The sequence below is a fragment of the Primulina tabacum genome, chromosome 4 (assembly GCF_025594145.1).
Source record: "Primulina tabacum isolate GXHZ01 chromosome 4, ASM2559414v2, whole genome shotgun sequence".
In the NCBI taxonomy this organism is placed as follows: Eukaryota; Viridiplantae; Streptophyta; class Magnoliopsida; order Lamiales; family Gesneriaceae; genus Primulina; species Primulina tabacum.
The window spans coordinates 553752-623021 of NC_134553.1; the positions used below are offsets into that span (position 1 = coordinate 553752).

The 69270-nt window shown below is 36.4% G+C and overlaps 10 protein-coding genes across 18 annotated transcripts; 5 read left to right on the forward strand and 5 right to left on the reverse strand.

Moving 5' to 3' along the window:
- The first annotated feature begins 9481 nt into the window (after positions 1-9481).
- On the forward strand, positions 9482-10663 carry LOC142541368 (uncharacterized). Its single transcript, XM_075647907.1, has 2 exons — positions 9482-9707; positions 10062-10663. The coding sequence occupies exons 1-2, from the start codon at positions 9576-9578 to the stop codon at positions 10461-10463; spliced, it is 534 nt and encodes a 177-aa protein (XP_075504022.1). The 5' UTR covers positions 9482-9575; the 3' UTR covers positions 10464-10663.
- Positions 10664-11691: 1028 nt separating this feature from the next.
- On the forward strand, positions 11692-14930 carry LOC142542124 (uncharacterized). 5 transcript variants are annotated; one of them, XM_075648577.1, is made up of 2 exons: positions 11692-11830; positions 12287-14930. In XM_075648577.1, exon 2 carries the CDS (start codon positions 12342-12344, stop codon positions 14760-14762), a length of 2421 nt encoding a protein of 806 aa, XP_075504692.1. In that variant the 5' UTR covers positions 11692-11830; positions 12287-12341; the 3' UTR covers positions 14763-14930. The 5 variants fall into 5 exon arrangements, with proteins under 5 accessions (XP_075504692.1, XP_075504691.1, XP_075504694.1 ...); XM_075648576.1 differs by having other exon boundaries at positions 11734-11830; positions 12062-14930; XM_075648579.1 differs by having other exon boundaries at positions 11734-11830; positions 12297-14930.
- A 1351-nt stretch (positions 14931-16281) lies between these two features.
- LOC142542126 (squamosa promoter-binding-like protein 3) lies at positions 16282-21141 on the forward strand. Its single transcript, XM_075648582.1, has 6 exons — positions 16282-16428; positions 16533-16595; positions 17901-18614; positions 18803-18936; positions 20058-20312; positions 20605-21141. The coding sequence occupies exons 3-6, from the start codon at positions 18058-18060 to the stop codon at positions 20898-20900; spliced, it is 1242 nt and encodes a 413-aa protein (XP_075504697.1). The 5' UTR covers positions 16282-16428; positions 16533-16595; positions 17901-18057; the 3' UTR covers positions 20901-21141.
- A 1237-nt stretch (positions 21142-22378) lies between these two features.
- LOC142541369 (flavonoid 3',5'-methyltransferase-like) lies at positions 22379-23730 on the reverse strand. Its single transcript, XM_075647908.1, has 5 exons — positions 23594-23730; positions 23361-23446; positions 23118-23262; positions 22892-23023; positions 22379-22772 (listed from the first exon to the last, which is right to left on the reverse strand). Exons 1-5 carry the CDS (start codon positions 23645-23647, stop codon positions 22482-22484), a joined length of 708 nt encoding a protein of 235 aa, XP_075504023.1. The 5' UTR covers positions 23648-23730; the 3' UTR covers positions 22379-22481.
- A 6758-nt stretch (positions 23731-30488) lies between these two features.
- Positions 30489-31274, reverse strand: LOC142541299 (uncharacterized). Its single transcript, XM_075647856.1, has one exon. The coding sequence runs from the start codon at positions 31272-31274 to the stop codon at positions 30489-30491; it is 786 nt and encodes a 261-aa protein (XP_075503971.1).
- Positions 31275-33555: 2281 nt separating this feature from the next.
- Positions 33556-34385, reverse strand: LOC142541300 (uncharacterized). Its single transcript, XM_075647857.1, has 2 exons — positions 34167-34385; positions 33556-34059 (listed from the first exon to the last, which is right to left on the reverse strand). The coding sequence occupies exons 1-2, from the start codon at positions 34383-34385 to the stop codon at positions 33556-33558; spliced, it is 723 nt and encodes a 240-aa protein (XP_075503972.1).
- Positions 34386-36439: 2054 nt separating this feature from the next.
- On the forward strand, positions 36440-41629 carry LOC142542127 (putative pre-mRNA-splicing factor ATP-dependent RNA helicase DEAH2). 4 transcript variants are annotated; one of them, XM_075648583.1, is made up of 8 exons: positions 36440-36693; positions 37318-37734; positions 38331-38533; positions 38633-39717; positions 40126-40251; positions 40338-40576; positions 40687-40805; positions 41354-41629. In XM_075648583.1, exons 2-8 carry the CDS (start codon positions 37453-37455, stop codon positions 41478-41480), a joined length of 2181 nt encoding a protein of 726 aa, XP_075504698.1. In that variant the 5' UTR covers positions 36440-36693; positions 37318-37452; the 3' UTR covers positions 41481-41629. The 4 variants fall into 4 exon arrangements, with proteins under 4 accessions (XP_075504698.1, XP_075504701.1, XP_075504700.1 ...); XM_075648584.1 differs by lacking the exons at positions 36440-36693; positions 37318-37734 and adding an exon at positions 38225-38246; XM_075648586.1 differs by lacking the exons at positions 36440-36693; positions 40338-40576; positions 40687-40805; positions 41354-41629 and having other exon boundaries at positions 37453-37734; positions 40016-40251.
- A 1578-nt stretch (positions 41630-43207) lies between these two features.
- LOC142542129 (F-box/kelch-repeat protein At1g67480-like) lies at positions 43208-46314 on the forward strand. Its single transcript, XM_075648589.1, has 4 exons — positions 43208-43358; positions 44134-44201; positions 44308-45169; positions 45466-46314. Exons 3-4 carry the CDS (start codon positions 44643-44645, stop codon positions 46091-46093), a joined length of 1155 nt encoding a protein of 384 aa, XP_075504704.1. The 5' UTR covers positions 43208-43358; positions 44134-44201; positions 44308-44642; the 3' UTR covers positions 46094-46314.
- Positions 46315-46755: 441 nt separating this feature from the next.
- LOC142542128 (pre-mRNA-splicing factor ATP-dependent RNA helicase DEAH7-like) lies at positions 46756-56902 on the reverse strand. Of its 2 annotated transcripts, XM_075648588.1 has the most exons (19): positions 56748-56816; positions 56340-56408; positions 55950-56001; positions 55709-55847; positions 54881-55105; positions 54605-54675; positions 53756-53999; positions 53390-53563; positions 53091-53221; positions 52870-52967; positions 52292-52400; positions 51365-51542; positions 51044-51273; positions 50785-50961; positions 50436-50507; positions 50136-50312; positions 49147-49208; positions 48908-49060; positions 46756-48825 (listed from the first exon to the last, which is right to left on the reverse strand). In XM_075648588.1, the coding sequence occupies exons 3-19, from the start codon at positions 55953-55955 to the stop codon at positions 47229-47231; spliced, it is 3843 nt and encodes a 1280-aa protein (XP_075504703.1). In that variant the 5' UTR covers positions 55956-56001; positions 56340-56408; positions 56748-56816; the 3' UTR covers positions 46756-47228. The 2 variants fall into 2 exon arrangements, with proteins under 2 accessions (XP_075504703.1, XP_075504702.1); XM_075648587.1 differs by lacking the exon at positions 56340-56408 and having other exon boundaries at positions 56748-56902.
- Positions 56903-61262: 4360 nt separating this feature from the next.
- On the reverse strand, positions 61263-65231 carry LOC142542130 (NADH dehydrogenase [ubiquinone] flavoprotein 1, mitochondrial-like). Its single transcript, XM_075648590.1, is given in 4 exon segments — positions 61263-61471; positions 62102-63021; positions 63023-63577; positions 65116-65231. Coding segments are annotated over 3 exon segments (1470 nt in total). The 5' UTR covers positions 65122-65231; the 3' UTR covers positions 61263-61471; positions 62102-62112.
- Between the last annotated feature and the right edge of the window lie 4039 nt (positions 65232-69270).

Below are 69270 nucleotides of genomic sequence, written 5' to 3' on the forward strand. Positions count from 1 at the left end.
GAGATTTTTTCTAATGTTTGTAAAAAAAAGAGGACTTGTTCTATCTGAAAAGAAAGCAATCATTGCCACAAGAAAGATTGAATTCCTCGTAATAAAAATCGACGAGTCTGAAATAATTTTGTGGGATCATATAGTAAAAAAAGTGCAAAATTTTCCAAACGAGTTAAAAGAAAAGAAACAACTTCAAAGTTTTTCATGAGTTGTTAATTTTTCTGGAATGTTTATTAAAAACCTAGCGAAACACAGGAAAGTGTTCAGTCCTTTATTGAAAAAAGATGCGAAATTTATATGGACGAAAGAACACACCCAATGACTTAGCCAACTTAAGGAGATTTGTAAAAATCTTACAAAAATGGCTATTCCCCGGTGAAAATGATCTGATATTATATACAGATGTCAGTGATCATTGGTGGACAGTAGTTTTAAACAAGCTCACACCAGAAGGAGAACAACCATGCAGATATTGCAGTTGACATTTCTCAGATGCAGAAGCCATAAGATGTCATATCAACGAAAAAGAATTTTATGCAGTAAAAAGGGTTTTTGAAAAATGATCATTATTTTTACTTGTAAAGAAATTTACTTTAAAAATAGATAACACACAGTTAAAAGCTTTCTTGAAGAATATTAAAACGTCCACTACTCGTTTTTATTTAAAATATACTAGAAAAAAAAATTCTTCCTAAACTATTCGGCCGAAATACATCTATACATACATATATATATTTTTGACATTATTTAAAAATAAATCAGCTAACTATTATTTGAAAATTCAAAAGAAAGTAATTCAACTGTAAAATCGTAAAACATCAATCAATCTAACCTAACATCGTTTCAAAAATAAACTTAACTCTAACATCCTCTTAAAAACCTCAAAAGCAATAAAATCTTAAAAGTCACTTAAATCATTATCATAAGTCATAATCGTAAGTTAGTTGCGGAAAACTAGCACTAGTCCTCGGGTTGTATGCACTTTCAGTCCAGCAAGATCAAACATCAAGTCTCTCACTAACATCATCATGCTCACCTGCATCGATCACATTTAGTGAGTCTATTGACTCATCAAACCTTAACCATGATAACAAGTAATACATATACAATCACATCCAACAGTGAAAATAATTTTACTTAAAATAACTTTTCATTAACATGCATAAACTTAAACATTTATCCTTTCATCATATACATTTTTCCTTCTCATCATATACATATATGTTTTCCTTTTATTGAATTCGGATCGTTAATTTTAACTTTCATATCAGCTGAAGGTCGATGGATCCATCTACGTATAACCACAATACTGGGCGACTGGGACATCAGCGACACTCTCACCCGTCAACTGAGCTTTGGCCTATCATATCTTCATATCATGTCGCTGGAAATACGATCGTCGGGCTCCCTCTGAGACCTTCTCCCATAAACAGGCTCTCTTTGGGGCCTTTTCCCTCATGATATCTCCAATCATATCATCGTATTAGTCACAATCACTTTCCCTCCTTCAACGTTTCATATTTTCATTATTTATAAAAATTCATGCATATATATTAGTTTTCTTTTAAACCAAGCATGCAACATGTCTTTTAGCATTAACTCTTCATCATTAAATTTCAGAAACATTTAAAATAAGCATATTAACATTATTTACAGCATTCAGGGCACTGTCAGGACGTCTAACATTTTTCAGGTGTAAAATGACTGTTTTACCTCTAGACTTAGAATTTTTCGGTTTTGACTTTTTCTTACTTTCCTTGACTCTAGACCCTCCGAAATAATTATTTAAGCTTAAATTAAAATTCTAATATTTTTATTTAGCTTAAATTTGAGACTTTCGATTTAATTTCCTATTAATTAATTCGTAAAGCATTTAATTCTCGAATTAATTCAGACTTAAATATTTTAATCTCAAACTTTTATTATGAATTTTTCATACCTAAATTACCCTCGTACCCATGAATAGACTCTCGTGGACCATGGTTCGACCCTTTAACCCTTTACTTCGAACAATCGAACCCTAGCTAGTTCCCCTCGAACCATCTCCCAATTTCTTCGAACCACTCTCGAGCAACATCGAGCCAACCTCTGACCAGACCACCTAGGGACCCTATGGACCAGCCTTGACCCCCTTAACCAGCCGCTAACCCATGCTGCAGCCTCCTGCCCAAGATGAGAGCCACGCGAGTTCCCTACTTGTGCGCCTAGGACTCTACACTCGATGCGGACCCTTCTACCCTAACCCTCAACCTCCTGACCCTCACTGGACCACCCTCAGACCTAGCCTGGACCCCCAGGCCAAGCCGTGACCCTATCGCACAGCTCCTGCTCTCGGCTTGCATGGGAAGAGTCCCATCGTGCATGGACTCTTCCCTAGCCGCCGTGTATACGCTAGGACTCTTCCTCACACCTAACCATGTCCGGTCCGAGCCCTGGTCAAGCCCAGGTCGAGCCGCACACTCACTTTCCCCTAACTGAAACCCTTATGCACAACTCTTGCAAATTTCGTTCAAGCTTGGCTCGCCTACATCTAGCCCTTGTGCAGCCTCGCCTATGCCCTTAAACCATTTAAAATTCATCCCTTATTATTTTTCTAGGATGGCAGCCCCTTTATGCATCATGTACATGAGTTTTATATCATCAAAGCATGAGTTGTATGCATGCATGCCCATAAAAACGAAAATAAACCTTGTGCCACATATTTTTCATGCAAAGTTAATCAAATATACATAATATGGTGTGAAAGATGTGTGAAAGAAAGTTAAGGTGTGTCTTTTCATATATTGCACTCGAAAACGTTTGGCGATGCGAAGAACGACGACGTAGAAATCCTAGGCTGAATTCCCTTCAAAAACCGTGGCTTTTCTCCTACAAATTCTCGTGTGTGTGCGTGTGTTTGATGAAGGAGGAGTCCTTGTGTGTTGTGAGTGAGGGGCGTGTGTTCAAGGGTTTGTGGGTAAGGTTTTAGGCTTTTATCTTTATATAAAACAAGTGGTGTAAGTTTAGGCTCATTAACATGGTATAATAGGCTCATTAAGCCCATTAAGTAATTTTTAAAAAATTTTGTTTATGAAAGTTCGTGAAAAAATTAACCGAGTTCTCAAAAAGTTGATTTTTTCGTTGAAAATCGAAAACCGTTTAAAAATACGTCTCGGCATATAAAAACGCTTCAAAACATCTCATTTTCGAAAATACCATATAGCATATACCATATTTTAAAAAATTAAAAATAATTATTTAATAAAAATATTTTCCCTTTTTTTCAGCACTCAATCTCCGTTCTTCGATCGCGTCTGGAATAAGTTTTTAAACACAGCTTTATGAATTCGTGTCGAAATGTGCATTTTAAACATGTATGCACCCTATATTTAATTCATGCAATTAAAACCTTTTAATTAGTTATTTTCTATTTTCCCTAGATTCGCATGCAGTTAGGTTACGTTATCGCATTTTGGACCTTACAAATATAATAGAATCTAAACCCAAGAAGGTCATATGTCAAAATTATATTTTTGATATTGTGATTATTAAATCTCATGAAAATATTCTTGCAGATTTTTTAACAAGAGATGGATATCGATGATATCGATGTCATCATAAAAATGCGGAGGAATTTGAGGGAACACCTTGAAATGCTTCAAAACGGGTTCAATAAGCTTGCCCTACATGCAGAAGTTGCGGGTAGGCTACAACAAGCCGATAAGAGAATTGTCTCTGATCGAATCATATGATGTTTACATGCTTATACTCAGCTATGGTCTGTAATACAAAGGCTTATCCTCCAAGGCATTGAGAAGCCACTAGTTTCCCAAATAGAGAGTTTTCGAGTACAGAACTCTATACCTGGAGCAGGGGATTCAAATACCCCTAGCACAATTGTTAAGTCGGGATTATCTCCAGATGAATCGGCTAAAACAAAAATTGAAACTTCATATTCATATCTCGAGCCTTCAAGTCAACCTTTCACTTCGGGGATCGAAGAGGGAAAGATCAACCTTAGACCTAATACAGACAAGAGAAATTCTAAAGTTGATACTAATGAAGCTATAATTTCTTCATTTTAGGTTAATCAACAAATGTGAGAGAAATTAAAAACATGAGTAGGAATTAATCCTGCCACAATTAGGATTGATGTTTCAGGAAAATATCTTAGGGTATGGATAAAACAAAATTCATATCCAAAGGAAGTAAAAGCCTGATATGAATTCGGGGCTCTTGCCTCGGTTTATACACATCACTTAGCTTCCCCGAAATTTCAGGACTACCTAAATGGATTCAGGAAGCGGTTCATGAAACATGGGCAAATAATGGCTATTTGACCAGAGGAGATATTCTGGAGCTATACTTCTTTAGTACAACACCAGAACCAGCAGGAAAGACTCTCACGAAGCCTTTTATTTCATCAAGTTAAGGAGGCCAGATATTAATGTTCAAAAATTCATCAAGGATCCTCGGATAGAAGAAACACTCATTGTTGCTTCAATAACTGAAGTTGAAATTTCCACCAGAAGAGCATGGGGTCTATGGGTTTGTCTGGCCGAGATGGACAAAGTCAAGTTTTCATTTAAATTTTATCATAATTCGTTAAACGGATCTTTCATGTCAAATACTATGACATAAAAAACAATAAGTTTTGTAGAAAATTTATTTGAAAAGAAAAGAAATCGTTTATGAAATAGCAAGCTGCCGCTGAATAAAGAAACTCGTCGAAAATTCTGCAACATGGCTCATGTGGGAAGATGGTCAGAACATATCTGCCCAGAATGCCCAATAAAAAGAAGCCGAAATTTGGCAAGGGCTTTAGACCTCGGTCAGACATGAAGCATCTTGCAGAGACATGACCAAGTGGTGAAGGACCACAACCACGTTTTCCTCGGGGATACCAAAAGTTTAAGATTCTCCGACAAAAACAAGTGGACATGTGACCACAATCACTTTTCCTTGGGTATAACAAAAGATAAAGGTTCCCCGACAAATGTGTAAGGCCTATAAAATTCGAACGACGTAATCTAACTGCATCCAATATTGGGTTTTACTAAAATATGTGTTTAATTATTTTAAGGCATTAAATGCATTATTATTTCATAGATATATGTTTTATTTCATGATTTATTAAAGTTTCATACATAAGGGCTTCTAGTAATTTTTCGCGCTTGAACGAGAAACGGAAATCGGGGATAATTAAGGGAAAATATTTTTATTAAATAATTATTTTTTAATTATTTATTGTACGGTGTAATTAAGTTAGATTTTCGAAAATGGGCCTGGGTGGGTATTTTTAATCGCCGGGTCATATTTTAAATCGGTACGCAAAATTTAGCGAGTCATGAGACTTTTTGAGGGTTCGGGCAATATTTTAAAAAAATACCTAAACGATAAATTTTTCTTGACCGTTTTTGGGCTTAATTGGATTATTTTATTGCTTAATGGGCCTAAAATCCTTTTAATCTCTTTATTTTTAATTAAAGAGCCCATTAACAATACTTATTTTATTAAAACCCTACACCAAAACCCTAACCTAATCTCCCTACACTTCGGCCGCCCGACCCCTTGAAGCAACAACAGAAATTTTCGAAAAACACAGCAGCTTCCTTCGAATATTCTCCCAAGTTTGCAAAGAAATCATTCCCTGCCTCTCCGGTGCAAGTTCTACGCGAACGTCTCTAAGATTTTGAGCGTATAAACGCAAAGGCACGTCCAAAATCTCGTTTTTCTCATCATTCACATCATTTTATGTTGATTTGTGTATTTATGCATGAGAAATTATTAGAACTATTATGTTTCATCGTTTTTGAAATGTTTGTCATGAAATATGCATACCGTTTTACATATAACTCACGTTTTCCCATGGCTTCATGCAAGGGCTGCTAGATATTTGTCCCAAAGAGCTAAACACGTAGACATCTAGAATGATAAAGTGGTTGAGTGCACGTCGGGTCACAGTTAGGCAAGGAGCGATCAAGTCTTGCTTTGTTGAGGGAAGCTAGGGTGAGATCGGGCAAAGGGGGAGAGGTGGCCATGAAAGGGTCGAGTAGGGATGTGGTTCAGACCATGAAGGGTCCGAGCCATGCTCCATATGGGTTGGAGCGTGGCTGTCTTGGTCTAGGTTAGGTTCGAAAGTCATAAGGGCTAGGAGACGCACATTTGAGGGTACTTCAGGTGAAATCGAGCAAGGTTGCGTGCATGAGACCTCAAAGCCAAGTTAGTTCTGTCCAGGCAGGGTTCGAGCGTGTGCCGAGGGTAGCTGGTCAGGTCAGGGCGGAGGTGGTGAGGGCTAAGATCGACTAGGGTTTTTGGAGTGCACCAACGTCCAGCGAGGAGCAGCCGAGCGTTGGGGGTTCATAGGGGTTGGATTTGTGTTGTTTAGGGGCTGCTAGGGTGTGTGTTAAGTTGTGATAAAAATTTGGTTAAGCCTCGGGTTGATTCAGGTTAAAACCGAGATCCCGGTCCAAATTTTAAAATGAATCGTAGAATTTACAAAATGGGCTCGAGGTTACGTCTATGAGATGATTATAATTATGTTTTGAGGTGTTCTAATAATTTTTGTTTGCATCGGGTCGAAATTTTGAGGTCTGAGGGTAAAATGGTCAATTAGGGTTTTCAGTGGCGAAATGGTCATTTTGCACGCAGGTCGAGTTAGCGGTCGTAGCAGCGCCCTGAACAAGAAAATTGCATGTTTAAAATGTATATGATATTATCAACATGAAATTTTATGAAAATACGAATATACGTTGCATGCTTGGCTTGAAGAAAATTTACGTATATGCATGCTTTTTATAAGTGATGAATATGATGATATGTTTTGAAGAATGGGAGTTGGTTGTGACTCATACGAACACGAACACAAACATGTAAGGCCAAGGCTCAGTGGATGGGTAATATTGTCCCTGATGTCCCCGTCGTCGGGTACCGTGTTATATGTAGATGGATCTATTGACTAGAGCTGATACAAGAGTCACAACTAATGATCTGAATTCAAATAAAAAAAATGAACACGTATATGTTGATATGATGAGATACGTTTTGGATACGTTATGCCTTGACATGCTATGTTTAAGTTCATACTTTTAATATCATGAAATGTATGTTAATTACAGTACTTTTCACAGTTGCATGTTATGTATATATACTTGTTATAACGATTCAGGTGTGTTGATTTTTTAGACTTACTAGGTGTGAATGATACAAGTGAACATGATGATGTGGAGACTGGAGGCGCTGAAGACTGAGTAGGCGGAGCTGGGTAAGTGAACGTGGATCCGAGGACCTTGCATTTTTCCGCACTATATGTTTATGGATCATTGATGAACATTGTTTTTTTTAAATACATTTTATATTTTTGTATACGTTGATGATACAATAGGCTTTGATTGTTGCGTTTGAGTTCTTTTCAAACATTAGTCTAGGAATTTGATGATAGTTAGGATTTATTTAACTGTAGTTATTTTTATTCAGTGATTGAATAACTTTTTAATACGCATGGTGGATTGTTTTCATTCGCATGCATGTGTATGAACATTTTCAAAATTAGCTTGCAAAAAAAAAAATTTCAAGCAGTATTTTAGTAGTAAACGTTTCAAAAGCAATTATGCACGTAATTTGCTCACTAACTAAAAGACTTGGACCCAAATACAACTATAAATACAGAGTAAATGAGAACAAAAAAATCACACAAGAATTAAAATGAAGTTTGGAACTAAAGAAAATATATTCTACATATTTCAAAATTTCCAAAAGACGGATTAATGCGATAAGAAAGCAGCTGATAATCTTCAAATATTTATACAAACTGTTAAAAGAAGCAGGGAATGAGATTTCAGCTGATATGATTCAAACACATATCTACTGGTTATGCCAGGAGATAAAGATGGAAGAACAAGCTATTTCTAGATTAATGATCTAGAAAAAAAACAATTCAAGAAAAAGTGGAGGGACCATTCAACTAGTCACTCAACCCACTCAAGAGATAATGTCAAACACAGCTGGAAGGCATTAAAGAAAAGCTAAGACAAGTTTTGAAGTCCGAAATTCATATCCGCAAATAACTTCTAAAAATACCAAGACAGAAGGAAGATGAATGCATCATTCAACCTCTTCATTTTCTTTCAAAAATCGTAATATTTTCTCTTTCTAGTTTATGTTTGTTTTAACTTCGACTACTATAAGTAGCTAAACAACTTCCTCATCTTATACAGGAGGTTACTATGTATTAATAGTTTGTATGTTTGAATAAAAAGACCAAGGTTTTTGTCCTCTCATGTATTATTTTCAAATTGAATAACTTTACTATACACCTTGAGGTAGGAAATGGAATAGGGTTGTGTTAGGTGCCGTTGAAGGAACCTGCGTCAGGAACCATCTGTTGCGACTGTGTGGTTAGGCTGTGAGGAGCATACTATAAAACCCGGTTGATATAACCCGACGGTACTCTGGTCAAAGAGGTAAACTGTTCAATTTATTATACGAAAGCATGATGAGTCATTTATAAAAAAAATAATCATCGGAACATGGTAATATGCTGGAAACCTTGCGTAGCCGCGTGTCTTGAGACTATATACTTTTAAGAATATGCTCGATAGGTATAACAATGACACGTACCATAATTATGAAAACTGAGAGTAATTTGGGAAATTTTAAAAAATTGGGGAGTTAAAACAAAGATTTGAGAGGACGAGGAGTAAAGAGAAAGTTGAGTATGGAGATGGGGATTTATTGTAAAGTTGTTTTTTTTTAATTGAGTAAAATGAGTGAATTTAAGTATATTTTAGTTTTTTCACTCTTATTTTTAAAAAAAAAAAAAAAAATTGATATCAAATTATTGAAATGGTTGAGACTCAAACCCATGTATAATTTTGCAGGAACTCATCTTACCATCAAGTTAATTCATCAACATTTATACATAAAACCCATAAGAATTCTGGAGTCGAGTTTGAGTCTAATTTTTTTCATTGAATCGATTTTGGGTCTAATTTTTCATCAAAATGTCGAGTTTTTATCACTGGGTTGATTTTTCATCACTAGATCAAGTTTTAGTCATCATTGGGTCGAGTTTGAGTTGAGTTTTTCATTTGGATGGAGTTTGAGTTGAGTTTTTATATTGAGTTGAATTATAACTGGGTAGAGTTTCATCACTAGATCGATTTTAAGTCTAATTTTTTTATCATTGGGTCGAGATTGAATTGAGTTTGGGTCGAGTTTTTTATTTGAGTGGAATTTGGTTTTATTTTTTATATCTGAGTCGAGTTTTTATCACGGGATCGAGATTTTCAACACTAAATAGAGTTTGAGTCTGATTTTCATTTATGGATCGAGTTTGAGTTGACTTTTTCGTTTTTAGTTGAGTTTTTATATTTGGGTTGAGTTTAAGTAGAGTTTTTTATTTTGTTAAAGTTTGGGTTGAGTTTTTATATTTAAGTTAAGTTTTTCGTATAATTAGAGTTTTGAGTTCAGCTTTTATCCTAGGAATGAGTTTTAATTTTAAGTTGAATTTTAATACAGCAAAAATTGTCTTTTGATATAAATCCTTTTGTTAAAACAAAGATTCACCACCTGTACCACTTATTTTCACGGCGGGTCGATGTGAAATGGAGTCGCAGCAAAATTTGAAGGTGATACAGGAAGCCATTAATCAACTGCTGGTGGAGGAAGAAGAAGATGGGTATGCAAATGGAACCTCTGTCCATCGGCGGACTTTGCTCTCCGACCTACGTACTCAGGTATCCATCCATCCATCCACCCGCGATTATTTACTTATAAAGAAGCTTTCTTTTTTTTTTTGTTTTGGTTTCAATTCCTCTGTATGATTCTTCTTATTTGAGTACCCCTGTTCCCACCACTTGAGCTAACTCATAGTTTTTTGATTTTTTTTTTAATTATTCACCAGGGTAGAAGAATTATTAGGGTTTTACATACATTATTAGTTATTGGTGAATTGATAAATTTAAATTCTTGGAAGGAAAATAATTCCTGTCTATCTTCATTTCTTGGCTAGAGCTGCAATGCATTACATACTCTTTATATTTGATTGATTGGGAAGGTTTTACTTACAATCTTTGCGAATTGACTGACAGTTGGAACAAGAAAACTGCGAGCCTGATGAATCCGAATCTCCGTCTCCTGGACATGTTAATACTCATAGCTGTGACGAAATCGTGGAAGAATTGAACAAGGTAAAGAGGCAGAACTTGATTACACACGGCCTTCTCTCAGCCATGATTCTGGTAACCCTTACCTGGCAGCTATCAGAAGTCTCCCTCATTTTGAAAATCAAACATGTATTGTCCAGTCCTCTCGAATCCCTGGGAGGTATTGCGAAAAGATTTTTCAATGGCCAGCCTAAAGTGAATGTGAATGTTCAACAAGTGATGAAACAGGTGTCCTCTATCAAGGACAAAGTTTCTTTTGAGTCTCCATCTATTCCGGAGCTTCCCCAGTTGGAATTGCCTGGTTTCGATACCAGCGAAGAAGAGTAGGAATCATATGGCAAGATTGGATCTTTCTTTCTTTCTTTCTTTCTTTCTTTCTTTCTTATTACCTTGTATTACGAGAGCTTAAAGTCAATGTTGAAGGATTAACAGACCTCCTCTATCAAGATAAATACCATACCGAGTTGTTGGAGACATCCTCTATCAAGATATATGCTACTACTGCGGCGATGCAATTGTATCACTTTCAGAAAAAGAAAACCACATTTGATTTATAAAATGTGACCTTGAAAGATTAGGACTTTATCGAATTGTAATAAAACTTAAACAGATTGAATAAATGAAAACTCAGTTTCAAATAGGGATGACAATTTCTTCCGAACCCGTTGGAGGATCCGATACCCGACCCGAATAGAAGAGGGTATGGATGGATTTTTAGACCCGATTAAATAATTGGGTAATCGGGTATGGGGATTTTCGGGTTCGGGTATGGAGGCGGGTTTGATATAATCCGACTCACACCCGACCCGAATACCCGTTTAAATTTATATATGTATATATATAGTAATTATATTTATTTATATTAAAGATTCATCTTCTCAAATCCAAGCAAATCGGTACCTTTTCTTTTCTCTTCCCTTTCACTTTCACTTTTACGTTTCAATGTTTTCCCACTTTTCTATTTTTCATTCAATTTCTCATCTTCTCCACTGGTAAGTTTATTTCATGTTTGACTTCAAAAATTGAAAAATACTTTATTTCTTGATTATGGTTCATTGTATTCCTTTTTTGTTTGCATATTTTCAATTCATTTTAGGATTTTTTTAACCAATTAATTTTGGGATTTTGGAATGTACGTGACTTTGTTTTTTTATTAGTTTTGGTTTTGGTTTTTTTTTTTTAACTTGGACTATTTTTAATATTTTGTTATTTTTTCTATAAAGTTTATTTTGCAAATTTTTATCATTAATAATTTTTCTTATTGTTCATTTAAATAATTTTTTAAATATTCATAACTTCGATGAAACAATTTAAATTTGAAAAAATTCAATTGTATATGATAATAGGGTATTTGGGTAGGGTATGAGTATCCGATAATCCGATGGGTATGGAGATGTGGATGAAATTCAATACCCGATGGGTATGAGGATGAATTTAATAAATGAGTATGATGATGGATATATGAAATCCGATCCATACCCTACCCATTGCTATCCCTGGTTTCAAAAAGGAATTCGTCAATTGTTTAAATTTTAAAAAACAAATAATTCTTTTTTTCGTGTGGGACCCACATAAATTTATTCCCTAAAATCCAATATGGGATTCGCGGGGACGAAATCACAATAATCAAATTTTCGTCCTCCTCCTCCTGCTCCATAGGGTCGGTTTGGTCTGAGGCATTTTTCTCGTTTAAGGTATCCATCTCTCTATCACACGGTTTGTGTTTTGATGATGCCCAATCATCTGATTAAGGGCTTGTTTCCGGGATTTAAATGTGATTTCCTAAGCTTTTAATTGCTATGTTGTTCTAGAGTTACGCTCCAGTTCTTCAGCTTTTGGTGCTTGTAATATTTTTTCATTCACTTGTTTGCAGTGGCAAGTTAGCGTTACTGGATTTTAAATGACATTTTCTTATTTTGTTGCAGTTCTCTTTTCACAAGTAATTTTGAGATCTTGGCATTGTTATATCTTGGAATTATTTGATGACTTGATGAAAAGTGCTGATTGTGCATTTCTTGGCTGTTCTTATTTGTTCTCTAGCTTGGTTAATTTACATTCTCCTATGTTCTATTTGAAGATAGAATGTAGGATCTGTTTTCTTCTTCCTTTTTTTTTTTGGAATTCTGATGATGAGTGTGTTTTGTTTCAAGTGCCGTTTAGTGTCATGATACAAGGAGGGTGGAGGTAGAGAGAATCCAAGTGTCAATGGAGTGCAACAGAGATGAGGCTGTGAGAGCGAAAGAAATTGCTGAGAGGAAGTTTGTAGCAAAGGACATTAAGGGGGCAAAAAAATTTGCTTTGAAGGCTAGGAATTTATATCCTGAACTTGACGGAATTTCCCAAATGTTGATTACTCTTGAGATCTATCTTTGCGCTGAAGAGAAGAAAATACAAGAAGAATGTGACTGGTATGGTGTGCTCGATGTGAATCCTTTCGCTGATGATGAGACCATAAGAAAACAGTATAGAAAACTTGCTCTCCTCCTCCATCCTGACAAAAATAGATTCATTGGGGCTGAAGGGGCATTTCAACTTGTCTCGCAAGCCTGGAATTTACTTTCAGATAAGTCCAAGAGAATAGCATATGATAGGAGGTATGGTGTGGCATTCCAGCAAAGAAATCGGTCTATGAAGGCAGATCCTTCAACGCCAATGCAAAATGGGTTCTACAAGTTTGCAAAAACTGTAGCTTCGCAGTCAAGGGGTCCAAATTGCAATTCTAATAAGACGAAACGGATTCCTAAGGATTATTCTAGTAACAGGAATGGGGTTCCGAAGGATGATTTTCATAGCAGAGATGGGGTTACAAAGGGTAATAATACTGTCAAGAGGAACCTCTCTTCTGCTCCTCCCCCATTTCTCAAGGAGCGTCACACGTTTTGGACTGTCTGTGATCGATGTAGGATGCAATATGAATATCTCAGAGTGTATCTGAACCACCATCTTCTTTGCCCCAATTGCCACGAGGCCTACTTTGCTATTGAAATCGAGCCTCCATCTAGCCGATGCTCCAAGAGATCATCATCTCAGACTGCGAATTCTAAGCTATGGAAAAATACAAGCTATCAGGGAAGTAATGCCCTGCGAAACAACTCAGCCACATCTCATACAGGAACTCCAGGTTTCAGTCACAATAACGAATCCAATCATAGTAACTTCCGGTGGGCTCCATTCTCTGAGTCAACAGGTTCTGCTACTGCGGTTCAAGCGGCAAATATGGTTAAGCAAGCTTATGAGAAAGTTAAGAAGGAAAGGCAGAAAGCACAGGCTGCCACAAGAGGGGGGGAGACATTGCGAGGAAAGAATCTTGCATCAAAAAGACCAGTGGGTGCTGAAATCTCTGGCCGTTCTGATGCTGTGAAGAGGAGAAAAGGTGTTGACAGCTTTGGTAATAGCACGGAGACTACAAAACATGGGATCTGTGAAACTGGAACCATTCGGGTCACAGGTTTCTCTGCTGTCAAACAGGATACCTTGAAGAAACATACAAGCAACCATTTGCTAATGGAGAAGGGTCGCGAGGAAATACTTAAGAAACTAATTGAACACGTGCCATATAACACGATGAATCCAGTAGCAGTGGAGGTTCATGAAAATACCCAAGAAAATGGCACGTCAAACACAAACAATGGTAGTTGTACGCGTGTTACTAAGTTATGTAAGCCAGTTGAGACTAACAGTCGAGTCCCTTTGAATAAACTGTGTTGTAGTACTTCAGGTCCTTCTGCGGAACACGTCGAGCGAATGTTGGTGAATGTTCCTGATCCAGATTTTCATGGTTTTGACAAAGACAGGACAGTGCAATGTTTCAGAGACAACCAGGTATGGGCCGTGTATGATGATGATGATGGAATGCCGAGACATTATACCATGATTCACAGTGTGATATCTCTAAATCCATTCAAGATTAGGCTGAGTTGGCTAAATTCTATGACCAACGATGGACTAGGCCATGTAAATTGGTTTATTAATGGCTTTTCTAGAACATGTGGGGAATTTAGAACTAGCAGACTTGACATCTGTACCTCGTTGGACTGTTTCTCACACAAAGTCCGATTTGTAAAATGCACTTCTGAGACTGTTCAAATATTTCCTCAAAGAGGTGACATTTGGGCTTTGTACAGAAATTGGTCCTCTGATTGGAATGAGCTCACTGAAGATGAAGTAATACACAAATACGACATGGTGGAAATACTTCAAGACTATGTTGAGGAATACGGTGTAATTGTAGTTCCCCTTGTTAAAATCTCTGGCTTTAAAGCCGTTTTCCATCAGCATTTTGACCCAAATAAAATACGTAGAATTCCTATGGAAGAAATGTCTCGGTTTTCTCATCAAGTGCCGTCCAATTTGCTCACCGGTAAAGAAGGAGCAAAGGTTCTAAAGGGTTGCCGTGAGCTAGATCCTGCATCTATTCCATTAGAAATTCTTCAAGCGTTGTCAGAAATTGAGGGAATCAACTTTCTGGAGAGTGACAAAGACATTGAGTCTGTGAAGGAAGTTGATTGTGATGGAAATGCCGACACCAACATGGTTGATGGAGGAGTTTCTCAAATTAAGGGAATTAAACTTCTCTCGACGGGTGAATTAAATCATCATGAAAATGGACACATGGATAACTCTTAGAGGGTCATCAGATCAAAAGGGAGAAACTTTTTCATATCTGGATGCACTGAGAATACCCTGTTAACCAGCATATGGACATGGATTAGGACACAAATCTATGTAGAGAAATGGTTGACAGGGTATTCTTGAAATTCAAATGTTGTTGAAGTAGAGCGTTTGCTATTTTTCTGGGAATTGTTCGAAGGTGCCTCAAGATTGTAGGAAATTACGGGGGGGGTGCTTGTATGAAAAGTGTGAAATGTATGAAAGGCTGGATTTTCCCTTCATGAATCATCGCTCCAGGACAGCACAAGGCCACAATCGTCGAGCAGATTAATCCGTCACCAAAACCAACTCACAAGGCCACAACCCAAAAATGAGTATCCATGTTTTTCACTTTTCAACTGGTCTGTAGGTCTTTAATTTCCGCAGGGTTGATTTATAGTTAGGTTGTGTAATGCCCTTAGAGCACCGAACTGTGTTAATTCTCAGTTCGAGTGTCATCTGTATGTCTGAATTGAACTTATTGTTTAATTTTTCTTTCTTTTTTTTCTTTTCCGATTGGAAATTTTTTTATTAGTACTATCGAATTTGGCCCTCTTCTGGCTATTAGGACTGCGGGGCCGAGCTTGGTGTGTGCATGCATGGTTTGGGCAGGAAAAGGATCAGTCAGGGCATTTGCCGCATGTCTTGGGTGAAATGTCTCGTGAATTATACAACATGTGCCAAATATTCAGATGGTAGTGTATGTATAGCGAGTAGATACTTCTTCATTGAAAAACTTGGATAACCATTTGTTTCTGTCAACTTTGTTTGAGCCAAACGGCTCTAATAGACTGTGTTGCGAATGGAAGCGACTTAGCCTAAGACTCTATCTAGGTGCGATTCATGACTTGTAGATGGAATCCATTTTAATGCTAAATCAGCTGTGTTTTGGCAAGAAAAAAGATCATTTGGAAATGAGATGGAGGTGATGTCTGTCGAGCGCAGACAGCCAGCCAGCCAGCCATTTTTGTTCTAAACTCAATGTAAGAAAACACGCCAGTTGCTACGCTACGTTTTTTATGGTGGTAAAATGCAATTGACTCGTGTGGAGAAACAAGAACCAGAGTGTTGGTAAGCTTGCCACTAGGGATGTAATCGAGTTGAGTCGAGTCGAACTCTTGAATGTTTGAGCTTGACTTGTTTATAATCGAGCCAAGCTCGAGCTTTATTTAACAAATATGTTCATGGCTCACAAGTTTATTCAAGCTTTTTATCGAACTTAAACGAGCTCAATAAATATGAATTATATATTTAAATATTCATTAAATTCATGAAAAGATAAATTATACATTTAAAAAAATATAATATTCTTACTAAAATGAATAAAAATAATGGATTTGTATCGAAATTAGAAGCAAAATAAAAGTACTAAATTTCTTGGAAAAAAAAAATTTGCGAGGACAAGGATTTTACAAATAACTTTCCATCCACGTATTAAAGTAATTGGTCGTTTGTATAAGTGCACAAATTAATGAGTGATTTTAACAAGGAAATCGGATTAACCAAGCTTATTTCGATCGTCTATTCTAGACTTGCGAATCATTTTTGGGATATATTGCAATAATCCCCCAACCCCTCCCCCTTCCCCTTCTTCACACTCTACTCTCTCTCTAATAACGGCTCATTCCATTTTCTTTATCGGGTAATTGTCCTTTTTTCCTTTTTCCCCTGTTTGCTTGTTTTTTTTAAACCTTGTGCATCGGATTAACTGACTCTCTGTTGCTGTGATGATTACCCACCGAACAGCGGAAAGGCCTTTTTGATTTCCAGCCGGGGGAAGTAAATTCAGTCATTAATGAAGCGTTTACGGTAAAAATGATGGGTTTGCTTTGATTTTTAATTCCTATTTTGGAAGAGCAGTGGAGGGATTTTTTATTTTTTATTTTTTTTATTGAAAAGCTGTGCTAAACGCGAAGAAAATTCGGCCTGGGAATTGGGGGAAAAAATTATATCTTTCTCCATACCTCTGCTGATTTTGCATTTAAAAAAAATAAAAGTTAGTGGCTTTTTGTATGGTGTTTGATGCGTTTCCACGTCCTTGCAAAGCGATCTCGTTAAGTGGTTTTTTGTTCTGATTTTCCTTCGGGAAAGACATTCTGTATGGAGCTGAAAAGTTTTTCCTTCTACTTTCGGTTACTGAGGACACTAACAAACCCTAGATGGGGGGACAATAAACTACCTCTTTTCCTACACATTATTTTAATTGTGCTCAATTAATCAATGTATTAAAATAAGCGATTTATACTGCATGTTTATATTATCTTCTGTTCAAGTGTAGGAAAAAAATGTAGGCCTTTGTACTTCACTTGAGTAGCAATCCGTGCAAGGAAAAAAAACTTGGTTTGGGTTTGGTTAGGAGGGGGAAGTCACAGATGGCGACTCCCTGAGTTTTTTCATCCTTGGGGATATTTTATTACTGATAGCTTTGTTTGATGAATGATAAAGTTATTTTTCAATATTATGCCTATAATATTAGCTTCATTCAAAACATGGAGTTCCCTTTCATTTAAATTTCTTAATCGATTTCATTAATGTATATGGCCTTCTCTGTTTTGAGAAAGTCAAAGGCAATTCCTTCACTGTAATTAAAAGTTAGTTTTATTTTGTAAACAAGAATTCTTACAAAATTTGTTGAAGTAAAATGTGTAGCAGAAGGAAAAGTGTTAGCTTGTCTGCCTTTCTTCTTTTAAGTGGTTCTCTGCTTCAAGGGAGCTGCATATATTCACCACTATAGTTGGATAGTTTTTCTGTTTACATTTTGTTGTTGTAGGCTTAATCTGGCTGCTTAATTCTTGAATTTTGGGGATGCAAGAATTAAAGTTCTTTCGAACTCTGGAATCTGGGGCTCATTGTTCCTTACGTGTGGTGATGTTTAGGAGTCAGTTTGTCTGAAAACCGTGATTTTGGGAGTGAAGTGTATTGATGTTTCACTTCGCTATCTCTGCATGAAACATTGAGTTGCAACCTCTCCATGGGATGATTGATTAGCAAATCGTACAATTAAAGTTTCTCATTAATTTCTTGAAACCTTTGATTGTTATGTCTGTTCTTTGTGAGGTTGTTTTGTGAATGCTCGTTCTTTAAATTTGCAAATCCACTGTGATTCATGTATAGATCTCATTGCTCAAAGATCAAGTGAGTGAGATTGTTTAATGAGCTACTTTCCTGACATGGAGTGAAATTCTGAGTGGGTTTGCCCAAACTTTGGTGGATTCGGTATTTCGGTTGGAAAGCTAATGAAAGTCCCTAGAGATTGCATTTAGCAGACTGGATGATTGTTGATGATGGAGAAATCAATGGCGGGTCCTTCAATCCGTCAGGTGGCGGCGGTGTGAGTAGTGCCTCTTGCTCTGATGGTGATCACGGCTCTTCAGCTAAAAGCTCGATTTCAGCTTCTGTGGATTCCTCTACAAAGGATGGGATGCAAACTCCTAACTTCAGGTCCATGTCCTCTGGAAATTTTGGCAAGAAAATGGACATGAATGGAACTGAGATTTCTGGAACTTCTCCACCTTTGAATGCTTTAGTGGAACCGCTAATTGATCTGAAACTTGGAAAGAGGACTTATTTCGAGAATAGTGGGAACATGGGAAATACTAAGAGGGCATCATTTTTTGTGATGCCTACTTCGTCCAGCACTACACCTAAGAAAACAAACTCATCTGGTCAGAATACCCCTATGCCACGGTGTCAAGTCGAGGACTGCAATCTTGATCTTTCAATGGCCAAGGAATATCACAGAAAGCACAGAGTTTGTGATAGCCATTCTAAATGTCCAAAGGTTATTGTTGGAGGTGTTGTACGTCGTTTTTGCCAGCAGTGTAGCAGGTGATACTGTGGATAAAAACCCTTTTATTGGTTTTACGAGTCTAATAATATATCTGGCACAGGATATCTATGGGAGAGTACGACTTTAAATATGACATGAGTTCTATCTCTTGCTACTATTATTATTATTTTTTCTGTGAACATTTTAAGAGATTTGAGTTTTCTTCTTTGATTCTTTCTCTGTGAAGGTTTCATGGTTTGTCTGAATTTGATGAAAAGAAGCGCAGTTGTCGAAGAAGACTTTCTCATCATAATGCACGACGCCGCAAGCCACAGCAGGAAACTATCCAGTTTAAAGCAGGGCTTTCGTCGCAATTTTATGGTATTCCTGCTGTTGTTTATTTAAACTTTATTCTATAGACAGTGTATACCATATTCGTTACCCCATTTTCAACATGGAATGGTAATGGACTTCTTGTTGCCTGTAATATTGCCATGATTCTTCTTCCAAGCTAGACGTCCTGCAGTATAGTATATCAATATTTTGTATTATATACATTTGATAAAGTTGTAAATTTTAAAATTAAAATACATTAGCGCAGTTATGATATTCGGCCAAATGAACTGTATGATTTAGTGGTGTGATGTGAAGCAGTTTTTTTTCATTAAAAAAGATTTTTTTGCTAGGTGAATTTTTTATCAAAGAAATTGTAAATTAACTGAAAAAGGGTTGTATTTGCAAATTTGTAGTGTTTTTACCAAAGAGATCTAGGTGGTTACTCTAGCATGCTCTCTCTTTACTTGCGGTCATGCACGATATGTTTCTAAACTTAAAATTAAAATACAGCGTATTTTGATATTTTGACAAATGTTGTATGGTTGAGGGCAAGTAAATAATTGAGATACAATTTTTATTATTTATGGTAAAATTTGTTTCACGTATTATCATTTTAAAAAATGTATCTCAACTGTCATAATTAAAAATAAATTAATAAATCAAATAAATAATTTTATTTAATTATCCAATTAATTTCTTAATAGTGCAAGTTTCTTGTCAAACAAATTTTACCATAAATAATAAAAATTGTATCTCAATTATTTACTTTGTAGTGATATGATGTGAAACAGTTATCTTTTTTCCATTCTTCATCTGGATTAGTTTTCTTCTGTCCATGTCATTAAGCATTTTTTTTAATTAAAAAATATTTTTTCTATCAAACAAATCGTAAATAAACTGAAAAATGGGTTGTATTTGCAATTTTGGAGTGACCATACCAAAGAGACCAGATTAGTTACTATAGCATGTTCTCTCTTTATGATATGGTAAGATAGTAAGATAATGACATGCTTTTGGATTCTTCTCTACCATCTAAACCAAAAGCAGATAATAATTTAAAATCTCAAATGATACTGACGAGAACAGGAAATGGTTGAGGACTAGTCTCATTATGTTTGGTAAAATTTATTCGAAGCCCATCTAAATTCCTTTTTTACCTGTACCAGGAGGAAGGCAACAAATGAGTTTTCTGCCGAACAACACCCCAATTCTTCATTCTCGAACTCCTGCACGTTCTATATGGGATAGCACATGCAACCCCGAGTTCACTATTACAAAAGGATATTCTTTGAAGTACAATGGATATGGAATTACTGATGAGCAATTGCATGTACCAGGTCCAAGTATCAAGTTCAATATGCATGGGAATACAGCCAGTTTTTTGGCATCCAAGAATTCTGCATCTGAGATCTTGAATCCAGGTTGGTTTCATACTTTATGTGCTTACAGAAATTTTTTCCAGATTATATGAGCATTGCGGATTATATTGGTTAACTTTGCTCCTACCCTAGTAATTAGACCAGAATAAACCATATTGAACTTGGTTTCTTTCAATGTGGACAGCTTATCACTAAGAATCATTTATTGGTTCTGTATATTATATTTTGAAAAAGAAAATCTTACTTGAATTTTCTGATGCCATAACATGTAGACAAAGTCAATCTGATAACTGGAAGCTCAATGGTGATTCAAGTTACTTGATTTACTTCTCAGGTTCCGAGGGAGCCCTTAGGTCTTCCCCAGTAGATGCAGCACCGGAGTATGACCGTGCTCTCTCTCTTCTGTCAACTAATTCCTGGGGTTCAGAATCCATTGCAATGCATGAAAATGTTGCCAACTTCACTCATCCTATGATACAGCATTCGATACTAGAAAGCGTTCCCCTCGCTTCTTCAGAAATGTGGCTGTCTGGACAGCAGTCCACTGATTCCAGACCTCAATTATTGGCCATCACCTACAAATTTCAGGAAAACCACCTTCTCAAAATGACGTACGAGCCTGATTTTTAACCCAGTATCTTGAACTGACCATTCCAAAACTAAGCTTCTATTTAGGCATGTTATGTTTGATTCTTTTCTAAAGGATTTGATTGCTGCTGTCTATTATGGTGAGTGGTTTCTATAGCATGTCGCCTTGCCGCATGTAAACTGAGTTTTGGTGGTCGAATGATTTTGTATTCAAACCCAAGCAAGTCTATGTAATTTTTATGTAGTGCATTAATTCCGTGCGAAGCAGCAGTATTATGTGGTTTCCTCGTTGCTTGTGAATGCTTTTGAGTTAATTTTACGGCTTGTAAGTGAACGTCCCATAGATACACCGGTTTTTATTTCATTTTATTTTTGGCAACCAAAATATGATCACTGTTTTAATAATTTTCTGGCCCCTTTTATTTTTTATTTTTAAAAAAAGCAGAAAAGGAAGAGGAATACTATTTATAATCATTTCATGTTACTGATTCGAAAGAGAAGTTTGTTATATTTCCACATATATTAATAACAAATTAAATTCTTCAATTGGTAAACGAGCAGATTCTAAGATTCAAAAGGATGACGAAAATGAATTTTTTTAAAAAATAACAAATTATATCGATTGACATATATAGATGCACGTTATTAATAATATTTGCACATATATTTTAACAATATTTGTTTTTGTTTTTTGTTTTTTTGGATGCATATCATCTTTGTGGTCATCTTCATGATATTTATTAACATAAATTTCATCATTGATCTGGATATTTCACATCAACTATATATACAAACTTTGGCATGCACCGTGCTTGTGAAAGAGTCCTCTCGCCAATTCACTTTTTGTTGGAATTGACACGTCCCTTCCTTACTATTAATGTAGTGATGAGTCTACGTGGTAATTAGGCCTACTTTCTTTGCTTTTTTTTTTTTATTATTTATCTTAATCTTGTTTGATGATTAATTTTCCTCAGAAGATCCATCACTAACCTCTGTTTCTGGAATGCGTGAGAATTTAATTGAGATGTGTTTAGGGTTTAGAAGATCCACTTATAATGTCAAAACAGCATATGCTCTTTAAAAATAGTCGAACGTTACACGTGTCAACTTCTGATTAAGCGAATAATGTTATTATTTCACCAAATGGTTTGGTACGTTTTCTTTGACAAATGCCTCCGGCCAACCACTAAATCGTTGATTTTGAATAAAGCGAATATGTTATTTGAATGCAACAAATTAAATTCGTATATGTCGAATGATATTTTTACGAGTTCTTCCTTCTCCTTATAAAAGTTTTTTGATTTCGCGACAAAATTCATGACTAGCTATATCATTATATATATATATATATATATACACACACACACTCTTATTTGATCAATAAACGAATGTACATCTTTATTTAATCTATGGATATAGGTAAAAACATTTAATCAAACTATTTAACAATGGATCAAATTAATATGAATCTTCTGGAATATTATTATTCATGATTTTTATTTAATTAATTAAAGACACATAAAAATTAAAGAAGCCAACGTACAACACAAAACATACAGAAATAGAGAAATTAAATAAATTGAAAACCAGTATATATAACGTTTTTGTTTCTAATTTTCACTCTTATATGAGACGTTTGCATAGACTGAGTCCATCTCCGATGGAAAGGAGAGCTAATTCAATCCGAGTATCTTTGGCCAAGAAATTGTTGAATTGAATTATATCATTTTTCCAGGTCTTTAAGAAACTTGCAATTTTATCCTCATCGGTTTCTGCTACTGATCCACCCCACAGGGTATTGTCGTAGGCTATTATCCCTCCAATTTTGACTAATTTCAGTAGTTGTTCATGGTAGTTTATGTAATTAGGTTTATCCGCATCCACAAATGCAAAGTCAAATGTCCCTTCTTCACCCTGCAATATTAGTAAACATTAATTGTTACATGCATGCATAAATTTGTGATAATTGTTTTGAAATTATTTTTAATGCTAACAATTAATTAATATCAAAGTAAGTAGTCATATATATATACTTTGGCAGAAATTCCCTTGAGAACTTCAGTGGCATCAGACAGGATGAATTGAATTTTGTGCTCCACTTTTGCCTTTTGAATAAATGGCAATCCCGTCTCATACGCTTCCCGGTCTATGTCAATAGCCATTATCTAAAACCAAAACAATTAAGCTGAGTAATATTAATTAATTTTCAAAGCATGCATACATTAATTCCATGATCATTTGACTAATAAGTTAACTCACTTTGCCATTATCAGGGAGCGCAAGAGCAGTCGACAAGAGTGAGTAACCAGTGAAAACCCCGACTTCAATCGTTTTCTTGGCGTTCATTATTTTCACCAGCATTGATAGAAGTGATCCCACATCTGCCGTTATACTCATCGCGCTCCTGATGATCGATGATTAATTAATGTATATATCAATCATTCCATTAATACTAGTGAAAATATTTAAAAGAAAATGCATTAATTCTCCTGAAAAACATACATGTAGCTGTACTTTTCGATGGTGGCCTTCCTTATTGCCTCGAGTTGCTCATGTTCTCTGGGGTATGCAAATGTTTCCAAAATGTACTGCAAGATTCGACGAGAGATGCATGTAAAAGGAAACTAAATTATATTAGGAAGAAACGAATTAACTATTATAAGTTTGGATTATGTGTGTCAAATTAGTTGCAAACAAAAAATTATATATAGAATATAGCAAATAAGATCGATCACCTTTCCGAGTGCATGGCTTTTCAGAATAGTGGGGTGATTGAACGTTTCTTTCATCTCGCAAGGGAAACACGATATTTGAGGTGAACGTGACAAAGGCAGATTTTGGTAATTATGCTTCCTTTGCGATAACTTTGGCCCAATTTATAGAGGTGGCCAAACAACACATGAAAACAAAAAAACAAAGAAATATTTCTTAATTTATATAATTAGCGATATTGGTTATTTTCCCACCGATGCCGCCTTAAGAATTGCATCTTGACATTAATTCTTAAATCCCACGATTTTCCAATTATTTGAGTTATATAATATACAATTTATGAGAGTATAATGATTGTAATCAAACTGATTTAAAATTAAGCAAGCTAGCAACATGCATGTGGCAAGAGAGAAGTCGTTGGATTTAATTCGTGATTAAAGTAACAAGTCAATATATATATATATATATATATATCCTTTTGATGAATTAAAAATAAGATGGGCATTTTCTAGCTCAAAATGGAATTCGCTCTAATTAAGAAAGTATTAATTAGGTTTTGTTTATGATTCAACACTAGCTAGTTTGATAATAAAATATAATTGATTCTTGCTAGGTGAGGTAGCTGACCGAACAATGAAATTAATTTAAATATCCTAAAAGTTGCTGATGCGCAACTACCAAACTTCACTTTGGTGTTTGGTGAACTGCGTCATGTGGTCATTTCATGTGATGCTTGTTAGGTTTTTTTACTTCTCTCCACTACTACTTTTTTTTTTTTTTTTTAATTTCAAAATACAAGATTCTAATATGACTTACTGGCAAATTGATACATGGAGATAAAATATAATTTCTGTTTCTTTTAATTAGTTAAAACATAAATATAAAAAGATAATGATATACGTTATCTGACGATCCTCATATTGCATGTTATCACGTTCTTCTCTATCTCATTGTCAAATTTAGATTCAGAGAAAAACTAAAGGGATTTAGAAGATCAATCACTCGTTCTACATAATTAAATATTATGATTTCAAGTACGCTTCCGTCACAATTTGTTAGTTAAATTCTTGATTATATAACATTATGATGGGTTCTACAGGATTAAATATTATGAAATCTGCTAAATTCATCTTTGATTTACGGAAAAATGCAGAAAGCAATGCGGAGGTACATCAGTTGTAACATGTCGCTCTTGTTCATTTAGAAGTAATAGTTGAATATTTATGTCAGGTTAAAGGCTTGGATGTGGATGCGCTTTTCATTTCTCACATTCAAGTTAACCAAGCTCGAAAGCAAAGGCGAACTCATGGGAAAATAAATTGTATGTTGTTTATTTATTCAATCATGTGTTGTCCAAAGTTTGAACTAATAATAATTTGCTATCTCCCTACCACGTTGAGCTGATTCTTTCGGAAAATGAAACAATAATATTTTGGATGGGAAAAGTGTACCCTTCGTTCATAATATTACATGCTTATATACATCCTAATACAAAGATCTTAGCATAAATAAGTACAATCAAATCTCTTAAATATCTACACTAACCAAGGAAAGAATACATGCTTAATATACAATATTTGTTTCCAATACCCCCTCAAGTTGGAGCATGCAAATTTTGAATGCCCAACTTGCGAAGTAAATGCTCAAATGAGTGTTTTCCCAGCATTTTTGTAAACAAATCAGCGAGTTATTCGGAGATCTTGACATGAGCTGGCTTGATCATGCCATTATGTATGACATCTCGTACAAAGTGCCAATCGATCTCGATGTGTTTTGTTCGCTCATTAAACACCGGGTTGACCGTGATATATAGTGCTGCTTGACTGTCACAATATAAATTAATAGAAGTCGGATAATCCACATTGAGAGCCAGCAGAAGCTCTTGCATCCATTTCAGTTCACACGTAGTTGCAGCCATCGAAAGATACTCCGCCTCAGCCGAAGATCATGATACTATATGTTGTTTCGTAGTCTTCCAAGAGATTGGTGAATTCCCAAGAAGAATGAACCATCCAATCAAAAAACGACATGTAAGCGGGCAACCAGCCCAATCAGAGTCGCACCAAGCATAAAAACGCAAGTCAATGTCGGATCGCAACATAATTCCTTGCCCAGGCCAGAAAAGTACGGATTGTAATCATTTTTGTCACTGGTGCAAACATCTCATGATAGTCAATCCCTTTAAGCTGTCGATTGCCTAGAATCACCAGCTGGGCCTTGTAGCGCTCGTTAGTGCCATCAGCATTGTATTTGATCTTGTACACCTATTTACAATTGATGGCTCTTTTTCCATGTGGCAAGGGCACTACAATCCATGTCACATTATCCTCCAAAGCTTGTATTTCTTTCTGCATCGTGTCCCTCCATTTCTCATCTTGCACTGTTGTACCAAACGAACTTGGTTGCACACCCCTAGTTACAGCTGCCAAGAAAGCACGATGTACCACAGAGAATTTATCATAGTTCACGTAATGTTCAATGGGATAGTGACTATCTAAGATGAGCCTGGAGAGGGGTTCAAGGACGAAGTGAACTTCTGAACTGTGTGCAAGACATAGTCGTGTAGGCGAGTGGATTCTTGTCACTGTCTGTGACCACACCCCAATGGTTCTTCGGTTTTGTTGTCGATATCTTTGTTAGTGCCCCCTAACTTCTGCTAATTCGATAGTTTGGGCTCCATTAAGTTGTTCTCCTGTTATGTCTCCATTTTCACTAGAATCTTTTTTTTGTTTGGTTGTCCCTGATGGCATTTCTTCTTCACCAAAATAACCATCAGTATTATTGTTGTCGAATTTGTCATATTCAACCTTATTCTCGTACGTGAACTCTTTTTCCAAGAATACGACGTCTCTCGAAACAAAGAACTCCTTAGAATCAATATCATACAAGCTCTATCTTTTCTTCCCAAATAGGTATCTGACGAAGACGCATTTCCTACTTAGACTAGCGAATTTATCACCACCACGTTTCTGATTATGAGCATAAGCCAAGCAACCAAAAACTGGACATTCTTATATGAAGGAGCATCACCAAATAACAATTCATAAGGTGTTTTTCCTTCTAGCAAAATAGAAGGAGTACGATTAATGAAACGTCTATTACTTAAAATAATACTAGAAATTTTTTTTTTGTAAGCTCATTTTCGAAATTAGATCTTTATGCATGCAGGCGATAGTATCTGAAAATTTCTCATTTTAAAATAAAAGTAATCAACTAATAGATGAAATTACTGCAGTTTAAAAATAGGCAATTCGACAACCCTCGACATACGTTTTAAAAAATAAAACAAATATGAAACATGTAAAGATCCTGATAACCATCAAATAATAAAATGAATGAGTATGAAAATATCAATCCACCCCTAACTCAGAACATAATGTGCGAAAAATACGGTCCTCGGGTTCGAGTGCGCACATCCAACTCCGCCTACTTTGTTTTCGGCACCTCCAATCCCCTAATCAATATGCTCACGTGCATCATTCACACATAGTGAGTCTAAAGACTTAACACACATGTAACGTTATCTCAAATACATATACATAACAGGCAACAGTGAAAAATACCGTAATAAAACTACATTTCATGATCTTAAAAAGTTTTATGCATAATAATGACCTGTCGGAGCATAAACATATTCATAGAAAATCTCATCATCTCAACATATACGTGTTCGTTTTCTTAATTTGAATTCCGTTCATTAGTTGTGACTTTCGTATCATCGTATTAGGCGATGGATCTATCTACGTATAACCGCGGTACCTGACGGCGGGGACATCAGCCACAGTATTACCCATCCACTGAGCTTTGGCCTTACATGTCATCGTATTATCGTGTCATCGTATTAGTCCACAATCATTTCTCATCCTTCAAAACATGTCATCGTATATGTCACTTATAAAAATCATGCATATATGTAAATTTTTCTTAAAATCAAGCATGCAACGTATTTTTCATATTCACATAAAAAGTCTTACTCGTGATAACATAAAAATTTAAAACATGTCAAATCGTGTTTAGGGCGCTGCCAGAATTTCTAACTCGACTTGGGTGCAAAATGATCATTTTGCTCCTGGAACCCCTAATTGAACATTTTGCCCATGGACCTCATAATTTCGATCCGAAGCCAACCAAACTCCTTAAAACACCTAAAAACATAATTATAAGCATTTTCCAAGGGTAATATCGAGCCCGTTCCGTAACTAATGTGATTCGTTTAAAACTTGGATTGGGGTCTCGGTTTTAACCCGAATCAACCCGAAACTTAACCAAATTTTTCCCAACGTAAACCGTAACTTGAATCTACACAACCAGCCCCTAAAACACTCGTTCCAGACCCCTTTTGACCTACGAACAATGCCTGAACATTGCTGGAAATTTCCAGCGTGCACAAGTCGCAACCCTAGTTGCACCAACCCACGTTTTATAAATCCTAGCCTAAAATCCGACGTGTACAGCCCTCAACCCGACACCCTAGGACTAAGACCGAGCCAAGGAAACCCCCCCTCCGGGACCATTCAACCTGCGCCTACAGCCCCTTGAAATCGGTTGCACGCCCTTCCCCTTGACATACCAAACCCGACCCTAGTTGCCCTCGACCTCCACTTAGCCCGAGACCAGCCATGTGAGGACCTCCCCTAGGCCTTGGTTTGGACCCTCCTAGACAGCACCATGGTCTGGTCTAGTCCCCCTTGGCCATGATTCCCTTTTCCTTACACTAGACCAACCAAAACCCTAGCCGCTCAAGGAAAAACGATAGGCCCTCACTACATTCGTGGACAACTCGAGACTCCAGTCCCTAGACACCTTCATTAATTCCCATCGTTAATAGCTCCCTAGCAACCCAAGTCGGCAGCCCCTTACACAACCACAAAGAAAACTTGAGTATGTAACAAAAGAATGCACTTTTCATGTCAAAAATTTGCAACAAAATGACACCACATGATATATCAGAGAATTCCTCATGCAAATATATATACATCAGCATATAAATGACGTGAATGATGAGAAAAATAGATACATGGCGTGCCTTAGAGATTATGTGCTCTAAAACTTAAAGATATGTGCGTAGGACTTGACCGGAGAGGCGGGGAAGGAACATTTCTTGAAACCTAGAGAGAAAATCGAGAATGCTGCTGGTTTTTTTGAAAAAGGAGGGCTGCTTAATGAGGGAAGGGGCGGCCACCTTGAGTATATTAGGTTTAGGGTTTAGTTTTTAATTTTAAGCCATAATATAATACACTAACGGGCTCTTTATTAAAATTTAAAGGGTTAAAAGGGTTTTGGACCCACTAAGCACTAAAATAAATACATCAAACCCAATGACACTCCCAAAAAATATTTCGTTTTGGTATATTTTTGAAAATATTGACCGAACCCACAAAAAATCCATCGATTCGCTAAATTTTGCGTACCGGTTAAAAATATGACTCGACGAGTAAAAATACTCAACCAATGCCCAATTTCAAAAATCACACTTAAATACATCTCATATTAATTAATTAAAATTAATAATTCAATAAAATTATTTTTCTTGATTATCTTCGGTCACCGTTACTCGTTCGAACGCGAAATGCAACTTAAATCCCTAATGCATGAAACCTTAACAAACAATGAAATAAACACTTATTCATGCAATAATCATACATTCAATGCATAAAAATCATTAAACACATATTTTAAATAAAACCATAGATTGCATGCAGTCAGGTTACATAGTTCGAATTTCCTAGACCTTACAATTAATCAGGTACGCAGCTGTCAAGACACACTCTCCCCAAAACTCAATAGGTAGGCTAGCTTGAAAGCGCTGTGAACGTGCGACATTGAGGATGTGGCGATGTTACGTTCCACTCTTCTATTTTGTTGAGGAGTCCCAATACACGAAGTTTGATGTATTATCATGTTTTCCACAAATTATTTACTCAAGCAAGTAAACTCCGTTTCATTATCACTTCACATAATTTTCACATGTTCTTTAAATTATCTATGTATCATAGTGATAAAATTTTGAAGAGTCTGTCATACCTTGACTTTATCATTCAATAAATAGACTCACACTCCTTTGGAATGATCATCAAAAAATAATGTGCACCACAAAAGGTCGGAGTTCTATAAGGACCCCACAAATCACAATGAATCATTTCAAAAATGGTGGATGTCTTATTATTACTTGAGAAAAATTCTCCCCGACATTGTTTTGCTCGTAAACAAATATCACAAGTTCTAACAGAATCACTAATAATTTCTTTAACAACTAACAATAACTGAATAATTCTACTAGAAAGATGTCCCAACCTTCGACGCCATAAGTCAAAGGTGTCTCTTGTCACTGTAGTCAAGCTATTGCTGTCACTATCCCTCTGAAGTATTAAAGCCCCTCAGGTTGCTCACTCGCACCAATCAGCATCCTTGAATTGCGGTCCTGAATAACACTTATTTTATCATTAAACTGAACTACACAATTTCAACTCCTCATTCAATTGTGATATTGAAATCAAGCTACACTTCAAGTTGGGTACATATGACACATTTTTCAATTTCAAATATTCATTCAACACCACAGTCCCACTTTTTTCGGCTATTGTCTCCTTTTCATCTAGCAGTTCAATTGGACATGCAAGCACTTTCTCAACACAACTCATCAACTCAAGTCTTCCGGTCATATGATGAGAGGCTCCGGTGTCAATTATCCACTCCATTGTTCTATTCTTACCATTCAGTCTTCCTTGATTTCCATCTTTTTGTATATTCCGGAGGTTCAGCAACACATTCCATTGCTCGCTGCTCAGCCCACTTATTATTTCTTTTGTATGTTTATGTTATTTGTCCTTGAGCTATGCTTCCATGTCGTGTCACTTGGGCTGCATTGGCTCGAATTTGACCTCCATGACCTCTCCCTCCAGTTGCATTACCAGCAGATCACTGTCCACTTTGTGCACGGCTTGTCACTCCACGCCCTCTTGTTCTAGGTCTATCTCCCCACCAATCGGAATAACCAATCAATTCAAAGAATGAACCTACATCATGACCAGTTCTTTTGCAACTCGAGCATGCCACAATTTTCTCCTTGCCATCCACTCGTCCCTTAGAATGACTAGGAATTTGGATCGCAAAGGCCATGGCCTCACTTCTATGTTCTTTTCCGCGAGTTATATCACGTACTCGCTCTTCTTGTATGAACATAGCATAGGCTCGATACAAGTTCGGCAGTGATTCAGTGCTTAAAATATTTGAGCGGGCAGTTTCATAAGTTGTGTCATCCAACCCCATCAAAAATTGATAAAGTCTTTCCTCTTCATGTCTTTTATCCAGATCTACTTCGATATTGCACTTGCATCCTCCAGATAGACATGTTGGGTATTGTTCATAGTTTCCCAAATCTTCCCAGATCATTTTAATGTTGGCATAATAATTCATAATAGACATGTCTTGTTTTTTGCATTCGACCAACTCACATTTGAGTTGTTGAATTCTCGGCTCGTTTCTGACAGAAAATCTTTCCTTGGTATCCTGCCACAGTTCTTTTGCAGCCTCCATGTAGGTTATGGTTGAGCGCAGGGTTGGCTCGATCGTATTCAATATCCATGACACTAACATGGAATTGACTGTCCACCTATCCTCTAGTTCCACAGAGTCATCGGAAGGTGTCTTTACTGAACCATCGATGAAATTGAACTTTTTCTTGGCCCGTAACGCCGTCTTCATAGCTCACGCCCATTCATCATAGTTCTCACCCTTTAGTTGAACTTGTGTGATGATGTTTCCTAGGTTGTCACTGGCAGAAAGGTAAAACGGAGATGTGAACTTTAAAGACACGTCTCCTCCTTCCTTCTTTTTGTCGTCATTTTTTCCAGCCATGTTTATGGCTCTCATACCACGAAACAAGAATATTTTGGATGGGAAAAGTGTACACTTCGTTCACAATATTACATGCTTATATACATTCTAATACAAAGATCTTAGCAAATCTTCAAAATATCTACACTGACCAAGGAAAGAATACATGCTTAATATACAATATTTGTTTTCAATAAAAAAAAAAGAGTTGGTCAAGAAAGAGATGAGTATAACGATTCATCTGAAATTTGTATTGATAATCCCAATAAGAATCCTAATGAACCTAAAAAAAACGACAAGGGCCCAGCAAAAATTACTTAGTTTTCGAGACCCCTACTTTTAACGGTCAAAGTGAGCCCCTTTATTCTGAATTCGTTAATTCAAAATGAATCAAATCTTCCCAAGTAGGATTCGAACCTACGACCAATCGGTTAACAACCGACCGCTCTACCACTGAGCTACTGAGGAACAACGGGAGAATAGATCTCCTAGAGTTCAATTCCCCCATTTTCTTTAGCCCAAATCACATTTAACCTTGATTTTGTAAGACATCATTGATGGTGGTAGGTGTTGATTGTTATGCGAAGCGAAAAATTGAGTGATTGTGAGGCAAATTTGATTGAGAGGATCACACGATTGAATTGCACCTATAAATAGATGTGTTTTTGCTTCATTCCAAATCATCCAAAGCATCTCATTCTAAGCTCATTTATGACATCTCATATATTTGAGTGTGTTGTTCTATAATATTTGTTAGGTGTTTGTTTTCGTGTATTAATAGATTGTTTATTCTCTTTAAAAATACAGTGAGTTGTTGTACACTAATAAATATTATAGTGAAATTATTTTCATATTGCATGTAGTTTTTACTTTAATAATTTTCAGGAATTTTTCACGTAAATATTGGTCTTCAATTGTATCCTTTATTTTCATATTTATATCTTGAAATATAACACCTGAGACCCAGGGGCGGATCTAGGATTTCGATTCTGTGGGGGTTGCTTATAAAATATAGACAAAATATTAAAAGACAAAAATTTCATCGGTTATATTCAACTAAACATAAACAATACGTTTTAGTAAGAATATTTCTAAATAAAAGGATTTCGATGTTCCTTAAAATTTTCAAAATCTTCAATAATAGCATCTTTACAAATATTTTTAGCAATTTCTCTTTCAATAAATATCATCAATACATTCGAAAGAAAATCATCATCTGTTTTGCTCCAAAGCCTACTTTTGACGATATTCATAGCTGAGAATGGCCGTTCTGTAGTAGCGGTAGAAACTGAAAAATTCAGAACAAGCACGATCACTCTAAATACAATGTCATATGTAGCAGGTTTTTTAGTCTTCGCCAACCATTGACACAACTCGGAAATGGTTGAAAACTTGTGTAGTATGACCCTTTGACTAAATTATGAACATAGTGCTTCAACTACATCTCTAACTATTTTTTTCTTCGTTAGTAAAATCTTGTGGATAAAACTTTTCAACCAAATTAAATTGCATATATCCAGATATCTCAATGAATCCCTTGCATTTTGATGATTTAAGGTGGAACTAAGCATGAGTAACTTTATCACATCTTCACTAAAATGCATATTAATTTCTTGCATATGTAAATCTATCGTGGCATAAAAAAAAAGCCTACCCGATAATGATGTTCAATGGTGAAATTTCCTTGATGACGACGAGCTCAACCTTGCCTAACAACATACTGAGCACTTAAATTAGGAACATCAATATTACGAGCCACACAAAAAGACTTCATTTTTTCAAGAAAATCATCTCATTTGTCATCTCTTAGCTCTTGTATTAATTTTTAGCTCTATTACATTCAAAATATCTCGAGACTTACTTTGCAATGTCTGACAAAACACATTCGTGGTCTCCATAATCTCGTTCGTTAGATGCAATATGAATACAAAATCAAATGAAGTCGTTTCATCATAAACAGATGTTGCATCTGCTCTTTGGGAAGGAGTTCCATCATCCATAACTTTGAGCAATACAATATATACTGCACTAAACATCTTGATAAAGCTCGACAATGATCTTAAATGAGAACTCCAACGTGTATCAGCTGCTCGTTGTAAATTACATATCTGATTAAGTTCACGCCCTGTCTCGAGTTCATTAATAGAAATCAAATGAATAGTGTCATTATGTGAGCTTCCTTCAATTCATCATTACGCTTGCACGAAGCACCAACCATATTAACTATGAAATTTAATTTATAAAAAAAACTTATGATGGGAGTTACATTTTTTGTTGACGCAACAAAAGCCAACTGCAATCGATGGGCAAAGCAATTAACATAATAAGCAATATTATAATCTTTCAAAATCAAAGCTTGCAGTTCATTGAACTCACCCTTCATATTGCTAGCACCATTGTAACCTTTACTTCTAATATTTTGGACATCCAAATTGTAATGACTCAAATAAGAATATATAGCATCCTTTAATTTCAAAGCTGTCGTATCTGACACATGAACAAGCACAAAAAAATGTTCTTGTATGCATCCATTTTTGTCCACGAACCTCAACACTATAGATATTTTTTCTCTTTTTGACTCATCACGGACTTCATCGATGACTTTACAATACTTGCTGGCTGCAATTTCTTCACGAATTACATTTTTCACTCTCTATGAAAACATGAGAAGTATTTGCTTTTGAATACCATGGCATGTATACGTGGAATTTTTCGGAGCTTTCTGTATTGCATCTGAAACTCATCATTATACAAGGTCACCACATCAAGAAATTCAAGAAAATTTCCACGATTAGATGATTTAGAGCTCTCATCACGACCTCTAAAAGGAGCGCCCTGAAGCGCAAGAAACCGAAATACATGTATACCAACTTTCAACCGAAGGCAATTCTTTGCAACTGTTTCTGAGCTAATTTTGTTGAAAAACCTTGGTATATGTCGAGGTTGATTCATTAAATCCTCACATGCCTTTTCAGTCATACGATGGGGCGCAGACACATTAACTTTCCCAATATGACATTGGAAAGAACATGTTTTCCGCTTCGAGCCTTCTTCCAATTATCAAATCCAACAACAGTAAATGCAGTTTGCTTACGACATCTCGATGGCTTGTTAAAAATGAAGCATGGACAACAGAAAGCTCTATCTTTTGCCAGGGAATAATCCAACCAAGGAAAAAGCTCATACCAGGATGATTAAAACCTGCGAGGATGAAGATTATTTTTATTTTAGTGGATATTCTGAAAGTATAGGCTACTATGTTTTCAGATTTAGATAAGCCCGACGAATTTCTTCTTGCTTGTTGGGAGAGTATTCCCATATTTGTCGACGCAATCCTGGATCACGCTCTAAGAAGTTAAGATCAACCCCTGCACTTTCAACCTTCCTTAACTTTTGAGAAATGAACCTCGGGTGGAAGGTTATCATTTGAGGGTATAGATGGAGCCGTAGAAATGGGAGATGAAACAAATATAAATATTCTTCAATGGAAATCTTAGAACAAAAAACTGTAACATTGTGACACCACATGTCTCATACAGAATCACAGAAAACCCATATCCCCAAATCATTTCGCTAGAAATCGAAGACATGCCCAAATACACAAGCCGATTGAAAATCGGTAATTGAAAAAATAACTAGAGAAAAACTCCAATCTCATAGTACATAGACACCAAATAACGATTTCACTAGTTGATCTTCTACCACACCACAGTACCACCAACGAAGAATTGATTTGGTGAAAAATTAAATTAGGGTAATCGGTTTTTGGAAAATTGTTATATGAGCATAGTGAAAAATTGGATAACAAAAATATTTTCTCAAAATTTCTATCAATTTAACATATTCAGAAAATAAATCCAAAAAAATTGAGAAAAAAGTTAAAAATTCAGTAATCAATTTATCAAAATAAACAAACCAAATTATTCTCTTAAATTGGTCCGATTGATTGTTATAGTTAATCAATTTGTATGCTGCACTAAACATATGAGATGTATGTAAAATTAATATATTAAGTAGAGTGGAACGGGTCAATATTGTGTGAGTTCCAAGTAGCTCGATTTCATCTCGTTAAAACATCAGATAGTGGCAGCCTCCTTTCTTCCCCACGGAGATGGCTGATAGCACTACCAATATACCAATTAAGATTGGATGTTGACGCTGCTTACAATGTGAACTCCAACAGTTATACAATCATAAGACTGATATATCATGAAAGACAACCAATGATTGTGTTTGGAAAAAAGATCGATAAACTACCGTGTGTTGTCTACACTGAAATTCTGTGTGATTGAAGATGAAATCAAAATAACAAAAGATGCCAACTTAAATGGTCATGAGATAACTCCAAACTCTTTTCTAGCCACGCAAACATTCATACTCTTAAAGAAAATATCAATTATTAAAAAAGTTAACTTGTATAAACATTCCATCTTTCAAAAAAACAAAATAAAAGAAATTAAGTTATATATCTACGCACTTATTCTCTTAAATTGGTCCGATTAATTGTTATAGTTAATCAATTTGTATGATGCACTAAACATATCAGATGTATGTAAAATTAATATATTAAGTAGAGTGGAGCGGGTCAATATTGTGTGAGTTCTAAGTAACTCGATTTCAGCTCGTTAAAACATCACTCCCTTCTTCCCCACGGAGATGGCCGATAGCACTACGAATAGACCAATTAAGATTGGATGCTGACGCTGCTTACATATGTGAACTCCAACAGTTATACAAATCATAAGAGTGATATATCATGAAAGACAACCAATGATTGTGTTTGAAAAAAGATCGATAAACCACCATCTGTTGTCTACACTGAAACTTTGTGTGATTGAGGATGAAATCAAAATAACAAAAGATGACAACTTACATGTTCATGAGATAATTCAAAACTCTTCTCTAGCCGCGCAAACACTCATTCTCTTAAAAAAAATATCAGCTATTAAAAAGGTTAACTTGTATAAACATTCCATCTTTCAAAAAAAACAAAATTAAAGAAATTAAGTTACATGTATATATATACGCACACAAACACCAAATCCGAAACGAAACCCTTCAAGTCCAAGCAAGCCCTAAAATCTAAATAGATAAGAAAACTCTCTCAAACCTGCGCGGTCTCTCAGCGCCGACCACTGGAAGCCATAGCCGCATCAGCAACAGGAAATCGCCAGAAAACCCAGCACAATCTGCTGGTTTTTGCACCCTTCAAGATTTGGGGTTTTACTTCGTTTTTGAGTTTTTCCCTAGTCCCATCTCCCGACGAATTATACGGAACGTATATAAGGTTGATTTTTACTGATCCTGGGCCTCTGAAGGGTAAAATCTCAACGCTCATCTATATTTCTACAATTTTTTTGTTTTCGATGGTTTTTATTGATTAAAATTTTTTAAGCTTTTTATGTCAGATTTCAAGGGCATGAATGCATGTGAATGTAATATAGTGTCTTTGTAGATCGAGTTTAGAACTCGGGATATGCAACAAGTCCACAATAATATTTTTTGAAAAACTCGATTAAGATCAAAGGGCAATGCAACAAATCAATTTTAAATTTATTTTTTAATTTAATTTCAAGACGAGAAGATGAATAATTCAAATTTAGAGCCCTCACAACTCTTACCTAAACCCACGCTACCGTCCCCTTTAGGGTTTAACAGTAAGTCCAAAACCCGAACCAGAAACTTGCTGTTGGGTTTCAGTTTCCAGAACCATAAACACTTCTTCAAAAAAGTTTGGAGTGTTGTAGACAATTTAAGTCGCTAGATTTTCATTAGTGAAGTTCAAGACCTATTATTTTCTTTTTTAATCATTGAAAATTGAAGGTTTGTAGTAGGTATTAATTTGTTTAAACTTACTTTATTACTCTTATGAATAACTGCATCCCAAACCGTGACCAATCTATCCCTTCAGGTTTTTGTCCCTACTGGGGCATCGGTCAGTCAGTCAAACGTTGCATCAGTTTATTCAGTTCCCAGCTTTATCTACTGATTTGAGGTTGAAAGATATATTGATATAGTCGTGTAATTGGAGAAGAACACTAGGTAGATGGGAACAGAGAGGAAAAGGAAGGTAAGCCTGTTTGACGTGGTGGACGAGGCATCGGTGTCGGTTAAGATCTCCAGAGCCAATGGAAACGATGGCATGGCTGCTTCTGCTTCGACAATTAACCGGTGGAATGGAAGGGCTTTCTCTCAGAGATATTATGAGATTCTGGATAAGAGGAAGTCCCTCCCCGTTTGGCATCAGAAAGATGAGTTCTTTCAGGCGCTTAAAGCTAATCAAGCCCTAATTCTTGTTGGGGAAACTGGCAGTGGCAAAACCACTCAGGTCAGTGTTCGTACATGTAATTATCCTTAACCACTTTCTCTGTCACGAGTTATGGCATCTGGAAAATTAAGTAGATGGTAATAGTCAATAGTCAAAATTAATTACCAGAAAGAGGTGAAGGGACTCCTTGTTTGCCGTGGTGCCTTGTGATGTCTGATAAACTTAAGTCGATATTTTTTTGGGAACTTAAGTCGATATTTTGTTCATTATATTAAAGATTATTTTTTTCCTCCATCTTTTGTAGGGACACGTAAGTTTCTTTTGTGACTTAGTCTTGCATTTTCCTCTTTTTTTCTCTTACCCTTGTACTGCAATAGAAAACTAAATTTGATGATGAACTAGAGGGGCCTCCCGGTTCAATGTTTGCTTGCTTCAAATTCGTAATTTCAGCTTGACTCTTTATTGTGTTAGGTGTTAAGTCTTACGCTTACGCATGTTGCATCCACACACACTCATTTTTATGCTGGACAAGAGCCCTTGCCATTTACTTGCGTTGAGCACACCCTTTTGTAGTACTACATTTGAACGTTCAGAAAACTATCCTTTTATTTATTTTATTGTTTGAGCTTCGTGATTGAATTTGTTTCTCTTTGCAGATTCCTCAGTTTGTTCTGGAGGCTATAGAGATAGAGTCCCCAGATAAGCGCAAGAAGTTCATGGTTGGATGCACCCAGCCTCGGAGAGTGGCTGCAATGTCTGTTTCAAGAAGAGTGGCTGAAGAGATGGATGTGACTATTGGGGAGGAGGTTGGTTATAGTATCCGTTTTGAAGACTGTAGCAGTGCTAGAACGGTTTTGAAGTAAGGTTTTTTCATCTAAATACATCATTGCTTCTTATTCTCGTCTTTTTTATTGCCATGCCTTTATCATGATATATCTTTTAATTTTTTTATTGTTAGATACTTAACAGATGGTATGCTTCTGAGAGAAGCCATGACTGATCCACTCTTGGAGAGATACAAAGTGATCATACTTGATGAGGCTCATGAGAGAACTTTGGCAACAGATGTTCTTTTTGGACTTCTGAAGGAGGTGTTGAAAAATAGGCCTGACTTGAAGCTAGTAGTCATGAGTGCTACGCTTGAGGCTGAAAAATTTCAGGGTTATTTTCATGGTGCACCACTAATGAAAGTGCCGGGAAGGCTTCATCCAGTTGAGATTTTTTACACACAGGATCCTGAAAGAGATTACCTGGAAGCCGCTATTAAGACTGTCATTCAGATACACACTTTTGAAGGTCCTGGGGATATACTTGTGTTTTTAACTGGAGAAGAGGAAATTGAAGATGCTTGTCGCAAGATGACAAAAGAAATAGCCAACATTGGTGATCATGTTGGACCAGTTAAAATAGTACCATTATACTCCACCCTTCCTCCAGCTATGCAGCAGAAGATTTTTGAAGCTGCACCACCCCCAGTGGTGGAGGGTGGTCCACCAGGAAGGAAGATTGTCGTGTCCACAAATATTGCCGAAACCTCTTTAACTATTGATGGTATAGTTTATGTTATAGATCCAGGGTTTGCAAAACAGAAGGTATATAACCCACGGATTCGTGTTGAGTCTCTCTTGGTTTCACCTATATCAAAGGCTAGTGCTCATCAGCGTTCAGGGCGTGCTGGTAGAACTCAACCAGGCAAGTGTTTCAGGCTCTACACTGAAAAAAGTTTCAATAATGATCTTGTGGCGCAGACATATCCAGAGATACTGCGGTCAAACCTTGCAAATACAGTACTCACATTGAAGAAACTGGGAATAGACGATTTGGTCCATTTTGATTTTATGGACCCACCCGCTCCAGAGACACTGATGAGAGCACTGGAGGTCTTGAATTACTTAGGGGCCCTTGATGATGATGGAAATTTGACCAAGTTAGGTGAAATCATGAGTGAACTTCCATTAGATCCTCAAATGGCAAAAATGCTAGTTGTCAGCCCAGAATTCAATTGTTCAAATGAGATTCTTTCAGTATCTGCTATGCTTTCAGGTATTCAATGTTGCTATTGTGGTCTTAGTCATGGGTGTTGTCCCAATTATAATAGATCTTCTTGGTCGATTTGTTCCTTCACTATTCGTGGAGTTAATGCTCAGTTCGCTTTTATGCATGCATAGAAGTACATCTGTACATTGTAGTCTTAAATATTTTACTCCATACATGATTGCAGATGCACTCGTGTATGTGGTTGATATTTGAGTGTCTGCTTAGGGTGTCATCAGCATGTCTTGTCTGGGTTTCATGCCTCCATAGGCATGTGCCAAAGATTTCTAAGTAAATGCTGATGCAGATAGTTGCAGTTTCTCAGTATTCTCTCATGAAGCAAATGGTATCTTCTCGCCTCTATGCATCTGCTGACCTTCCATGGGCCTCGTCTGTGATAATCAATTTTTTCTCTAGTACCCAATTGCTTTGTCCGGCCTAGGGAGGCGCAAAAGGCTGCAGATGAAGCAAAAGCCCGGTTCGGTCACATCGATGGGGATCACCTCACTCTGTTGAATGTGTATCATGCATACAAGCAAAACAGTGAGTAGACGTGATTTGTTTTTCATTTTTTTCCTCGGGTCTTCTTTCCCTATTGGTGCTAATATTGCCGTCTGAATGATCTGCAGAGGAAGATCCACAATGGTGCTATGAGAATTTTGTCAATCATAGGGCTCTTAAATCTGCGGACAATGTTAGACAACAGCTAGCTCGCATAATGGCTAGGTTCAACCTGAAGTTATGCAGCACGGATTTTAATAGTCGTGATTACTATGTGAATATTAGGAAGGCTATGCTAGCTGGATATTTCATGCAAGTTGCCCATTTGGAGCGCACAGGCCACTATCTGACAGTAAAAGATAATCAAGTATTTTCTCATGACTCCGTTATTTTGTTCTTGGAATGGGCTATATGTAGTACATTCCCAAACAATATACATTCCTGTTATATGTCTGATGTTATTTGCTTTACTTGCAGGTTGTACATTTGCACCCGTCAAATTGCCTGGACCATAAGCCAGAGTGGGTTATCTACAATGAATACGTTCTGACAAGCAGGAATTTTATCCGTACTGTAACGGATGTGCGGGGTGAATGGTCGGTTAATCCACCATATCATTTGACTTTTTTGTTGTATGATATGTTTTCCTGTTGAGCGTCGACACCTGTATACCTCAATACAATAAGGAAAAAGTTATCTTTTGACGTTGGAATTGCCTCATTTTAAAAAATTGGTCCAAAAAATTCACTGTATAGTTCATGTGGTTTTCAGCATTTCCACGTGGTTATGTTTATGCTTATGCCGTTTGTTTTCTTTTTGGTTAAAGCTCCTTGCTATTGGCTGAATTTTTTTTATCCACGGCATTACTCCAAGAGCTAGCGGAATAATCATATGCTACTGCTGGAATTAAATAATGGTTTGCCCCTGTTTTACGACTTTTGAAGAGTCTGTTGTGTAATCCCTGCGTTCGGATTGTACCTTTAGCTGCATGTCATTGTGATGACCAGGTTGAGGCTGATTTTCAGAATGGTGGTTTTTGTTTATAACGATTATTTGATATTTGATTTTGGGTTTAGATTATTTATTTTACTTGTAGAATCAGATGGAATGATGGTCTTTTCCCTGTGGTGTTAAATGATTGCAGGTTGATTGACATTGCTCCCCACTATTATGATTTGAGTAATTTCCCGAATTGTGAGGCGAAGCGTCAACTGGAGAAGTTATATAAGAAGCGGGAGAACTCGAGGGAGGAGGGCAAGAACAGGAAGTGATGAATTCAGTTGTTAGCATTTTCGCCCAATGCGTCTGAGTTGATATTTGATTGTGCTTTCAATTTTTAAGATAAAAATCATTCAGAGTTATTAATTATTGTGTATTTTGATTTCTATTAGCATTAATCTGGCTGGTTTATTAGTTCTCACTCGACTGACTGACTGACTGACTGACTGACTGAATGGAATGAGTTTTGTTAGTGAGCTACAATGTGTGGGTGGGTGTACTTGCATTGTTCAACTGTGAATAGCGGACGTCAACATTGCATGATAGATAATTCTCATCTTCAAAAAAAAAAAACCGAAGAGGATAAAGGTGAAAAAAGTAGACTAGTATAAAGAAGATCGATTGGTTTATTTGCACTGAGACCAAATTTGGAAATGAAATAAATCCGATGGGAATGCCTTTTGTGATTGGTTGGGTTTGGACAACAGAGACACGTTTTGATCGATTGTATTATTAATAAAACAAATATGTTTGTTAAATAATGGGTTGGCCTCTTCATTTCTATATACGATATAGCAATCTGATTTAAAGATATTTTGTTTGCTGGTAACCACGCAATTTTATGCGATGAAGTTTTGTAGGTTTCGGTCACTTTGTGGCCCTTCGTTAACTTAAAAACAAAATTGCCTCTATATTGGATTTGTGGTCACATTAGCAAAAGACACCACATACGACTAGGACTTGGTATTTTTCTTTTTTTTTTTTGTTTTTAATAATAATACACACTTCTTAAATATATAATTGGATTTGAATCTTTAAGTTATTAATATAATAAATCACACATTTAATTAGCTTTTATTGCGTGCAATGTACAAAGTCAAGTAATCTTAAAACAAAATTCAGTCCTGCAGCAATTATATAAAACAAAAAATTGTGTGAGACGGTCTCACATGTCGTATTTTGTGGGACAGATATTTTATTTGGGTTATTAATGAAAAAGTATTACTTTTTATGCTAAAAATATTATTTTTTATTGTGAATATCGATAGGATTGACTCATCTCACAAGAGACTGTCGTACTCATTATATAATTATTATATCACATTTTAGGTTTCAAATGTTTGGTATCGAAGGATTGACGATTTCTCCTCCATTAGCTGTCGTTTGGTTCATTTATTGCAAGCCAATCGTAATCCTTATTGTCATCGTAAAACTCAGATTATGACAGAGAATGAATCTCTCCTAGTTGATGTGATATCTTAAAAATATCGAGGACAAATACATGAAATTACCAAAATGGCTATCTAAAGATTTCTTGTGCAATAGTAAAAGAAAATTTTATAATAAAATGTTCAAGTGTATTGTGGTCATTTTCGACAAATTTTATGATTAATATTATATTTAAACCAAACATCATATAATTTTATAACATAATATTAATAATCCATATACTTTAATTATTTATCATTCTTATGATTAATATTCTTAATTATCATAGACGTCAGTTATATTTAAATATACGAGTTTAAAGTCAATGATTTCAAATTTACAATAACATATTCATTAGTCAATGTCTATCTAAAATTTGATACATCATATGTATGTATACGTAGGCGGTTTCAATAAGTTCATGTATATATATATATTTCGATATTCAGTCCATCGACTGTGTTTATTTATACGTCCATGAGATTTTATTTAGATATCAAAATTTATTATCAACTAATTAATTTATCACCGCAATGATGTACAATAAGATGGAATGATTGTGTGTTTTCTTCTTCTCAGGATTACCGTTCCCTTACATTTCCTATATTTTCGCCCCTCTTTGACTGAATCCTTATCCATTCTCCCCCGTTTCCTTATTATTTATTCCCCATTTCTAGCGTTATCGCTCTTCACTGCTTCCTCAAAAGTTTCCAATTTCGCAGGTAAATCTTCCCTTTTCCTTTTATTTAATCGATCAATCCATCTGTTCTTTTCGGATGTTTCATACTCGAGTTTCTATTAATTCTTTCTGATTTTGTAATGTTGATCTCTTTTCGTTTGAATCTACGAATGCTTTTGCTGTAGCGATTTTACTCATTGAAATGAATATGACTGATTCGTTCCATAGCATTTGTTATGCTTTCGAATAACCTGTTTATTTCCGCTTTTACGATCCAACTTCTTATGCTAAGTGACTGATTATTTTGATCTTGATTGCTTTTTCTCCATTCTGGATCCGTTTACGTTTATATGCATCATTTTACCACCTTTTCTCATCGTGCTATTATTAGCATACTTTCAGCTAATAGTGGGTAAGGTAATTTTAGAGTTCTAATATCGTCACCTTTTTTTTCATTCTTCTTTTATTGCTTGGTGGTTGGATGTTTGTGGTGGATTTTGCGCGTGGGGTTAGTTGAGCTAAATAGTTCTCTCTTCCGACGCTCAAGTTAAGCACGTATGGATTTGTTGATTTATAAATATCAAGTTGGTGGCATATTGACTTCATGTCATTAACTTTTGTTCATTGGTGGTTTGAATCATTAGAGATGCCAGCAGCAGAATTTCACTAGTCATATCTCAAGCACATCTTGATTTCTGATTTCAGGAGTCCTTGGTTTTAAATAAGCCATAGTTCTCTTGATAGTTGAATCTCTAGATTAACAGTTTAATCATTTTCTAAAATATCTCAAAGAAATTCTTTTGCACGACATCCATCAGGTTATCGATTGCTACTAAGAAATGGAAGTGACGGGGGGTTAAAACTCATCAGGTTATGGCCTTGTCAGGTATTACCTTATCAACTATTCTTGGATCTGGTATATGCTATTTTCATTAGATTTTTTATTTTATTTCTTGAAATTATTTTATCTTAATATGTGCTGGAAACTATAGGTACTCAGGAAATGTGCAAGAAGAAATATATATCAACAGAATTGAAATTGGCCACCTGCCTAGTTTGTTCAAAGAAGTTGGAACATACAAGGACCACTGAAATTGGAATGGAATTTGAAACTTATTGGATGAAGCATAAAACATCGGCATTAGCAGATCATGAGATCCATTTTGCTACAACTTTCTTGCCTTGGTCTCGTAAAATTCACATCACCTGAGGGATTTCATGAATTTCTTTAATTGGTATCCAAAAATCGTTTAGTTGATTTTATGCTTGTCTTCAAAGACATTTGGTTAAGTGTGGTGTCAAACTCCTGTAGTCTGCGGCTTGAAGAATGCCAGGCCCTTTTTCCGTGAAGAGAATAAAAGAATCAGATATGTGTTTCTCCCATTTGGCCCATAAAGCTACTCCGGATGCTAAAAGTGATTCAATCTTAAATAATTTGAAGGTTTCCGATGATTGTCATGGTCCCATCTTACCTGGATTGCCTGATGATGTCTCTAAGCACTGCCTTGCTCTTGTTCCTCGATCTAATTTTCCCTCCATGGGTGCTGTGTGCAAGCAATGGAGGTCCTTTATCAAAAGCAAAGAGTTCATCACCGTCAGAAAACTAGCTGGGATGCTTGAGGAATGGCTTTACATCCTTGCTATGGATGCCAAGGGAAAAGAGAGCCACTGGGAGGTTCTGGATTGTTACGGACGCAAACACCATCAACTCCCACAAATGCCTGGTCCTATCGTAGCAGGCTTTGGCGTGGTGGTCCTCAATGGAAAGCTTCTTGTTATTGCTGGGTACTCTGTGGTTGATGGAACTCAATCTGTTCTAGCAGATGTTCATCAATATGATTCTTGCCTCAACAGGTATAACAAAATTTGTCACTTTTCCATTTCCCCACTGGTTCCTGTTAACGTATGTTTGCTCAAACAGCCTAATATGCTTATCCGAATATGTGCAAATTAATGTGGTTTACGATAAATTCAGCATGGATTCATGCATCGATAGATTTATGTTATTTTCCTGAGTTGGCTCTCCATCAACAACTTATTTGACATATTTTTCCCTCTCAAATTAAAATTTTTTTTGATACATTTATATATACCTCTGTCCGAGGCCAAAATCTTTGGATCATCCATAACCAAATTTCTGACTCTTGCAGCTGGAGCAAATTAGCTAGCATGAATGTAGCGCGGTATGACTTTGGTTGTGCTGAGGTGAATGGTGTAGTCTATGTGGTTGGAGGATGTGGGAAGGATGGAGACTCTCTCTCATGTGTTGAGATTTATGACCCCGATACAGACAAGTGGACTGTGATAGAGAGTATGAGGCGACCAAGGTGGGGATGTTTTGCCTGTGGCTTGGAGGGGAAGCTCTATGTTATGGGAGGTAGGTCGAGTTTCACCATTGGAAACTCGAGGTTTGTTGATGTCTATAGCCCTGAGAGGCACACATGGTGCCAGATAAAAAATGGCTGTGCTATGGTTACTGCTCATGCAGTATTAGGAAAGAAGCTGTGTTGCATGGAATGGAAAAACGAACGTAGACTTGCTACATTTAACCCTGCGGACAACTCATGGAAGATGGTTCCTGTTCCTGTGACAGGAAGCATGAGTATTGGGTTCCGATTTGGAGTATTGGATGGAAAGCTTTTGTTGTTTTCGCTGCAGGAGTATCCTGGTTACCATACTCTGTTATACGATCCAAATGCCGCCCCAGGATCTGAATGGCAGATATCGGAGATAAAGCCATCGGGGTCGTGCTTATGCAGTGTCACAATCAAGGCTTGAGCTGCGTGTTGAAATCAAATTTCATTGTCTGCTATTGAATTGCTGATTGTCAGTGTTCCGTCAATTCAACAAACATGTACTTTGTTTGGGATCTGATCTGGTTTTCGAAAAACTTCGAAATTGTAGTGTAATTCATGCTAGTGTACGACTTTGTCTTGTTGTTGGATGTGTTAATGGTTGGTTATTAATATTTCTACTCGATTCAATCAATGTTACGGACACCATCAGTATACACTTTCCCAAGTTCGAAAGCCTGTTCTGGTCTATGGAGCATCGCCAAACACTAGTTGTTCGGCGTGGACACCAAATTCAATCCACTTAATTTCCTTGACAAGATTTACTTGTAGCACGTAGTATAACTTAATATTTTTGCTACAAGATGGTGGTTAATGAAACTAACAATCAAATTGCAATTTTACCACGGAGCATAAAAGTACAATAGATAAAGATGGCGAATACAAGCTGTTGATATCAAAATGGCGAGCGAGCATGGCTCGGACCTCATTTAACTGCTAGTAGCGCATGGTCATATACGACCCAATAGAACATTTTGTTGGAGTTTGGAATCATATATTTTCTCATGCGTCTGGCTTTTATAAAGATGTTGGCGGATTATTCTATGTTTCGGAACAATGTGCACCTTTGATGAATAATGGGTTGGATTGAGAGTAGAGCAGAATTCATAAATGTAAGTTCAGACAGTTAAGTAAAATTAAGGTCGTCGTACAACATGCTACGTATACCAAATATGTGCGAGCATTAAAAACTTTGTTCGCCTGATTGGGTACAGCTTGCGGGAAAATACAGACAACATTCAGTTGCCACATAATAACCACACTCTCCTTCAGAATTTTCGGCGCTTGGTTATATTGATGTAACTTGTTCGAAACCTCTGAGAATCCATTAATATTATTTACTTGTACTCTGATTCTTTCAAATTTAATAATCTGAAGTTTTTACTAAAGCCCGTCTCCATTCAGCTGCGGAGACGAAATAAAAACTTGTCCTCCAACTCACCTGCCCTCGTCATATTTCAACCTTTGAATAACCCAGACAAATCTCGGGCTTTACATCATACTGATCCACAATAAAAGTAGAATTCGTGGCGTATACAACATCAAAACTCCTTCTTATGCTACAAACCCAGCCTCTTTGGTCTCAGATAGGTAGAAGAGCCTTGCTTCAAGCCAGGCAACGAAACTCGCTGTTGCTGCTCGGCCCTCTTCCTCTTTTCCTTCTCCTTGCTCTCTCTCTCCCTATCAGCTTGAACCTTCCTCAAGTTTTCCATTTCTTCTTCCATGGAAGTTTTCTCTTCCTTCTGTCTCTTCTTATGCTCCATCATTGATGTATCTGAGTCCTTCACTGAGAAAAACATGGGTCCTAACTCAGCTAGCCACTGGGGTTCAACTGCTGTAGCGCATTGCATGTATTCTTTCGTTGTAAGTATCAATTCATGATAAACCACGTAATCTGGAGTATAACCCAAACCATATATAGCACTGCTTGGATGTAAGTGGCATGGCATTCCATTCCTGCAGTTGACGTACTCCCCGACACCTTTCAGTCGTGCAGCGTTGTGAAAATAAGCCGAGCATATGGCTTTTCTCACAACATCCCAATCGGGGCCACTAGATGTAAGTGGAATCTTCAGAGTTTTCAAAATATCTAGTAACTGGGATCTTACCTCTCTGGCCTTGCGTAACCCTTTCACGTGCAAGAAATGATCATTACACCAATCACCCCGATATTGATTAGCTTTCCATTGCTGATACAAGTTGAGGAGCGTTAGGTGATCGGACTCCGGCACAAAGAACTTTTCCCTAGCTGCATCACTCTCCTCAACCCTATCCTTGGGTCTGAAGAAAACAGATGGTACTGACAGCATCGACACAATTGTCAAAACCTCATTGATGCATTCGAGCTGCTCACCCATTAAAAGCATCTTGGCAAGGGGAGGATCGAGCGGAAACTCAACCATTTTCCAACCAAGGTCTGTAAGACCCCCAACATTGTTCAAAGCACCTAAGACCCACAACTGGTACATGGAATTTAGGATGTTTTCTTGTGGAGGGGGATCCATAAAATCAAAATCCAATAAATTATCGACTTTCAGAGACTTGAGCAATAAAACCACATTGCCAAGATTGGTTCTTTGGATTTCTGGCACAGGACTAGGTAGCATTTCATTTAGGTAGGCACTCTCTGTATAAAGACGATAGCAAGTTCCTGGACCAGTTCTTCCAGCGCGCCCAGCTCGCTGGTCAGCAGCAGCACGACTAACAGGAAATACTTGGAGAGCATCCATCCCCATTCGGGGGTTATACACCTTTATTTTACCGTAACCCGTGTCAATAACATAGAAGATTCCATCAACAGTCAAAGATGTCTCAGCAATGTTGGTAGCAACAATACACTTTCGAGCACCATCTTCAGCTTTTTGGAAAATCTTTGCCTGCAAATCAGCGGGGAGCTGGGAGTAGATGGGGAGGATTAAGAGCTTTGGAGCATCCTTCTTGGAAGCAATCAATTGTTCCATGCGTTCTGAAAGCGCGTAACATGTTGCCTCAATCTCATCCTGGCCAGTCATGAAGATGAGGATATCGCCGGGAGCACTAGTGATGTGGATCGTCGTGACCTGCTTCACAGCAGCTTCAACATAGTCCTCACAAGGAGTTTTACTGTACAAGATCTGGACCGGAAAAGTTCTTCCGGGAATGTTAAATACAGGTACGCTGCATGGAGAATGAGGTCAAATTAGAGAAGGTTAGAAATGAAAATACCCAAACTTCAATACAAATTAAATATAAAATATACCTTCCAAAAAAATTCGAGAATTTCTGAGCATTAAGAGTGGCAGAAGTCACAATGAGCTTGAAATCACGGCGTCTTGCCACAACTTTCTTGAGGATGCCAAATAATACATCCGTGCTCAAGGATCGTTCGTGGGCTTCATCCATTACAATGACCCTTCACAATTAATGTAAAGAAGGTAAAGGGTAACATAAACATGATAAATAATTTAAAATCCGAGTATTTTAAGTAGAAAAACACACCTATATTTTTCCAGATCTGAATCTTTAAGTGTCTCTCTCAAAAGCACACCATCAGTCATGTACTGCAAAGTAAAAAAATCATTGATTACAAAGCTCAACAGGCACCAGCGATATCATTGAACAATAGACTTGAACTGCAAAGTAAAGAAATCATCTCTCGACAACAATCATGAGTAAAGAGTCTTACTGTAAGCAAGTACTATGATACGGGTATAGAGGGCGTGGGCCTGAAGAAACAAGGGCCCATGATCCAACATGTGTACTCTAGGAGGAAAATAGGAAAGCCACGTGATTATTTTTGTGATTATGAGTTGCAACTAGCAGTGGCTAGGGAGGAAGGAGAGTACTTGTACAAAGACTAACTCTGGGATTGTTTTTTTGTTCCTTTCATCATATCAATACAAAATTCCTTATTATATTTCTATATTTGGTTCTTAAATTTTGCAAGCTCAGGTGAACTCTATCAATTTGGTGTGAGCCTGAAGAAACAAGGGCTCATGATCCAATATGTGTACTCTAGGAGGAAAATGGGGGAGGGTTAGTAGTGGAAAAAGAGTGAAAGAAGAGAGAGAAGAATCATTCTGTTATTTTTGTGACTATGAGTTGTAACTAGCAGTGGTTAGGGAGGAAGGAGAGTATTTATACAGATCTATCTCTGGGATTGTATTTCTGGTTCATTTCATCCTATCAATACAAAATTCCTTATTATATTTCCATATTTGGTTCTTAAATTTTGCAAGCTCGGGTGAACTCTATCATACTAGCATATCAAATCAGTAAGTGCGCCAACTACTTATCATCATGGCCATTTATAAAAGCATCCACACACTAGGTAGACGGAAATGAAAATTTTGTTGTTGAAAATAAAATATTAAAAAGATGCCTTCTTAAAATTGTAGTGAATCTATTAATGCCATCAAATCAACCAAACACTAATTTATCTTGTTAAAGCAAATAAACCGCTATGAAAAGACTGGACAAGTCGTTACCTTGATAACCGTATTAGGCCCTGTCACATCCTCGAACCGTATTGCATATCCAACTTTATCACCAAGCTCAGTTTCCATCTCTTCACTCACTCTTTTGGCCACGCTCATGGCTGCTACACGCCTTGGCTGTGTGCAACCGACAATGCCGCTGGTTGTGTAGTCATCTTCATGCAGATACTGCAAATGATTTCACAGAGCACACAAAATTAAGAAATGTACATAGACAATACAAGACACACTCACGGAGTCAGAGACAACAAAATTAGACAAACCTACAGAGAGTTTTAACAAACTACAAACCTGAGTTAATTGTGTGGTCTTTCCAGAACCAGTTTCGCCGACCACCACCACCACCTGATTCTCACGAATCACCTGCATTTGTGATGATCACGCCAAATACAAAGATGATGATTACCATCAGAAAGAAAGTGAAAATTATAAAAACCAACAAGTTTAGGTTTCACATCGTAAAAGATGACAGTATCAAAGAAAAAAATTACAATCAAAACAATATATCTGATCTTCCTCTCATCTACTACTATATACCTACTAATTTAAATCCACTACAATTATTAATTAACAAAAGTTAGAAGACTCTTATAATATCATTAAAAAAAGCCAAGCAAACCAAACAGAATAGTTTCCAAACCTGCAGTAATTCATCTCGTACAGAAAAAATGGGTAAATACTGTCGTTGTTGAGATATTGTTTTTGATTTTGCAAAATCGCTCACTGCTTCACCTTTCTTCAAATGCTGCGCAAATTTGGCATCCTCCTTGAAATCAACTTCACCTTGTTCACCCAGTACAGCGGTATCCGCATCAATCTTGATATTGATGGAAAAAGCTTTAGATACTAGCACAATTTACAAACTCAACCCTGAACTTCACAAAAATGATTCGGCATACTTGTTCTGCCGTTTTCTCGACACCAAGAATATCGCCTAGTTTTGAACCTGCAAGCTCCCAAAAACGTTGCCGCGATTTGTTCATGCTCTGTTTTTCATGGATTTCCTTGACAAGAGTTGATCCTTTTCGGGATATTATAGCCATATCTGATGTAGGGTCTTTTAATGGCATGATAGGCTCAGCTTGTTTAGTAAAAACAATCCTCCCGTCCAGAAAAGGGGGTTTTGTATCTGAAACAAGAGACATCTGAAACCTCAATGCAAATAACAGTAACCATGACAATCATTCCACGAACTACAACATTATAACATCGATACCTACCATGCACAAGAAGAATAACCTTTCGTTCATCCTCGTCATCAAAGGTAGTTTGCACCTCAGTCCCTCTGACAGCCCCTGACCTCATAAGTTGCCGGTCTTCCCACTGAGCGTTATCAGCAGTGAGTTGTGATAGTTTTTTGCTCTGAGAGAGAGTCATCTTACTTCCATCTCTTCGAGTCTGTAATTAAGGAAATAATAAGTCGTAGAAATAAATTTCAAGTGGAAAAAATGCTCAAAACATAAAACTAGAGGCAGATGGTGGATAACAATGAATGAAGGATACATATCACAACAGTAACAGATCCAGACATTTTCTATTTGAATGAACTACGAAGCAATCTATAAAACAAGTAATACAATACCATCTGCAAATTTACCCTGAACTTATGTTTAAAGACAACAAGAAGTGGAGAAAGTGTCATTCTGGACAGTTGATTTTCCAGAAACTTGATGCCACAAAGTAAAGAGTGAGTCTGCCAAACATTATTTTATTAACCATATTTCCTAAACTTTAATCAGATATAAAAACCACAATACCTGAGATGAATGAAATCCTAAAAACAGACCCACAACTGTTGAAAGCAACGCCCCCGGCCCCTTCTCACCTTTAAAGCATTGTTACGCTATCAAAAACTTTTACAAACAGAAATTTAATACACACAAGACCCAGAGATCAGTTTTTGTTACAATGTAATAACCATAAATGAAATATACGGGTGACACAATTACACGACCCACGCTCCTATTGACAATTTAACCAAACTGTACACATAAGCAGCATAGATAACAATTCTCTTCAGAAAGTGATATAATTTTATATCGCTTGGGAAAAAAAAAAAGAATTTTGAGGTAAAAAGTATTGGTTGGACAGATATCTTCTAAATGCTACTCAAAACTAAGTCACGCTAATTCCATGTAAATTCATACCAGTCTTTTAGCCAACTCTGCCTCTTTCTTTTGAAAAGATGCCTCGTCACCAAGAAAAAGTGAAGAACTATCTGCATCATAAATCGTGCCACCCTCTTCTCGATCATACCTAAAAAATTACAGCAGCAACTCGTTCTTTATATGGACAAAATATAAAGCATTCGCAGTAAACAAAATAACCAGTCGCATACAATACAGCCAAAAATAACTCAATCAACAAAATCTATCATTGAAAAGTTGCAGATCGAATTTGAAAGAGCTCTTCTGGTCGTGCCTTTACATAAAAAGGCATTAGAGATTCATTAAATATAAATATATAATCCATCTCAATATTTTCAAATATGAAATAAGTACAAACTATGTAAGAACTCAACTTCATAGCACATTCTCAAATTCATTTATTACGCATCTTAATAAATTTCTTTTTGCTAAAATGCTACATCGATCATTGAGGCCGTTGAGCTGATGGACCAAAAGAATTCCAATTATCAGTGACCAAGTCAACAAACTGCAAACACTACTAAATATAATATGATCTTTGACAACGCATTTCACAGAGATATAGTGAGTTAAATTACCATGCGCGATCAGAACTGTACTCCATTTCCAAACGCATGCTTTCTGATATCTCGTGATTCTGGTCTTTAGATCCATCATCCAGATCATCTTCTCCATCCTATTATCAGAAAAATGGGTGATGGTAAAAAAACAAGTGAATCCAATCAATCAGGTAGACTAAAACTAAATATCAGAAACATTGAAGAATATGTGGCACTGAAAAAGGAAAGTAACGATTTACCTCCGCAGATTTCAACTTATTTGCCGAGAATGCAACCTGATTGTATTTCCCTCCAGATCGGGAACTAGAAGACCCAGATGCCCGAATTGGAATAGGGGAAGGAGCAATTGTATCCCAAGGAGATACGGCAGCTTCAGTGCATAATCAACGTTTAGTTAATTACTAGTAAATAGGTGAAGAATCTTGCCGAAGAAACCAGAGAAGTATTAGGTGCAGAATCTTGCCGGAGAAACCAGAGAAGATAATACCAACTTCCAGTGTGCAACTAAAAGAAATTCATGCAAAAGTATGAAACTTACCAGTAGAATTAGGGGTCCGTCCACCCAACCACGGAGAAACAAGTCTTGCATCAGGAGAGGCCCCGACAAGCATGGGAGATGGCGAAGGTCGATAGTATTTGCTGCTAGAACTATGACCACTGCGACGAGGTGTGTCTTCCCATTCCCATCGTCCATCATCCCAGTCAGATCTGCCTGCAAGGGATTACATCATTGTCTAAGAATAAAAAGGAATAAACATGAAAACAGATTCATTAAGTTCGAGTCAAGTATTCACAGGAGAGATAATACTGAGAACATGTTAGGGTATCTGTATTTCTGTCGTGCTCTAAACCACATTTAATTCATCTTATTTATTGAAAGATTCAGGTCACAAAATAGACATACCAGGAGATTTCCTGGAACCGTGATGGCTACTTCTTTTTCTTCCATAATCTTCACCATGAATATTGTCGTGACTTTGTGATGATTCTCTGTAAGCTCTCACTTCCCTGTCAAATCTATGGCTATTTCTAGAGGCATTACATGAGCTTTTGTACTCTTCCCTGAATTTACTTCTAGTACTATCATAATTAGCAGCATCGGAGCTAGGACTTCTATGTCTAGACCTTCCAGTAGATTTAGCTAAAACCTGAAATAAAATGCCAGTGTTAAATCACAGTTACTAACAGATTAACTAGGAATTCGTGAATGTGACGACATAAGCAAACTTGAGAAAATATGTCCACACGGTTTGAAATTGACAGCTTAATTAGCTACATCCAAAGACCAAAGCTCAGCACCTTAAAGACTTGCTGACTAAGTAATATTTCATTTACTATCACCATTACCAACTTCCAGCTGGTAAGTATATCTTATCATGCCTAAAGAAAAAATATTTCAAAAGAATGCAGCATAAATGTACATTTATCCTTGCTAAAAATTAACCAAAAGTATAATTTTAGGAAAAGGAACTTTCTGCCGGAATAATATTAAATTTTAAAACAGTCGATAACATAAAAAAATTATCGAAAATAAGGAATAATTATCCTCAAGATTAAGAAAAAAATTCCAGGTCTCGTGAATACATCAAGAATGATGTAACTTGTGCCCTTTGTTGATGTTACAAGAAAATAATTGCTGAGAATTCATCTCAGACCCAGAAACTATCACATCTCAACATACCAACTTCGAACAGCCAATGACAAGAGAAAAGATGATATCACGGAATCAGCGCCAGAGGAATATAACACAAACCTTCATATGATTATCTGCACCATGATGTACATGCATTTCATTACCATGTATTTCTTCAGTGACAACACTTCCTGACATGCAGAGAACGACTATTAAGGAAAAAAAACTTGGTTCATAACTGAGAAACAAGAGCTAAATGCAGGGATCGTACGATATCTACACAAAAATATATAGTCTGTGATAGTAAATCCATTGCAATTACAATTCTAAAAGTCATGTTCTTATTGGAGCTTTGTTTTAATAAATTTATTAAAATGGTACTAAAAAATATGCTACCTGATTCAGATGTTTCAATTGTTGCTACTTCACGATATCGTCGGTTAGAATACTTGTGCGCATCAGTTGACACTTTATTCTCCACTTCATCAATTACTGAACGAGTAGGCATTTCCTCTTCTTCATCAAGAGATGCTGCAATAGAGGCAACCCGGTCTTTTGGAACCTTGAAAGCACCCTCCATACTTAGTTCCTCACGTTTTTTCCTAGCGAGGACATCAAGCCCTACCATGGTAACACACATAATTGTGATAAGATTATTCAAATAAGCATTGCTCAATTAGAAAATTCAGTTGGAATAGAAGAAAAAATGAAATGAAATGCAAAGACAAAGTGACAAGACTAGGTGGCAAAGCCAAAATAAACAGAAAAGGTAGCAAGAATGTTCCAAAGTTGTAACATGAGATTATAAACATATTCCCCAATTTCGGGCAACAACTTATCCTATGCAATTGAATTTCCCGCATATAAGCAGTAAAGCAGAGTAAAGCACGAAGCAAAAACTCAGATTGGAATTGCTTATATACAAAGCTAAACACAATCAGATATGATACACAACACATCCATAATGATAAGCTTCTATAAAGGTGGAAAGGAGTAAATCTGATCCAATTCCAGGGAAACTATTAAAATGCATCTATTTGGAAGATGTTTCGAGTTTTAGGGCATAGAATAATGTGAAACTTTTTTCAATGCATTCCAATTTTTTTTAACAAAATACTGAATTAATAACTTGTACAACAAATAATTAAAATACTGAATTAATAATTTCTACAAAGCATAATTAAGGCAGAACAATAGGTGCTTTAAACCCAAATTGAACACAACCTAAAATGGATTTCTTCTCAGAAGGTCTGAACACAACTCTGTCCTTTCCAGGTACAAAAAGACCACCAAACCCGGTTTTGTCTGGTTCAAGAGTATCTGTTATCTTATCAAGGTCAATTTGTCCTCCATCTCCATTTCTCTGAAGATCACAGAAAATATAACAAAGAACAAAGGAGCCACTGAGTCAAAAGTAAATCATATCACTAAGTAGCCAAGGGAGTTTTGATGATAGGACACTGACCTCCATGTCAATTCACCAAGGTTTTCTCAAGCAATTGTCAAAAAGTAAGCATCTGCAATAAAGAAAATCGATTTGTCATGGCCGTACCCCAAAAGGCGAAAAAGGAATGACATAAAGAAGTAAGATGTTTGTAATGACGACAAATATACAACTTCCACCTTCAGAAAATAAATGCGCAAACTTTCAACATTCTCGTGATGTTCACATGTACAATCAGCAAAACATGCCATAGTCACAACCACACGTGCTCCATAGTTTTAGAATTAAGATTCTTCTAGCTTGTTTTCATTATTTGATAATCTTAACACGTCCCAAATTCAAATTCGTTATGTTGTGAAATGCATGAGAACGATATTTTTGTTCAAATAGAAGACACAGGGAGAAACAAACCTTCCAGATCATGAGAGTTATACCGTCTCTCGCATGGGATATTTGTTTAAAACATTAGCAGCAGCAGTACTATAGCGAAGTACGTACAGGAAAAGGGTTACAAACCATAGTGGTGCTTCCGCAAGTATGAAAAACTCGGTCAAAGAAGAGAACTTACTAGGGTTTAATGAATCAAAAGAAAATACCACAAGACTGTACTAGTAAAATTTAACGTCAAAATATTAAAAATCAGAATTGAAATATTCTTTTAAATCCGTGCACAAGATGCGTCAAAAGTACATCCAGAGAGAAATGGGGAAATTTATTCAAGGAAGATATATATGTGCTGAGAAGTCCAAAGCACATCCATGGCCGAAAGTTTGAAGATTTAAAAGAAAGAAATAGAAAAATTTGTCGAAAATACAGAACCTGATGATCGACTCGAAAGAAACTCCAGACTCGAATTCAATCTGCCACCGTTGTTCTCGAGCAAGAAGAAGAACCAACCAGGCTGGGGGTATATGTATGTTCTGGTTGGTTGAATTTAATTAAAGCCCAAATCCAAGCCAAGCCCAGTTGGAACCAGAGCAACTTAACTGGGTTTCGCCAAGTTTTTTCTAAATAATACTATCAAATTACATAAAATAATTTGTTTATTTGTACTTTGTATGTATAGATTCAGAGAGTCATCCACACTGCTCTTGGAATCCATGGTGGTGACTGCTGATATAAGAAAAATAAAATATTTGGATGATTAGCAGTGATGATCATCAACAGGATTGGTAATTTTGCATGACCATGTACAAATTAATCAATCTTTATAGTTATTCTTATCAGTCATTCTCATCCACCCACGATTGTATTTATACCTTCGAATGGTAATGATTCAAGTAAATTGATTATTTTTAATAATAAAATTTCTACATGCTTTCACTTTATACATAAAATTTAACAATGTTATGACTAGTCGGTAAGCTAACATTTATATCACGCGAAAAAGGATCAGTATCATTTGTTGGACTAAATATTTTTAACATGTATATTTTTCCAAAATGAAATAAATGGTTAACTAATCGACCTTATCCACCACCAATTATCATAGTTTCCTTGCAAAGAATAGGCTTTTTCCTTAAGGCTATTGCAACTAGCATCAACTCTGATCTTCTTTACACTAGTAACATCTTTTGATCCCCACATATTCAAAATATAACAAGAAAATGTTAGAGTAGATGTCCTGCAAGCCAACGGTTGGCTAGGGAATTTATTGACTCAAGTGAAATAAACAATCTTTATTTTAATATAATTTAACTTTTTATGGTCATGTTATACTTTATCTGTATACCCATGCAAACAGCATAGATAAAGTCTTTGATTATGCTTTAATACAAATGAATCGTAATTCGATGTTGAAACTCATTTGTAAACACTGCATATTCTAAATTCGTTCCTAGTCGATTCAGCCGCCTAAAACATGGATAAAGGCTGCTTGAGCTCGAGACTAGCATCTGTGATGTTGTGTACTGCGTTTCTTGGTAAGGGCATAGAGATGTCCAAACATGCAGACCGGGTAGTCATATGATGATTATACCGAACAACCCTCCCTCGGACTTTCCAAGTGGTTATCATTCATCGAGAGGATAAGTCCGTGGTTATGATTGTACATCATTAGTCCTTACGACCCGGGACAACACTGAGGCTCTATATGCTAGGGTTGTGCTTTGACTCGTTTACCGGCTCCAGGAGAGTCATCAGGTGACGAGGTTGGGTACAGTTGCGACACATATAGGAGCCAGTGCATTGTAGTCGGGGATTCACCGCTCACCTACGGCTGTGGATATCCTATGTGATCTGATGTAATAATAGTGCATGGAATCTCTGGCCAGAGTATGAGATGTACGTTGGAGAAGGAGTTCTCCAATAGTACACGCGATGCCACTATTATAGTTATCACATAATTATCGAATTAATATGCAACCCTCGATGAACCAATGGTTGCAGATTTGATCGGGATATTTGAGATGAAGGGACCGTACTGTACGTTAACCATAATCGACTGGTTCTTGCAGGCACTATCAGTGATACCTAGGGGATCATGGGGCGATGCTACTAGACGCTCTTACCATGATCCGATGGGTGCAATCAGAAATGAGTTCTGACATTCTTGATCAAGGTGTTGATGAAAAGAATGAGGCTAACTAGGGTAAGCCCGAATAAAGGATTATGTCATGAATCACAAAGAGTTGTGAACCCACGGCTAACTGTATCCCTGAACCATTGAGGGTCACACAAGCACTGGATCTTTTGTTCCCGTTGAGAGAATAAATTCAAGGAGTTGAATTTATATTATAATATAGTAAATTCAAGAAGTTGAATTTATGATAATTAAATTTTGAGAAAATAAATTCAATGAGTGAATTTATAATTTAAATGATAAATTCAAATGTTGAATTTATAATGTATTTAATTTATTAAGCTCAAAAGTTGAGTTTATTAAATATTAAATTTTGGAGGTGATAAATTCAAAGAGTTGAATTTATAATTTAAATATTAAATTCAAATGTTGAATTTATAATATATTTAAATTAAATGTAATGTGTGTATGTATTATGGGCTTGTAGGAGTACAAGATCAACATACATATTATTAAAGCTCTTAATTAGACTTTAAAAGATTAATTAATTAATTAAACTAGTTAGGACTAGGATAATTAATTGATTAAGCCCATTAAGTGTTTAATTTATTAATGGGCCCTAAGCTTATATATATGTGTATTAGGCATAAGGTTAAGAATAATTCATTCACAATTTTTTGAAAAACCCTAGCCTCCCTCTCCATGGTGTTTTTCGAAAATTCCTCCATCTTTCTTCTCAAAAATCGGCCACCTCTCTTGAGAAAGAATTTTGAGCCGTCTCTCAAATATTTTTCTCCTACGTAAAATCTCTTCCATATTTTCTAGTGCAAGTTGGAAGACGATCAAGCGATCTAGTCGTGGACTTGATAGGAGGATCAAACAAGGAGTTCATCGAAAAAAGTTCGTAGGGATTCATCAAGAGCTAATCCGTTTATACCGGATTAGTTAAAGCCAAGTGAAATTGTTCACCAAAGGTAAAATTCTAACGCCCTATGAATTGTTGTTAAAATCATACGAGCGCCCAAAGCAAAACATATTTTGATTGTCAAAATAAAATAAAATTTTAAAACTTCCGCTGCGTTTGGGCAGTGTGGAAAATCGGGATCCAACAGAAAATACAAAAAGACCAAAAACCCAATCAAGAGCCGAGGATTTATGCATTATCATACCAACTCTTTTCAAAATATCATCAGAGTTCTTTGGTAAAATTTATGCATCACGATCAAGAACATCCATCTTATCAAAGAGACGCTTGGATGGAGGGAAAATGAACTCCATCCCATGCTCGCTCGACGATGAGGATATGATCATCCATGAAAGATGGCATTGCTAGCCATTGACAGAGCATGGTGTATATGAAAGGGAAGAACGTGTCAAAGAATGAGACAGCTCCTTTAACCATTGATCCCAACGGTTCATTGGCATCTTGTGCTTTTGTTAATGCATTGTGGCCAATTGCTAAGATTGATACCCCACAAGTATGCAGAGGACCGCGTCGTTTGGCCTTTGTTTCTGTTTTCAAGCAACAACTGAGTGATGATTGATACATTTACGTGGCAGAAAGATTCAAAAATTTTGTAGCCAGTACATCTTCAATAATCAAGATGGAGAATATTAATAAAAGGGAAAGTGTGTATGTAAATTATTCGCCAATGTTCGCAAGTATTTCGAACTTTTCTTTTGAATTCGACGAGAGATTGTTTTTGATAAACATGAATATGATACGTGATATAGAAATCAAATAGACACACATGCAAACGCTAATGTGCGGTATTGTGAAAAAGCATTATCAATGTGGAGTAAATCCACGCCATATTCAATAGAGAAATCCCAGATTTCAAGATCTTACTAGGAAGCCTCCAAAAGAAATAATTGAGAATTCTCGTTTTCTTTGTATTATGAAGCTAATACTCAGATTTGGAAAAAAAAAATAGGATCCACCTTGAAGAAAATACTCGAGAACTCGTAAATATCCAAGTATTTTGCAAAATGTTTCTCAGGACTTGGAAAATTTCGAATCGAACCCGAAGGAATAGGCACCTTTTATCGAAATACATGTAGGTGAAGGAAGGTTGTCTTTATGCGTGGACCATTATTGGGTAGTAGTAGTAGTAGTAGTAAAGGAATGATCTGACACCATCCAATTTTTTGTTTCCCTTAACATAATTTTAGTACACAATAATTTTGTAATTATCAAAGCACTTTTACGTATTTTCGACAATGATTGCACCGTTGGAATTTTGTTTTTAAAAGTTTTATATATCACGTGGTTTTTTTATTAAAAAAAAAATTCTTCGGAACTTAATCAACTTTTTTGAATTAATTTAATTTATATTAAAATGAAATAATATTATATTAGAAAAATTGATAGAGACCATACTGTGATTTGACGAGGAAATATAAGTGTATATATAATTTTTTTTAGATAAATTAGAAAAAACATGACACGATCTAAGATACTTGAACCTTACACAACTTAGAAAGTCACCTGAAACTACTCAAAACCAGTGCCCCATCGCTCAAGAGCTATACGAGCTCCTCTTGCACCCTTTATCCACTATAACCAAAATAATCATGTCCTGGTTATTACTTCATTCTATCCCACAATCAGTTATAACAACATTAACAAACATCCGGTGTCGGTTCAAAGCCATCATATGAAAAAGCTCTCCCAACACCTGCCTTTATCAGTCAATATGTTATATCGAGCTCTGTGATGGTCGAAACAGCATAAGTAGATGATAATTCAACGTTTTACCAAGGTGACAGCTATTTATGGCATCACACAAATAACCCTCATTAACCAACAAATGTCAGAGAATAAAGATGTACGATCTGTTCAAATTATTGACAGGCAAATCAGTAGCGAGGTTCTTAATACAACATAAAAACGTTGAATCAACAATATTTCATCTGTATCCCTTATGTCTAAACACAACAGGAGGAGGTTAAAATTCAAATACATCTTAAATGCTCCACTTTGTCAATGTGTATTCAGCTGCATCAAGTAGAGACTGCTTTCCTACAAAACAGATATTCAGAAATTTGAGGTTATTTTATTCGGAAGTGGAAGAGCAAAAGAACTACGAGTTTTTTTGCACGAAACTCCGATAAATAATGCGGACAAAAATCAGCGTCTGCTCTTCACATTACTGAATACTTTTAATTCTAAAGAAAGAAGCTCCATGTAAAAGCAGAGCCCAGAGACAATAATTTCCACCTCTATTTCCAAAATGGCTGCAATGGATTAAAATGTAACAGACACAATATGGTGCAAGTAAAAGAAATCCACATTTATATTTAAGACTAAAACCCAACACGAAACACTGATGCATTTCTGAGTAAGAAAGTTGCACCAAGATTGTTAACCAACAGAAAAATACCAGATTATCAAATCCTAAGTTCTTTCGGCAAAAAAATCTGGTTGAACTGTGACATTTAACACTTTATCCCCTTCAATATTCTTTCTACGAATCTAACTGGCAACAAAAATTAGGTTCAACGAGAAAATATAGTTTTCCAGATCAAGGAGGAGCAATTTTTAGAACATGGCGTAGTTCAAGCTTTAAACATAAGAACGTTACTGGAGCACTCTTTAGAGTCGGAGGTAAAAGAACTTCCACGAAAATGAAAATTCGTTACTAGCACAAACCTATGAAATAATTAAGCAGCAGCAGCCTGTTTTAACTCTCTATCTGCTCGCTCCCTGATCCTTCTTTCAAGTTCAGGTCTAAAGTGCCTGATAAGCCCCTGAACCGGCCAAGCTGCAGCATCACCCAAGGCACAGATTGTGTGGCCTTCAATTTGCTTTGTCACTTCCTGAAGCATGTCAATCTCCTCCAACTTCGCATTTCCCACCTTCAATCTCTCCATGATCATCCAGAGCCACCCTGTGCCTTCTCTACAAGGTGTACACTGACCACAACTCTCATGCTTGTAGAAATAAGAAAGTCGAGCTATAGCGTCTACTACATCAGTTGACTTATCCATTACAATCACAGCAGCAGTTCCCAATCCTGACTGAACAGACTTGAGTGCATCAAAATCCATGAGCACATCCTCACATATGCTCTTGGGAAGTAATGGAACTGACGAGCCACTAGGTATAACAGCGAGTAAGTTGTCCCAGCCCCCCCGAACACCTCCGCAGTGTCGCTCTAGGAGCTCTCTCAACGATATACTCATCTCCTCTTCAACTGTGCAAGGCTTGTTTACGTGACCGGAGATGCAAAAAAGTTTTGTTCCAGAATTGTTTTTCCTTCCAAAACTGGCAAACCATTCAGGTCCACGCCTTAGTATGGTGGGTGAAACAGCCACTGTTTCGACATTCGTAACAGTAGTGGGACAGCCGTATAGTCCTGCATTGGCTGGAAACGGAGGCTTCAACCTAGGTTTTCCTTGCTTACCCTCGAGGCTCTCCAGAAGAGCTGTCTCTTCACCACAAATATAAGCCCCAGCACCAAAGTGGATATGTACGTCAAAATCATAACTTGATCCACAAGCATTCTTCCCCAAAAATCCAGCTTCATAAGCTTCTTTCCTGGCCTTCTCAAGGTTCTTCCTTTCATTGACAGTATTCACCTCGAATGTAAATATATGCAGCTGACGCCCTCATTCCTACTCCAGCAATTAGACAACCTTCGAGTAATTTGTGGGGATCGTGGCGCATGATTTCTCTATCTTTACATGTTCCAGGTTCACTTTCATCAGCATTAACAACAAGATATGATGGGCGGCCATCAGAAGTCTTGGGCATAAAGGACCATTTTAGACCAGAAGGAAAACCAGCTCCACCACGTCCACGAAGACCGGATTTCTTCATCTCATTGACAATCCAATCAGCACCCTTGAGTACCAGATCTTTTGTACGATACCAGTCTCCACGTTTCATGGCGCCTTTGAGAAAAGGATCATGTAGCCCATATACATTTGTAAAAATGCGATCCTCGTCTTTAAGGCCACCGAAGTGGGTTTTTTCTGGAGGAGGTGCAGGTGGAGGAGGCTGTGGGGTAGCAGTAGTTGTTGCGGCCTTGGTTGTACTGAAAAATCTAGTTTCCAGGTCCCAATTCCCACTGGATCTCCGAACCAAAGCAATTCTTTTCAGGGAAATAATGCTCCTGACACATGCCTGTGAAAACAAAGACGAAAGAATAGCATAACTTGAATGCACAAAAAGAGGCTGTAGAACCTAAAAGTTAATATTGTAGGAAAAAATAAGTAAATCCACACTTCTTCACTAAAGAAATACGAATAGCATACAACGAGTAACTGCAACCAAAACATCACATTAGTCGATCATTCTTCAAAGTATCAACTACATCCAAAATAGATCGGTAGCTGCAGAATCTCAACTATGAGGAAAGCTGTTACCATCTTTGTCTAGTGCAAAATAATGTTACTTACAATAAACTCAAAAACGTGCATGAGGGAATAATAAACACAATATTATCAACTTTTCCAAATAATGCCTGGTGGTTGCTGGCAATTTTATTTTATAGACTCACATAGACCAAAGTGTTTGTGAGAAAATACAGATCAGTGTTCTAAAAATCAACCTAGGCGCCGGCCGGCCGCACCGAAATAGTGCTTGTCGGCCAGCCTAAGCAGCTAGGCGGACTTAGGCGGCCATAGGCAGCCGAAAATTAATTTTTTTGGTGGTTTTTTTTAACAAATTTTTTTTACCCAATTAAAAAAAATGAAAAGTAATTTTTTTATAGGTTCTAAACCAAAGTCCAACAAAAAGTACAACAAAAAGTACGATTTGTTGGCTTGCTCCCTAACACACCAAACTTCGTCTTATCATGTTGATACAGTGGAATCCGCCTAGCGACGTCTAGTCCGTGCCTAGGTGGTTTAGGCGCTGGTCTGGCGCCCGACTAGCGCTTAGAACCTTGATAAAGATTATTCCAAGGGAATTAACTAGTCACATCAACACCCTAAGTAAGACCAGGGACTGGGAAGAAAACAGGAATCTGGAACCCTCTCTCATGTGCAAGAGCAATGGCATTCTGTTCTGAATAAATGTAATTGAAAAAAAATTGGCACATAGAAAATCATGATTATCTGGGATTAAGAATGGCTATAATCAAACATTAGTCATTCACAAATTTAAGCCTTCATTAGCCTGAGTTTTGGCATATATCCTTGAGGCCATTAGCAATCCAAATTTTCCAAGTTCCCCATTCTAGAAAACACTAGAGACCTGAATTAGTACATAATCCCAACAACAAATGATAAGACACAACGTACATTCATTAATTTCAATCCTCAAGTTCACTTAAATCTCATTCTCAAGTGATATTATTGAAGAGTGGATCTCCCGTGAGAGAGGAGCCATGAATTTTAACTAAGATACCACTGGGCAGTCACACTCAAATGGAGTGGTTATAAAAATTTAAATAAGAATTTCCTGAAATTGTTGCTGACTAAAAGGCAGCAAATTTCCTAGTTTCACCGCTGTATGCAAGCAAAACGTAAAACTAATAAAGAATTGCATATGAGTCACAAAAAACTCTTAAAGAGTGCATTTGGATGAGTGCATTTGGATGAGTGGATTTGAGGTCAATTTGAAATCAAATGTATTCCCTTGTCGCAAAATTAGAATAAAGAATTTGAGAACATTACTAATCATGAATTTCAAATGCTATCCCACACAAATCCATATACCTCCATCCAAAAGCACCCTTATTCAGATAAAGGACTCACAACAAGAACCCTTCAACAAAAAATCGATCGGTTCAAAAGCCAAAATTTCATCATTACCACCATTTCCATAGCCAATATCCAAACTTTAAACTTCTACAGGCATAGAAAAATACATACCATGACGCATGAATGGTTGACCGATCGGCGATGGGGCTGGGCTGATTATAAAGTTCGAGTCTCAAGGGACAAGGTGCGTACTTGCGAGGCAATCCTACGGTCACGATGCGAGTTGTCGAATAGTAAATTATCGGAGGTAACTCCATGCCAGTTTTACAAATTATTCCAAAAACAATCAATCAAAAAACTATTGGAAAATAATATTTAAAATGTGTGTATTGAATATTTGAATGTTGAATATTTGAATGTTGAAAATAAGAGTTGTAAATATTGAAAATTAGTGTGTGATGATGTAAGTAATGATGTATTTTATTTTTGGATTATTTGTAAAGATTTCCTATAAATAGATCTCTCATTTGTGAAGAAAATCACAATTGAGTAGAGAGAAAAATATTATAAAGTGTGTAGTTTGGTAAATTTTGAGAGTTTGAGATTTTTACTTTTTACCATAAATTTTTACTTTTTCACAACACGTTATCAGCACGAAGCTCTAAAAGTCCTACATACTTTTCCAAGCTCCAAACAGAAGAAAAAGGTAACAAAAATAATTATATTTATTTTACTGTTATTTATTTATTGTGTATTTATTTAATATACAATATAATGTTATTATTAGAAATAATAAAAATAAATTTTTCATAAACTTGTTATAAATCCTGGGAGGATGTTAAGACGACATCCCACACTCCCGGTAAGGGATACGACAAGTATAAAAGCCTATAAGGTTTTTAAACAAAATAAATTATGACACTCATTATAATATTATGATATGATATACATAATTATTTAAACATGTCTAATATTATATATATCATATTATTACCATAAAATTATACAAATACATACCTTTATTTTTTTTGTACCCCAACGGTCATAAATGGTAAAAAACGGCTAGTTTTTGCCCTATAAATATGATTTCACAAACACATTCCATCACTCCAACTTTCTCTTCTTCTCTAAAAATTATTCATCATCAAATTTTTCGAAGAAAAAAGAAGATGGCTTTCTCAAGGATATTTTTAATTATTTTGGTTGTCATACTCACGAGTCTTGTATTTATCGGAAAATATCCTCCTCGTGCGTTTTCTTTATTTTTACAAATACTTGTACTTATTGTTTATCCGTTACTTTGTATTGCAATAATTATTAACTAATAAAATGCATCGTAATTTTTTTTAGTACCACCATGTCAAATTTAACAAAGCTCGAATTTGTTGCGCTCGACATCACGGGAAAGAATTATATGCCATGGACTCTAGATGTAGAAATGCATCTTGAGTCATTGGGTCTAAGCGAGACCATTAAAGAAAATGACATATGCACGTCACAAAAAAAGGCAAGATCCATGATATTTTTGCGTCGACATCTCGACGATGGATTGAAATGTGAATATCTGACTGAAAAAAATCCCATGGCTTTGTGGAAGGGATTAAAAGAAAGATTCGAACATATAAGAGAAGTTATACTTCCGACCGCCCGGGATGAATGGAATACATTGAGATTCCAAGACTTTAAAAAAGTCAGTGATTACAATTCGACGATGTATAGAATAATCTCGCAATTAAAATTTTGTGGACATGAGGTCACAGAATCTGAGATGCTTGAAAAAACATTTTCCACGTTTCATGCATCAAATATTACTCTACAGCAACAATATAGAGTACGTGGATTCGCGAGATATTCTGAACTCATCGCCTGTCTTCTTGTGGCGGAAAAAAACAACGAGCTATTAATGAGAAATCATCAGTCCCGACCCACTGGATCAACAGCATTTCCAGAAGTAAATGTTGTAAGTAAAAATGAATTTAAACCTGGAAACCAAAATCAAATTCAAAGACAAGGTTTTGGTCGAGGTCGAGATCGTGGACGTGGACGTGGAATTGGCCGTGGTCGTGGTCAAGGCCGTGGTTTTGAAAATAATCGAGATAGTTATTTTTATAACTCATCTCAAAAGAACGTCCCAAACCATCCACAGAAAAGGCATCATGAGAATACAACTGTTAATGAGAAGCACTCAAAAAGATATGAAAGTTCTTGTTACAGATGTGGTACTCCAGGACATTGGTCCAAAGTTTGTCGAGTCCCTGAGCACCTTTGTAAACTTTATAAAGAATCATTAAAGGGGAAAGAAAAGGAGACCAACTTCACTGAACGCAGTGACCGTTTGAGTGATTCAACTCATTTTGATGCTGGTGATTTTATGAATGATTTATCTGGAAATGATCAATATGTTGGTGGGATAGAAATGAACAATATTGATGCTGCAGATTTTCTCAATGATTTCTCTGAAAATGAACAATATAGTGGTAGAATATAAATGTACAATAATTTATTTTTCATGTATCCATATAATGTTTTATTATGATATGTGTTATATTTAAATATATATTGCCAGTAATTTTATTTCATTGCATATTTTTTTGAAGTTCAAATATGGAAAATGCTATGAGCAAAGCTGAAGTTTGCATACCCGATAGTGGTACAACGCACACTATCCTCCGAGATAAAAGATATTTCTTGGAACTAAAACCAACAAAAACAACGGTGAATACAATATCAGGTCCTGTAGACTTGATTAAAGGATGTGGTAAAGCACAATTTTTGTTACCTAATGGTACAAAATTTTTGATCAATGATGCTTTGTATTCACCACAATCGAAAAGAAATTTGTTGAGTTTTAATTATATATATTCCCATGGGTATGATACTCAAACAATGAATGAAGGGAATGAGAAATATATGTGTCTTATCACATATAAATCAGGAAAGAAATATGTGATTGAAAAACTACCAATGTTCCCTACTGGATTGCATTATACACATATAAGTCTCATTGAATCAAACATGGTAGTTGATAATTCTTCGATATTAACCAATTGGCATGATCGATTGAGACATCCTGGTTCAACAATGATGCGAAGAATTATAGAAAATACACATGGTCATCCGCTGAAAGACCAGAAGATCTTTCAGAATAATAAGTTTCAATGTAAAGCATGTTCTCTTGGAAAACTTATTATAAGACCATCACCAGTCAAAATCCAAACTGAATCACCAATGTTTCTTGAACGTATTCAGGGTGATATTTGTGGACCAATCCATCTACCATGTGGACCATTCAGATACTTTATGGTATTGATTGATGCCTCCAGCAGATGGTCACATGTATGTTTATTATCAACTCGAAATGTTGCATTTGCAAGATTACTTGCTCAAATAATAAAATTGAGGAATCAATTTCCCGATTATACAATCAAGAAAATTAGACTTGATAATGCTGGTGAATTTACTTCCCAAACTTTCAATGATTATTGTATGTCTACGGGAATCATTTTTGAGCATCCTGTTGCTCATGTACATACACAGAATGGATTGGCTGAATCATTGATTAAACGTCTGCAAATGATTGCTAGACCAATGATTATGAAAACAAAGCTCCCTATTTCTATATGGGGACATGCAATTTTACACGCTGCTTCATTAATTCGCATCAGACCAAGTGCATATCATAAATACTCCCCATTGCAGCTTGCATTTGGTAAAGAACCAGACATTTCTCATCTGAGAATTTTTGGATGTATGGTGTATGTGCCTATTGCACCACCGCAACGAAAGAAAATGGGACCTCAAAGAAAGGTTGGAATTTATATCGGTTATGATAGTCCATCAATCATTCGATATCTTGAACCTCAGACAGGCGACGTGTTCACATCACGTTTTGCTGATTGTCATTTTAATGAGGAAATCTTCTCAATGTTAGGGGGAGAACAGAAACATACCGAAAAGGAAATTACATGGTATGTATCATCATTGTTACATCTGGATCCAAGAACAAAACAATGTGAAAAAGATGTACAACAAATTGTACACTTGCAAAGAATAGCAAATCAAATACCAGATGCATTTGCAGACACAAAAGGGGTAACTAAATCATATATACATGCTGCAAATGCCCCTGCTCGAATTGAAATTCCAAAGAAACAAATGGAAGATACTCAT

What these genes read in the sequence shown, in the direction of transcription:
- LOC142541368 (XM_075647907.1), top strand. Translation starts at nt 9,576, where the DNA reads ATGGAGTCGCAGCAAAATTTGAAGGTGATACAGGAAGCCATTAATCAA. An exon ending in TCTCCGACCTACGTACTCAG is followed by an intron (nt 9,708 to 10,061) that starts GTATCCATCCAT and finishes ATTGACTGACAG; the next exon opens with TTGGAACAAGAAAACTGCGA.
- LOC142542124 (XM_075648577.1), top strand. Translation starts at nt 12,342, where the DNA reads ATGGAGTGCAACAGAGATGAGGCTGTGAGAGCGAAAGAAATTGCTGAG.
- LOC142542126 (XM_075648582.1), top strand. Translation starts at nt 18,058, where the DNA reads ATGATTGTTGATGATGGAGAAATCAATGGCGGGTCCTTCAATCCGTCA. An exon ending in TTTTGCCAGCAGTGTAGCAG is followed by an intron (nt 18,615 to 18,802) that starts GTGATACTGTGG and finishes TTCTCTGTGAAG; the next exon opens with GTTTCATGGTTTGTCTGAAT. An exon ending in ATCTGAGATCTTGAATCCAG is followed by an intron (nt 20,313 to 20,604) that starts GTTGGTTTCATA and finishes TTTACTTCTCAG; the next exon opens with GTTCCGAGGGAGCCCTTAGG.
- LOC142541369 (XM_075647908.1), bottom strand. Translation starts at nt 23,647, where the DNA reads ATGAAAGAAACGTTCAATCACCCCACTATTCTGAAAAGCCATGCACTC. An exon ending in CGCTCCCTGATAATGGCAAA is followed by an intron (nt 23,024 to 23,117) that starts GTGAGTTAACTT and finishes TTTTGGTTTTAG; the next exon opens with ATAATGGCTATTGACATAGA. An exon ending in TCAAGGGAATTTCTGCCAAA is followed by an intron (nt 22,773 to 22,891) that starts GTATATATATAT and finishes CTAATATTGCAG; the next exon opens with GGTGAAGAAGGGACATTTGA.
- LOC142541299 (XM_075647856.1), bottom strand. Translation starts at nt 31,274, where the DNA reads ATGAAGACGGCGTTACGGGCCAAGAAAAAGTTCAATTTCATCGATGGT.
- LOC142541300 (XM_075647857.1), bottom strand. Translation starts at nt 34,385, where the DNA reads ATGACTGAAAAGGCATGTGAGGATTTAATGAATCAACCTCGACATATA. An exon ending in TTCTTGAATTTCTTGATGTG is followed by an intron (nt 34,060 to 34,166) that starts GTGACCTTGTAT and finishes ATGTTTTCATAG; the next exon opens with AGAGTGAAAAATGTAATTCG.
- LOC142542127 (XM_075648583.1), top strand. Translation starts at nt 37,453, where the DNA reads ATGGGAACAGAGAGGAAAAGGAAGGTAAGCCTGTTTGACGTGGTGGAC. An exon ending in AGTGCTAGAACGGTTTTGAA is followed by an intron (nt 38,534 to 38,632) that starts GTAAGGTTTTTT and finishes TTTTATTGTTAG; the next exon opens with ATACTTAACAGATGGTATGC. An exon ending in ACGGATGTGCGGGGTGAATG is followed by an intron (nt 40,806 to 41,353) that starts GTCGGTTAATCC and finishes AAATGATTGCAG; the next exon opens with GTTGATTGACATTGCTCCCC.
- LOC142542129 (XM_075648589.1), top strand. Translation starts at nt 44,643, where the DNA reads ATGCCAGGCCCTTTTTCCGTGAAGAGAATAAAAGAATCAGATATGTGT. An exon ending in TATGATTCTTGCCTCAACAG is followed by an intron (nt 45,170 to 45,465) that starts GTATAACAAAAT and finishes TGACTCTTGCAG; the next exon opens with CTGGAGCAAATTAGCTAGCA.
- LOC142542128 (XM_075648587.1), bottom strand. An exon ending in CAGAGTTGGCTAAAAGACTG is followed by an intron (nt 51,543 to 52,291) that starts GTATGAATTTAC and finishes CCTTAATTACAG; the next exon opens with ACTCGAAGAGATGGAAGTAA. An exon ending in TACGAGATGAATTACTGCAG is followed by an intron (nt 50,508 to 50,784) that starts GTTTGGAAACTA and finishes TCACAAATGCAG; the next exon opens with GTGATTCGTGAGAATCAGGT.